The 64,537-nt window shown below is 33.4% G+C and overlaps 6 protein-coding genes across 6 annotated transcripts; 3 read left to right on the forward strand and 3 right to left on the reverse strand.

Moving 5' to 3' along the window:
* The first annotated feature begins 2,148 nt into the window (after window positions 1–2,148).
* LOC132544660 (uncharacterized) lies at window positions 2,149–2,739 on the forward strand. Its single transcript, XM_060208284.1, has 2 exons — window positions 2,149–2,482; window positions 2,687–2,739. The coding sequence occupies exons 1-2, from the start codon at window positions 2,149–2,151 to the stop codon at window positions 2,737–2,739; spliced, it is 387 nt and encodes a 128-aa protein (XP_060064267.1).
* Window positions 2,740–12,798: 10,059 nt separating this feature from the next.
* Window positions 12,799–14,690, reverse strand: LOC132544661 (uncharacterized). Its single transcript, XM_060208285.1, has 3 exons — window positions 14,611–14,690; window positions 13,131–13,456; window positions 12,799–12,833 (listed from the first exon to the last, which is right to left on the reverse strand). The coding sequence occupies exons 1-3, from the start codon at window positions 14,688–14,690 to the stop codon at window positions 12,799–12,801; spliced, it is 441 nt and encodes a 146-aa protein (XP_060064268.1).
* A 7,545-nt stretch (window positions 14,691–22,235) lies between these two features.
* Window positions 22,236–25,648, reverse strand: LOC132544662 (shematrin-like protein 1). Its single transcript, XM_060208286.1, has 3 exons — window positions 25,551–25,648; window positions 24,229–24,479; window positions 22,236–22,285 (listed from the first exon to the last, which is right to left on the reverse strand). Exons 1-3 carry the CDS (start codon window positions 25,646–25,648, stop codon window positions 22,236–22,238), a joined length of 399 nt encoding a protein of 132 aa, XP_060064269.1.
* A 3,914-nt stretch (window positions 25,649–29,562) lies between these two features.
* Window positions 29,563–30,253, forward strand: LOC132544646 (shematrin-like protein 1). Its single transcript, XM_060208268.1, has 2 exons — window positions 29,563–29,941; window positions 30,195–30,253. Exons 1-2 carry the CDS (start codon window positions 29,563–29,565, stop codon window positions 30,251–30,253), a joined length of 438 nt encoding a protein of 145 aa, XP_060064251.1.
* Window positions 30,254–36,639: 6,386 nt separating this feature from the next.
* LOC132544663 (neuronal acetylcholine receptor subunit alpha-3-like) lies at window positions 36,640–37,851 on the forward strand. The gene has a single exon (XM_060208287.1). The coding sequence runs from the start codon at window positions 36,640–36,642 to the stop codon at window positions 37,849–37,851; it is 1,212 nt and encodes a 403-aa protein (XP_060064270.1).
* Window positions 37,852–50,093: 12,242 nt separating this feature from the next.
* On the reverse strand, window positions 50,094–58,561 carry LOC132544654 (arylsulfatase B-like). Its single transcript, XM_060208278.1, has 8 exons — window positions 58,294–58,561; window positions 56,984–57,170; window positions 56,005–56,180; window positions 53,089–53,200; window positions 52,379–52,474; window positions 51,718–51,961; window positions 51,040–51,191; window positions 50,094–50,709 (listed from the first exon to the last, which is right to left on the reverse strand). Exons 1-8 carry the CDS (start codon window positions 58,549–58,551, stop codon window positions 50,441–50,443), a joined length of 1,494 nt encoding a protein of 497 aa, XP_060064261.1. The 5' UTR covers window positions 58,552–58,561; the 3' UTR covers window positions 50,094–50,440.
* Window positions 58,562–64,537: the final 5,976 nt, after the last annotated feature.

Below are 64,537 nucleotides of genomic sequence, written 5' to 3' on the forward strand. Positions count from 1 at the left end.
TAAAGTGAAATAAATAATTTTTTCTATTTCACATCTGTATTTATATAGAGTCTGTTCACTTGAAATATCATAATTTTCATTCTTATGAGCTGATTTTTAAATCAATTTTGAGATCGCTCAATCGAAGTAAATAAAGAAATTAAACAAAAATATTTAGAATTGAGACATTTTCTGAGGGCAAATTTTCGAAAAGTACATATATCTATACAAGAAAAAAAATCAAAATGAAATAAATTTTGCTAATAGTCATATTTACAAGAAATCTAATGACCATATCAATCGTTATATACCCACAAGAACTGAAAATAAAAAACGCAACAGACCCTCCTACATCGGTCGCTCGTCTCGGTCATTTTCTACAAAGAAACCAACATGGATAACTATCCACCCAGCTGTATGATAAGCGTGGTGATTTCATTTTTCATATCGTGAGTTTTCCATTTATTGATAGCAAATTACCTACATTCCCAACCTATGGTGCTTATATGTAGCAGTTGATTCGGTAGTAAGTGACCTGTTCCCATTATCACGTTTAACGTGCATTACATCGTCAACTGACGGATAACTTCGTAACAAAGGGTTTCGAAAGAAGCAGGTTAATGAAAATTATGAGATATGTTACGTTTGTCATTGTGATTTCATAGGGAAATGTTATTTTTTCTTTGTAAGATATCAAGTTTCACGTCTTTGATGCTCGTAATTTTGCCTGTTGGTTCCATTGTTGCATATCTTGCACTCATTGGAGAACGTGAAATTACTTACCTTGATAGACACTTACCCTCGCGGAACACCTGGACTTATTCTCCTTGTACTTTTCCAGGACTCCATTTGCACATTTTCCCTTTGTTTACATTTGAGTTTGGATTATGATTGTTGATGACTTGTTGGTGATTTGCTATTTACAGATATAGTTTTTTTTAAGTAAATACACTGTTTATTCCATATGATAACTTTCTGTAATATTTATTCTGACTGCGAAATTGTTCATGCTATATTTCTGCAATCGAAACATATTCGTTTTATTTTACTGGAAAAGTCTTTAATCTCGACACGATTTAAATGTGATTCGTCTTTGTTCCTTTTGTGTGGTAAAGAATCATTTCAGACAACCTTCGGCAAACGCATTATGATGTTCATTTTGTTTTCGGATAACTTGTTGTAGGGCAATTTTTTCAAGAGTATCTATAAGGCTGAAAAGCTTTGAATATTTACAATATCGAGAGCACGAAGGTTATGTTGTGTATAAACTATACTTTTATATTTCAACAAACACTTTCAGTTTAGAAAGAGTTTGCGAACGACCCCGACACAAAACATGAAAATTTAATGCAGTTGAATTTTATTTATTTTCCATAAAATACAATACAATACCTCCGTTGACTATTCCTCCTTACGATAATACCTGCCTATGTCTGCTGAAGTTTAGCTCTGGAATTGACAGATAATATCGACAATTATAATAGAAGGTATACCAAGTTTTGACCATCGTCAATCTTAAGTCTAAGATGTCGTATCAACTGCCCGACACTTTAATATACTTGATAAAGTACTGTATTTGAAAATAAAAAATGCGAGATTGATTTGTATGCTCTGTCCTATCTGTTACACTATCAGTTACACAATGCTGCTTACTTTGACCGATACACCATTACTGGTTGTAATATCATGATATAATTTCAAACGTAGGTTTCCGGGTGCATTCATAATTCAGCGTGGATTAGGTATATAAATACGAGCTCTACTTTCGTCAAATCATCCTCACTTCATCGTCTCATCTGATCAGGTAAGTTGGATCGGAGATCGAAGATACAAGCATTAATCTAGTAATGTGATCGTGGTATGAAAATAATTCATTTTCTAAAATAGAAATGTGTTGCAAAAATTAAAAAGTGATCCTAAAGTATATATTTTGTAACGAACATTAATCGATATTGCAAACTCTTCTTTGTGTAAATTGTTAATTTTCTTTTATTAACCTTCAGGGGTAACCTTTACCTTTTCTAACTTGATGTTATGTATTTTCTTGATGACAGGGACTGTTACCCTCGATATAAAAAAAAAATGTCTGGTTTCTTCCTGTAAACATTGAATTTCTTTTAGAATCTGTGTATTCTGAAACAAGGTATAACTTCATACTTCAGGATCAGCATGTATTATCTTAAGTTTGCCCTTTCGACCATAACTCTTGCCCTTGTCCTTGGCTGTTGTCTTGGAAATGGCTATGGTGGCTATGGAGGCTATGGAGGAGGATATGACATGTACGGCGGAGCGATGTACGGAGGATATGGTGGTTACGGAAAAGGCTATGGAGGAGGATATGGCGGATATGGCGGACATGGCAAAGGATACGGAGGGAAAGGACACGGTCATCAAGAAAGAGCTCTGTATATTCCTTACCCTGTACCCGCTGGACCTGCACCAGGATTTGTAGCAGGAGCCGCCGCAGCAGAGTACAACGACGATAACAGTTATCTTTTGTTGTGTGAGTATACTCTCTCTCTCTCTCTCTCTCTCTCTCTCTCTCTCTCTCTCTCTCTCTCTCTCTCTCTCTCTCTCTCTCTCTCTCTCTCTCTCTCCCATATTGTGTTGCTCTCAAAGCAACAATTAAACAAGCTTGTATTGCGATCTATGTCAACCACGGCTATTCTTACAATTAACAAAGTTGTACATCTTTTGTTATTTTCAGTCGGAGGTGCCCTCTTGTTACTGCTGCTGTTGAGTAATAACAACATTGGATAGACCATTTACCATGCAACGGACTACAACGGAAGTTAGGATGTTAAAGTTGTCATTTAAATCGAGGTTTAAAATAATCCCATTACCATCGGCGTCTATTTTATGTCATTTCATGAACAAACAACAATATTTTATATTCTCTGTTACAGATTTATTTTCTTTGTGCGCGAGACTCCTTGGCTGTTACCAAAAACCCCTGTTTGTTTGCTGTCAGCATTTTACTTGTTAACATTCCTAAATAAAGCATGTCATTCCAAACTTTATAGTTTGTCTTTTTATACAATACTGTCCAAAGTATAATAAGTGGATAAGATAATTTTTTTAGTATCATCTTGAGTTCGGTCACGAATACTCTTCAAGGTGTATGAAGTGGATTGTATCCCTGTTTTATACATTGCCTGAAGATTGTGCACTAATTTGGTATTAACATATGAAAAAGTCGAGTGTAAAAACGACACAAATTCTTCATAGTGTCGTTAACAATACGATATCAAGAATTGACGCTGTATCACCATATTCAAGTTACTGTGGTTTTGATAAAGTGACTTCATGTGAAAAAAATGTATTCATTTTATTTTCGTTCAACTGGAAAGTTCCTAAATACATCAATATAAAACCGAGTCAGCCTGCTCAGTGGAACCTGTTATAAAACAAATGTTACTCTATACAACCATAAAATCTAAAAATCACAAACACTGCTGTTCGATATTATAACAACGTCTTCGTTCATTATACCTGTGATTTTGTGAATAACAAATGTGAGAAAATGGATAACACGTTTATTCTTTCGTTGTTAATATTAGCCTTTTGATTTATCTCTAATATCCCTGTCAGCTTGAATTTTAATGCAAATACTTGTAAGTTGTTACTATCAACCTGTACACATCATGACATAACAATCATAACTAACTGTGTTCCGCATGCTATGGAGTTTATGCCTGTGACGTCTTTGACACTGCCACAGACAGCATTTTGAGGAGATGAAATTAATTTCTAAATTTTGATCAGTACCAGAGTATAGTTTATTGGATTTTGTTTCGTTGATATATAAGGCGATCATTCCAATTTGTTTTGTTGGCTTTAAATTGGAAATAACATAGTTGAAACTAGATCGACGCAAAGATCAAGTAGATATTGAAAATTTGAAATTGAACAGTAAATCTTTTGTGCTTCTTCACTTCTACAAAATGAATAAAAATTACCATAATGAATGAAAAATGGCCACGCAAGGGGTGACATTTGCATTTATATGTTACAACAAGATCTACAAATCATGCAACAAAGCCATAACTTTCTACCTCCGAGATGTACATTGAAGATATAACGACTACCAATCTAACGGTTATATGAGAATTTTCAATGTTAATTATTTCAAACATTTGAAGACAATTACAAATCGCCTCCCTTTGCATAAACGGCAATGTTATATGTTAGGTTTGAAACATTGGACGTCTTTTTGACTACATGATAAATATTCGTATCATATATAATGTGATTGACAGTTTCTACCCCAATATTCACTAAGAGAAAGATATACCTGGCGGATATCATTAATGAATCAGAAGGGTATTACGTCATGCAGGAAAACATTTTCGTCTCCTTATAGTCTTATATATTTCATATAGAATAAAGTTCGAACATCGACTATCCCGTTTATTTTAAATGTCGCTAAAAAAGTAAACCGTTGCTTTTGCAAATTTGCAAATACAAGCCGAAATTCAAAAGTGTAAAAATCTGCACCTGTTATAGCAGGAATCACACATAAAAATGTATACACACTAATTAACTTGCAAAATGTGAGGAACGACCTACTGACAGCTTGTATTATGTTTCCTTCCGGTTACCAGCTTGGAACTGCTACTACCTTGCTGATAGATCAACCAAGTAGCATTGAGAAATTATGAATTCTGTATCAATTCAGAAATATAATAGCTCTGTTCCTTTATGTATTAATGATAATATTTACATACAAAATATGCTGAAGCAACTTTCCATTATAACGACATTGCCGAAGAAGCAAAGTTCATGTGATTGCCTGTTTAAATTCCCAGCTGTGGTTTTAACCGCTCTGTGCTCGCGGTTATTGACATCTTGTGGGTTAGATAATATTAAATAAATCATACGTATGTCCGGATCTACAGGCACCGATGTACGGTTTAGTGGTTTAGTAACGACGGCTTGAGGTTTACATTAAATCAGAATATGTCAACGTTGCGGCAAGACTAGCAATATATGTTTACCTATAATTGCACCGCAGGGTACATGTATATTTTCGTAAACTTATTCATTATCTAGATAACACCATAAATCGCTATATATAAATACAGATCATACGTCCAAGGACTGCCATCTAGGTTTTATTTACATCTATGTTACTTAATGAAAATTCAAAAGATCTGTTTTCATAATGACTGTAATGAAACTTACCGAACATTCTTAAGCAAATCTAGAAATTTTGAACATTTTAGAAAAGAATTTATATAAATATTTTAAATGCCTGTACAATCTATATTTAAAATGTTTTTATCATTGCAATAAAACATTAAATTTATTATTAATGGAACAGGTTAATAATTTTATTTCGGACTATGAGTCTGAATGTTTATATAATCTCGCTCATCTACATAACATTGCAATCAGCAAAAGTACACAGTTAAGAAAACGTAAAAGTTTGGAAATAAGTACCTTATCTCTTAATCATTTATAGACCGATATATATATACTATTAACACATGTTATTATTCTCAGTATTATTTATGTATTAACATATCTTTGGTAACATGAATTCATAGTCATGAAGTCATCATAGATTTTAATAATGTGCGTAGTAGTTGATTCATGCCAATACTAAAATTAATTGGCATATTAATTCATTCGTGTTCTGTATTTGTAATTGTCATGATAAAAAATCATTCGTGTTCGGTATTTGTAATTGTCATGATAAAAAATCATTCGTGTTCGGTATTTGTTATTATTATAGTTATATAAAACTTGTTCTGTATTTGTTATTATTATAGTTATATAAAATCACGTGTTCTGTATTTGTTATTATTATAGTTATATAAAACTACACGTGTTCTGTATTTGTTATTATTATAGTTATATAAAACTACACGTGTTCTGTATTTGTTATTATTATAGTTATATAAAACAACACGTGTTCTATAAATGCTACTGTTATAATCATATGAATCATTTGTGTTCTGTATCTGTTACTGTAATAATCATATAAAAGCATTTGGTACTGTTATTGTATATAACATGATTCGTGTTCTGTATTTGTAATTGTTGTTGGTAAATGAAGGCATTCATGGTTTGTATTTGTTACAAGTAAAGGTATATTGATTTATATATGGTACCTGTAATATGTTTATATCTAAATATTCTTTACAGACAATTATTAATCATTTATACATATTCAAGTTTTTAATAGGATGGACATTAAAATTGCAACCATAGCTCTCCCGTCCTTGATCCTTCCCGTAATTTTCGGATCCTGTCTGGGAGATGGTGTCTATGGCTTCTACAGTTGCTTAGGGTATGGGGGATACAGTTTTGATTAAAAATGTAAATAAAAAAAATAATAATGATAAATTGTGTATGTATAAATTAAGGTGATATAGTATTCTTACTGATACTGACATGCTTCGCACTTTGAAATTGTATTTGTTTTTAAATGTTTGCTGTCTACACCTGACATTTGTTGGTATATCCATCTGTATGGACATGCATATGTCGTTAACCCCCCCCAAAATAAACTCATTCGTTATTACTTGAATGCTGTCATCGCAGAAGGTCAGAGAAACCGTAGGAAAATATGGACAAAATAAAAGCCTATGAAAAATACAAGGAGAATAAAAACCAAAGGTATACGGCTTTTACATCATTGCTGACAATTTCATATAAATACTGGTCCATTCCAGTCATTTATATCACGTTCCCAAAAGAAAACAATGCTTACAGGCGAGCATCAAACACGTCCAAATTATATTGCAAATGAAATGTAATATTTTGCAATGAGGTCACTATGACGACCTTAAACTCCCACAATAAACCCTGTTTTATGGAAATGAATAAACTGACCAATATCTCTTTAACCTGTAATTTTAAATAGGTCATTCCAAACGTTGATATGTGTACTGTGGATTTCGGCTTTGAGTTGATATTCACACCTATCCATATCAAAATCTGTCATATAAAAAAACACGTCTGCCATTATTTCAGTCCTCTCGCAGCCCTGTTGGAGGTCGAGTTCAACATAATTAAGCTATTACTTGGACAAGTATTTAGAAATAAAAATACGGATTTCCTTAGCATCTAAGTTTTTATTTACAAGAACACATAAATAGAAATGACAACACAGTTTTGAGGAAGTCGAGTTCTTGAAAACAGGTACATGCTGAAAATAAAAATAAAATAGTAATCAGAAAACAATAGAGTGAATCCGTATATATACTGCTTGTATTATTTAATCTTAAATTAAACTTCTTACAACATACATTCTCAAGCAATGCATAAATCGTTTGATGTCAATACTTCATTATTTGTAATAATCGTTGTTGTAACTAGGAAAATCATGACACACTTACAAATCCAGTGTGGTGCCAGTTATTTACTTGTCGGTATCCATGTTCTATCCAAAAGCATTAGTCGCCAGCAAGGGGAGGAAAAATAGGGCTATAACTGAAAGGAAAAACAACTCTTACTTATTCGATATATCTTCATGTAAAAAACTCCCTGCCATTTTTAAATCGTCGCATTAAATATTTGCAAGGTTTACTGTTGGAAATATCAAGGAAAATTGTTATGCGTGAAATAGGGATATCAACCTATGTTTGACTGCTGATATCGCAAATATCACAACCATATTTAAGTAATGTATGACTTCTAACACCGTAAGCAAGGCATGTTTGAATACTGTCACCGTATGCAGGCCATACATGATTTTTGACATCATAAGTAGGTCACATATTGATCGTGAGTAGGTCATGTAGAATCACCAACTCCAAATGTAATTATTCTGACCTCTAACACAGTATATAGGTCATTTATGACTACTGATGTCATAGTCACGTGGTATATAACTGCTGGTATCATACATGTAAGTAGGTCATCTATTGACACAGTGAGTAGGTCATGTATGACTACTGATGCCATAAGTACGCTTTATATGATTTCTGTTATCATAAGTAGGCCATGCATGACTTTCGAAACCATGATGAGGTTATGTAGGACCATTGTCATGTGTACTCACGGACGATCGCACGGTCCCTGTAGGTCGTAGATGGCGGTGGTACCGGAGGCATATTGATATACTGGTAGTCGTAGTTCTGTCCATATCCGCGCTGTAGGCACTGCCGCCATTATAGCCTTTGTTATACATATTGTTTCCATATCCACTATATTGGTTAGTATACCCATCGCAATATCCAGTCGCAATACAAAACACCAGAACCAAAAACAGGACTATGACAGTGGCAAACCTCATTTTAAGCCTCAAAAAATAAATAAATAAATAAATAAATAAAATGAATTGACAAATATGAAAAGTTACTTCATCCAGTCATTCACATCGAAATCGGATCGTGCATTAATGTACTTAATTAAGATCTTCTATTAGTTATGTTATATATAGAATTAAATTGAGGTTAAATTAAAATGCTGAACAAGTATTGATAAGTATGCGTCAAATCCAATCATCAAAGTTATATAATCGACCATGTTATCTTCCACATCATCCAAGGATATAGACGAATATGCAGTCTGTTGTAAACATTACCAACGAGAGTCGTTGTGGAAGCCATTCACAGATAAACCCAGACAGCAATATTGGCTAGTTTTATCGTATTGATTAAAGTAATAAATGATATAAAATATCGATTACGAAAAATCATTACCATACGTCCCTTTCATATTTATCATATTTCATATTATTTTGATTTTCAAAATTGAAAAATAGAACTTCTTCTATGGTAGAAAACTATTTCACTCATTAAACCAATGTGTTACCAAATGATGTTGTAAGGCACAATAATGAAATAATTTTGAAGGAATACACTTTATAAAGACTACGACTTTAGCAGTCACTGTTGCTGTGTTTAATGTCCAGTATCGAGGTGATTGAAACGAAAGTTAAAGAAATTAAAGAGTTTAGATTATATGTTTTTGTATTCACGAATTCTTCATAAAATAGAAATATAACAGGAAACAAATACATATTCGCGGTGAGCATAAGAAAGTTATTATCTTGCTTGATCACCTGTGAATCATACAAATCCATAATAAATTACCTATTCATACTTAGAATATCATTAGCATATGTAATTGATGAGTTTGAGCCATACCTTCCAAACTGGATGCTTCTGAAAGCTGCGGCCAATAAGTCCAACCAGTTTACAGCCTGTAGTGGTGTATTATCAGCATTCCACCAAGCTATGAGGAAATCCAGTGAGTATTACAAACAACGCGGACGTCGGAAGTTAGAGGTCAGAGAATGGTCAGTGTTAGGTACGTGGCATAAAGCTTTTCGCATCACTACAGTTTTCGCAAGATGCTACTTAGACGTATGAATAGAGAGTAATAATTAAAATTAAAAAAGTAAAATTTTCAAACATAGTTTTAGCTGCAAAGATTTAAAGATAAATACAACACGCGATGACACATTTGATAAACATTGGATGGTAGGATTGCACTCACCTTCACCTATACGTCCGGGATTCGATTCTCTGTTTTATCCCCAATATTTTCACGACACAAAAATGTTCTGTCATTGGATAGAGAATGGACCTATAAAAGAAACCCATGATGATGTACAATACCATTCCATTTGACTATAAAAATATTAAAATGATGCCCACAGAAAGATCTTTGATACAATATAACTGCAGCACATATGCTAACCTGAAAACACATTTCACTGTGATACTTGTATCATTAATCAGATTTAGCACAGGGAAAGGCACTCGGTTATCATGTATACAATCAATATTAACACTACAGGTAATATATATATAAATATATATATATATATATATATATAGATATCCAAATAATTTTGTGGAGTCCTGGAAAGTTCCTTGTTACTATGATTGTAAATACAACTCGAAGCGCTGATTTAAGTACTTGTTATAAAACTATCTTCTCTGTTGTTACTATCACAAAGGTAACAGACAGGTTTGTCCCCAAAAGTGATTGCTAAGTGTATCTGTAATATCACAAAATAAATAATCAAAAGAGTGTACATCTTGTGTGGTCAAACCGTACAATTAAACAAGAGAACATATATTGTATGAAATTTATTTATTGCATTATTGTAGATCTGGACCAATGATTAAAAGTGTTGTTTTTCAGTGATTTCATTTTCTCAGATCAACAACCATCGGACAATCATCGGACAGAAATAAATAGCATCGACCAGTTAGATAAACATAGACTATCTCGTTATAACATTCGACAGCTCCGTGTTTCTTATGTAGATTTTTCTCCAATGACAGCTAAAGTTTAAATTAAAAGTTGTATGGTAGACTGTAGAATATGCTAGACAGCAATACAAATAACGTAGTAGGTTGTCAGGATATGCCTTCCTAAAGGAAAACACGTGATGCCTAATCTTTAACCATTGCTGTCGTATAAAAGATGATATTTAAATGCATTTTGTTTAATTGTCATTATTGACTGAGCTATGACAAAAATAAAGCTCAATTATAATCAATTCCTATGATTGTTGATTTTGCTGGTAAAATTTATTATTACGTATTATAAACGTGCGAAAGGTACAAAATTGTGAGATTTGTCCTAGCTGAATCAATGCATTTGTTATAGGAACTGTTTTTGCTATACCTTAACAGAAAAAAATTATAATGTTATAACAAAAATATTTCATTCGAAATCTTTTCTTTATCTTACGGTACACAGTAGCGGGATGTGAAACATTCCAAAACTAGTACCTACAAATATTCTTAGTTATTAGTAAACGAACGTATATTGATATGATACGGTTACTTATCGTGTAGGTTGTGGCTTTTAGTCGTGTGGTATACATCTACATTATATAAAACACATCAAATATGATGCATTAACTATAATTTTAATTACTTCATAATACACACACGTACCATGATGAATTTTAATGTCTCGGCATCATTCATGCACATTATTTGTCTCGGTATTTGCTTAATATATATGTTAAATCAATAAATCGATAAAAAATATAAGAAATATAGATAACGACATTACGCTAACTGTGAGATGAATGCCGGGTATATACCGATAGGTTTTCATTAGTGGATCTGATGATTGATAACCTGGGTAATGGTTTCGGGGATATCCTTATTCTAAATAAGTCAACCTCAAAGTATCCCTCTGGAAAATAATAATGCAGTGCATACAGTTGATGGCCTAATAGTATAAATTTCTCGTGTAATACTTGATGTTAAATACATACATGTAGGAAGTAGTGAGTGGTTTTGGTTTATGATTTTATTGTATTATTTGTAACAGCCTTTCTGTTCGCTTAATTCAAAGTCGCAAATACAAACCAGTCCTGTTTTAATGTAAATATATAACAGAATTCAGGCTGATGGTAAAACTATGGAACTATGTGTGACGTTCACTGATAGATTGAGTTATTTGCTTCATTTACACGACAACCTCTTCTACATCCGCCAATTATCTCGATCATTTCCTACAACGCAACCATCAAGGACATCTTTTCACCAGGCTGTATGATAAACGTGATGATTTAAATACATCTGATATGAATTTTCCATTTCTGGATAGCAACATCCTGCATCCCAACCCTGTGTGTCCTGGTAGATTCTATGTTCAAAGGCCTGTTCCCAATATCACGATTTTAATACAAGAAGTGGAAACACTCTAAATACACGCTTTTGAAAGATGCAGGTTGATACAAATTATGCGAAGTTTTATGGTCGCCATAGTGATCTCATTGTAAAATGTTCTTTTCCTTTATGCGATATGAAGTCGTGCATGTTTGATACTCGTTAGCTTGCTTGTTGGTTCCGTTCTGGTATACATGTACCTTGCTCTCATTTGACATTACTTACTTGGACTCACCAAGGTTTACATGGCGGGTGTCGTCGATGAAGCAGAAGACTGTTATTCTTATTCTCCGGGTACTTTTTCAGAAGTCTCCTTTTAAATCTTTCTTTTGATCATATTTCCCCCTAATTTTATCAAATTTGAATTTATATTATTATGTTGACATGTTGGTATTTTCTTGCTGTATATGAATAACGAAAAACTCGTTTGATTTGAACTCATTTTTTAACCTTTATTCTTGATAACGTACAAGGAAAATCGGTAGAACAAGCATATCGTCACGTAAAAATATTCATTGTCACTGTAAATCTGAAATAGATAAGTAGATAAATACATGAATAAATAGATAACAAGTAAATTATATAGATAATAAAAAATGATAGGATAAAGAGATAGATGATGAATAAATAGAAAATAAATAAACTGGTTGACATTAAATAGATAGAAAATAAATGATTAGATAGATAATAAATAAATACATAGATATTAAATAAATAATGAATAGATAAATAATAAATGAATAATAAATAAATTGATATATAATAGATAAACAGAAAGATAACAAATTAACATATAATATATATATTGATAAATGATAAATAAATAGATAGATATTAAAAGAATAGATAATGAATCAATAGATATATAATAAATAAATTGATAAATTGATAAATATTAAATAAATAGACAATAAACAATTAGAATGATAATAAATAAATAGATAGATAATAAATAGATAAAAAATAGAAGCATAATTTGAATTGCGTATGATTTCTTTTATGACTTAATACCAGCAATTGTTTTCAAATAAGTATTATAAAAAGTGAGATACATGTTTAACTACAATAACAGATTTTGTGATAAATCTTAAAAATGAATTGTGCTTATCAAGTTATCCTTATATCATGACCACAGACGATTGAAAAGGAAATGAATGTTACATGTTCCATGCGTGTTAGATGTTACGATACCTTTGATAACACCAGTCGTTCAGCTTTGACTTTAATTCCTCGTTAAAGCAAAGAGAAATGCGAACGCTGAAATCAATGAAAACTGTTTAATAACTGAAGCAACAAGAAGAGAAGTCACAAGGATTTTCGACAGTATATTTAATTATTCAAATGTTTCTCTTTTTTCTTTATCACCGTAGGTCACACTTTTACACAAGTAGCAAAATGACTCCAAATATTATCATTAACAGGGACGAGAAGTTCCGAGACCAACCTAACATTGATGTTCAGCCAGTATTCTAAAATAATTATCAGATATTGAAACCTAAAGCTAGCTTTCAGTTAATGATATTTAAAGGCAATTCGTATTATTTTCATTCTTACCTCCTATAGCTGCAAGAAGCCCTATTCCGGAGCCATAAGGGGAGTCCGTATCCCGTCCCTGAAGTGTGAAGTCAGGAAGAGAAGCACCAGACGATGGTAATATTGTCTGTGAATTGTAAGTGATCTGAGTACCTTTTCCGTTGCCACCTTTACCGCCGTATCCCTTGTAGCCAACATTACCACCATATCCGCTGTAGCTGCCCTTGCCACCGTATCCACTGTAGTAACCGCCTTTGCCACTGTTGCCACCGTAGCCACTGCTACCACCGTATCCAAAGGAGCCACAAACCACAACCAGGATGCTGGATAAAATTACTATCCTAAACCTAAGACATGAGAGAAAGTTGAATGTAACAGAAACACTTTATCCTACCTGTATTGTTACAAAATGTTGTACATATTTCAATCACCATATAGCACAATTATCTAAACTAAAAAGACAATTCCTGTCACGAATTCACTAAAACACCAGAACAAAACCTATATTCTACACTTTTAACTTTAAACGTATTTTGAAATGTCTATAATATCTCTGCATCCTTACTGAAATATAGATATAATTTTCGAACATTTGGGTATAATAATTGCACTATAGTATGATAGACCATCACCATGATAAACATATGTAGCGTTTTGAATTTATCTTGTAAAAAACCATGCTTACTTAACTGTTAACAAGTTATTGATAGTTATTCGAATAGAAAAAGCGGCAATGTAGTTGATGAATACAAAATGTTAACTGTAAAATATCAAGACCTGTTGTGAACAAATATTTGTATTTCCCATATACTCCATAACATTGGTACATTGTGCTATTGAAGACCTACTGCATTACCAAACAATACTTGTATACTTACATTTTGCCTGGTAGGTGTTGGCACGCCTCACGCTCAGCAGATTTTGTGATTTTGCATCTATTAACACTTCATGATTTTGATCCGAGTAAGGTGAATGGGCACTTTGATTCGCTATTGATTGACAGCCATCTCCTCGGGGTACTGATGCTTATTACAGCTGGTTAGAATCTCCTTGAATACCTCTAAGGGAATCACTTTTCACTTCCTAAGTCAACGTTCTGATTAATAAGTCTGCAAGTTAATATTGAAAATCAAAGTACTATCAGACAAGGCCTTATGCTGAATTAACCGTATGTCATTTTCCTGAATGTTAGTCGAATGTTAGTTAAATGTGATCAGTTATCACACACATGTTTCTTTCAATAGGGAATGTTTGATTCTTCGTATCATAACGATGTCAGTATATTCACAATTATTTGTTTTCACGTTTTTACACGCTGTATATTGGTTACTATTTCATTTTTTCTTATCAAGTCCAATCATTTATTTGTGGGTTCACTTTAAATAAAGTTAATGGTCATGAAAACTTTGTACCTTGATCCAAAATAGACTGATGACCACTCCCGGGGGCAATCGTACCTACAAGTATGTTCATGACATGGTATAGACAAGTTTGGTATTACCGTCTAAGCGCCATATTAATCGACACAGTATCATTCTTCATCGGCTGAATGAAATGTTGCCTTGTGGCCGCATAGTTCATGCTTGATATACTTGTATCTCGTGTTCAGTTTTGATTAAGTGTGCTTATCGTATAAGCGGCGTTTTTTTTCAAATTCTTTTAAGATTTCAGTCTACATGTATGTCATGTTTCAAATTCATATAAATAGTGTCAAGTTTAAGAGTACACTAACGTCATTTTGACGTAGCATTTAGGTCCCTAGCATCAATAGTTAAATGGAACGACTTAATGAGCTATCAGACATATGTTATAGCACATACTTAATTTGTAGCTTTGATATGATATTTTAACAAAGATCAAGTAATTGACCGAGTTGTAACATTGTCTTTCAATTTGGTGAAAGGTTTACCTACGCATCAAATTGTTTTGAACAAATTATTCCAACGCGTAAATGGCGATGACGACAAATCCTAATATGCGAAAAACGCTACAGCAAAATACACCAAAGTGTCACAAAACAGCAGAGAAAATACCAACTTGTCACCAGAAGCATAATCCAAACTCAAATTGGGTAAAACAAGGATGAATAACCAACAAAAATAAATATTTACACGGACACTCTTGAAAAATATAAGGTATTCCAAAAGAGCAAGCGTCTTCTGCTTCATCGACGACATCCTCTATGTTAGTCAAGATTATTTCTAGTAAGTAATATCACATTTTCAAATGAAAATACGATAAACAACAACGGAACAAACAGGTGTACTAACTAACATCAAACACAAACAACTTCACATTGCATAAAAAAAATCCAAAAGAGATCATTAGGAAGATGATCCCCCATCATTTTCAATATCTCGCATCACCCGAAAAAACTTGTTGCGCGTTTATCTACCAGTTTCCCACAAGAACAAGTCTGGTCAACGAATCAACTGCGACATGTAAACACCATGGGTGGTAAAACCCTTGTAAAATATACCAGTTCCAATATTTGTTATATTGCGATGATGGAATAGAATTGAGAAAATGGTACCTGGGAAAAACAAATAAAAAAGATAAATCCTTGTGTTGTGAATTATTCTCTACACTTTGATCGAATATGTGTGATCTGTGTGTGTGTGGTTAACTATTGTTTTGCATATGTTAAATATAAATATATACACTGCATTGATAAACCGTAACGTTAAGGGTAAAAATTGATTAATTGCATTGTATCGTTACGAAAATCAAAGCAGATATTCAGTTGGCCCTGACAAGGGCTAGGTGACATATAAGCTCGGAGTATAGTGAACACCTTCGCGCTGACCTTGTTTCTGTCAGGTCAGGCCAACAGGAAGTAACACCTGTGCTGATTAATGGGAATCTTACACGACGTAGAAGTGTCCGATGATTGATTGCAGAGACACCTGCCTTAAGTTCAAGTTTAAATTCATTTGTCACGTGAAAAAAAGATATCTTAAGTCAGTAAAAAAAAAAAATACCTAAAATCGGTTTAGATAAATAACTTGATATGAATGTGTCAATTTAAAAAAAGTTAATAGAATTGACGTTTCTTTAAAATTACAAGTAGAAATATTCAAATAATCAATATTTAGCTAGTATTTTGTTATAGATATCAACAATTATTCGTGTTCCGATCAGAACTAGATATATTACCATATCAACATATCAATGTTACCAGCGAAATAAGACGCGCGGCTAGTGATCGATGTCATGGTTGTGCCGAAGTTGGTTTTAATATAAGCTGCATTCACGTAACACGGTTGAAACGGTTCAGGTGGTTTGGAATTATTCCACTATGCATAAACGTAGTTGTACCGGATGTTGGACCTGATATATGTAAAGCTGAAAATGCACAGTTTCGTAATTTCCTGTCAAGCGAAAAACATTTAACTAGCGTCAAGACAATATCCATTTCATTTATGCTTTGTAACACAATGGTCCCGGAAATATGTGAGCGCACCGACCGTACTGTTTATGTTGAAATTCTTAGAAAAACTATCTTTGCTTCGGACAGGTACGGCTGGACTCCTCAAACTACTCGTGCCGAATATTTCGCAGTCCAGACTCGGTCCAGAATTGTACCTGGCGGTTTTTCTTAAGGGTTCAACCGGTCCAACCGTAGCAATTGCTTACGCGAAATCGCCAAGAGTATTGGTTAAAGGGAAACAACTCTATAAAATGTAGGTTTTATAACTTATGTAAAACCGTCTAGAATATCCTAACATCATTTTTAATATGATACATAATGAACGCAGGCATTAAGCCTCTATGTTCATATCAATGAATAACATAATATGTCCTATCAATGCTGTTTCTATATTTATTGATGTTAACTACAGGTCCCCGAACAGCATGTCACCTGGGCAAATACATTGAATAACTGAAACAAAGTTGAAGGCTAGTTTTATAAGTGTTTGTCTGAATGTTGATAAGTATCGCAATATTAGTTATATCATATTGTTATTTTCATGGATATTTCATGGAAGTTCCTAAATGTATTATTGGAGTAGTTGAAGTAAAAAAGACAGTTAATTAGAAATAAGGATAGCTGGACATGTTATTGTATTTAACTTATCTGAGTAGGCGAAGTAAAACAAAGACAGTTTACTACAAATAAGGATAGCTGAATCTATTATATTATTTAACTTGTTTGAGCTTGAGGATTTAAGCAAAGGCGGGTCTCTACAAATTCCTATGCTGTTGAAGAAAAGACGAAAGATAACTAGAATTTAAGTGAAAAACAAGGTACCTTTTCGTAACATTATTCTCAATCATGGACATAGTTACAATTGACAACTATTCTATCGAGAACCAATTCCATTGACTCACGAGTTACCTCCCTTCGATCGATAAACTCTTTACGATTTATAAATATCGGCCTATACTAGGTGCAATACTATTATAATTTGTCGTTTGTTCGTCTCTTTACTGTAGTAAATAAATAGGTCCTGGACATTTATCCTTATAAATCTGATATCAAAACTCATTAAAGGCAGTCCTTTAGTTCCATAGTGTTGTATCAGGATATTATGAATTGTGAAGGTTCGTTTTACTTTTAAATATTGCAAAATGGCATCGTAAAACATGGATACATTCTAATGATATGAAAGCAATGGAGAGAAAGGATTGTCATGTTACATCTGAAGTTCTTTTTGTTTTTAAGAGATTCGGTATTATCCATAACCGATTTAAAAAGGCATATTAACATAATCTTAATTTGAACTAAAAATCAATGAAGCGTGAAGAAACATGACCATAAGAACGATTAACATGGACACCCTTGCAAGAGTTTAACGACAATGAGTTTCGGAAGGGTTAGTGTCTTCCGTATCATCGACGACACTGGCCATAAACGTCACAAATAAGTTAATTACATCAGCATTCAAAGAACATATGATAATCCATTCATGTCCTATTCAATGCAGCAGAATATTTGTTTGACATCTATACTTCCATATAATCATATTGGTTTTAATTAGAGAAAAGTTAAAAAAAACTACAGTATATTGTACATTCTTCGTGAAATAGTTGAGGATGTAGGATACTACAACTATTTTCCTACAACAGACATTTTCATTTCTCAAGTCAGTCTAGTATTTCCTGTATGTACCTGTCATTTGGTGAACAAGGAAATATCTTCTGGTTATAATTGGCAATGTTCTTTCTCAGAGAAAAAGGATAAGTATGTTTTACTTTCTGTGACAAGAAAATTTCAAAATTAAGCAGCCAACTGTGTGAAATACATGTATGTGAACATCAATAAAGTATGATGACATTGATGTTAATGCACGTGTTCGTGTATGTACAAGGAAAACTAAAATTTATGATTTTATTTGTATTATTGATTTGACTTAATGATTATCTCCCCTTTTCTTTCAGGTTTGTAACAGTCCACTTCCATGACCATGCAATCATGATTACCCATGAAAATAGATTAGGTGTGTTGTGGACTGTGGTAGAGAGTGATTAATGACTGACGCTTTTCCATTATGAGAGGTGTGTATGCAGTGAGTTAACTATCTTAAGTTAGGAGGTCGTTGATCTCGTTGATTTCGTGGAGATTCTTTATTCGTGAATCTCTCTCTCTCTCTCTCTCTCTCTCTCTCTCTCTCTCTCTCTCTCTCTCTCTCTCTCAGCGGAGATATAATATATCTATTCCACAAAATCAAATAAACAAACAACAAATTCAGAAAATATAGACTATATCTTGACTGAATTATTAATAGGTTATTGCGACAGTGGTGTTACCTTTACCATTGATCACCACAACACTATAGGTAAACATACACTGTACATAATGTTTTGATACTAAGGTGTAATCAAAGTACTGAAAGTACTGAAAGGCTAAACGTATTGAAAAATGTTCACAAATAACCGCAAAGCTATATTACTTTCCCCATACTCCTACACTTTGGAATGCAAAAATTACTAAAATAAGAGAACCAGAAACTATTTTTCTTAACTTTAAGCGATTTTATATCTTCTTTAATTCTTATTTCAAATTTGACGACAATAATGTGAATAAATCAAAATAGGAAAAAAAACATAATAATAACAAAATACACACAACCATATATTTATCGCCAACAAGCCAAATGATAAATAGCTCTAGGATGAATTTGACTAAATGAAACCTTTGAAATACCCAATAATAATAACAAAATACACACAACCATATATTTATCGCCAACAAGCCAAATGATAAATAACTCTAGGATGAATTTGACTAAATGAAACCTTTGAAATACCCAATAATAATAACAAAATACACACAACCATATATTTATCGCCAACAAGCCAAATGATAAATAGCTCTAGGATGAATTTGACTAAATGAAACCTTTGAATTTGCAATTACTATCCTATCAATATGAGGATTTAGACAAATCGAAAGGACTTTATACCTACTTCTTTATTTTGAATGTGTTGCAAAGTAATAGTCCTTACTTATTATAATTATATTTGTAGTTGAGGAAAGTAGATAAGGTGTACACAGCATTTCAGATAGATTAAAGTGTAAGTAATTACATTAAATGTATTTACATGCCTATCTTCCTTGGTGTGTCATGGTTAGACTTTTCATAAAGTAATTATGTCTATAAAGACATAGTTCTTTGAGATTAAATCAGTTTTCCAAATATATAAAAAATATTTTCACTATAGCTACTACTATTTCTGATCTCCAATGCATTAGATAATGTCACCATGACACGCTAAATGAATAAATATCTTATGGAAATAGCTCGTTCTAGTTAATTGATAATTATAAACATGAATATTTTGGGCTTTTTTTATGCGCGTTTAGTTTAAAGGAATATTTTCTTTTCAAGGAACTTTGATACACATTAACAAACCTTGAGAAATCAGCACAATCAACCTTCATCAAATAAAACTAAAAGACAAAAAATATAAGTTATAACAAAGTCAACATCATGATCAGTACAGTATTAAAAATATATTATTCATAAATCATGAGCACCAAATGCACCTTGCCTACGAAGCGCAAACTTTTTATCTTCAATAACTTGAAAAAGCGTCATGGCGGTGGTTGTGAAAAACCTGAAAAAAGTGTCATATCGGCAGGTGTGCTCGTGGGACGAACAGTCCAATTCGGTGACGTCTAATGAGGTAAAGTGATGTTATATATTAAGACGATCTTGCCACAACGACAAGGATTAAAACAAAATTGATGTTCTGTTTGTAAGTTTTGTTTGTTTATAAGTGCTGTTAGTTGATATTTCAAACCAAGCCCCATGACTAGCTTCTTATCAACTCGCACGTACAGTGTTCTGTACGCTTACGTCATGTCGAGAATTCCGTAAAATATATTGTTCAAAATTAATCAATAGTTCAACCACACTGTGCTTCTTTTTTGAAATATATAGTAATCGTATTGTTATTAAAAAATAAACTAAATTTGGATGCTTTTAAAATAGCGATTTGAAAGATCGCGGCATTATTTACGCAGAAAATTGCCGCTAGAGGGCTCTTTTCGATATTTCAGCCAATGAGAAGGCCAGGATCGGTAAATTTTGTCTGAAAGGCCGTCGCAATAGGCTATTGGTACTGAGTGCGTTTAGCCTAAAAACGACCTGAATATGTTTATTATGGTATACAAACTCTTTTTTTCACCTCCCCCTCTGGTTTTTGACATTTGTTTCGACCAATGTGGATTTCTCTCATCCTAAGTTCCAACATTATAAGTCCTACTTTGGTCCTTAGCATCACTTACGATAGAATTGAATAAACGTACAAATGTAAGTTTATATACATCCCAAGTTGACTACTTTATTTCGGTGAGTTCCGAAAAAATTAGACAGCTATTTTTAGTCGTCGTATCTCAAAGTATCGCTTTTTTTTTGTTTGTTTTGTTGTGCTTTTTGTACATGTAGCCTGGTTTTTGATATACATTGTCACTATTCTAAATGAAGTTCGGGATTGCACTATTTTTCGGAAAGAATTTTTCTGATCATGCTGGACCCTCGTTTGCCTAATACGGTCAAGGTAACACAAAGAAACATCTGATGAAAATGCCCATTTATGTGAAGAGGTTAAAAATTTGCCTTTATTCTATTAGGTGAACGGTGATCGCCTCTAATTAATTATTTCCGTCTACTGCGAAAAAATTATTTTGAGTAGTTCTTTGTAGATTTGTTTACAGCGGTCAAGAGTAACCTTTGACATTTTACTCTTGCGCGATGACAATCAACAACACTACTATGCCATGGATTTGATGGAGTTAGTTTATGGAATAAATCTGTTGGGAGACTCATGATATAATGTATACACAAAGTTTTTATTTAAAAAAATGATCAAGACCGAACCCTTTCCTAAAATAGGTAATCTCAAGGCAATCAAATAACAGGAATTTGTATTTTCTCAATACAGCATATCAACATTACGTAAAGTGCTTGGATGTTTGATGGACTTAATAAAACACATTTGATGCCGTTGGTAGGAACTAAATGTTTTACAAATCCAGTTAGATAACCAACCACGGCAGAATTTACGATATCAGCCATACAAACATTTGTCGGTCCTTGCAAATACAAAGTATACCTCTGAGAGATCACGAAGGCGATCATAAACTTTCCATTATCTTCTAAAACCTTCATCTTTCGGAATCCTGAGTGAGTTTATGTATCAGTTGTGTGCATCCTTAACGGACATCAATATATTGGGCACAAGCCCTTGATGACTTGATATTTTCTAGGTATCTAGAAAAGAAAAATATTGATAAGAAAATCGAAATCATGACGGTTGGAGCCTAGTTGGAAGTTGTCCATGTTGATTATAGGGTTAGGGTAAGGGGCTGACGTACAAAAGTCAGACGTGTCTTTAATTTTCCAAAAATTGTTTCTCTAAATATCAACAGTCGGTTATCCTTATCTATCAATACCCACATTCCACAATCAACGAACACCTTTATCCTCGGTTGTAAATGATGAGTGATTTTTGGTATAGATATATGGGTGTGAATTACATTAGAACGTACATGTGTGTTCCGTGTACATTTAAAGCCATCATGAAGTATACTGAGGATGGAAACATATGAATACTCCAAGTGTTAGTTGACAATTATTAAAGTTTGGAGGTAAGATCATCCAACAGTCCATTAGCATATCAATGGGAAGTATACCCCTCTTTTGGCTGACCTTTCTTTCCATACCAGGCTGAAATGATCAAAGAACATAACAAAACAGCTTGAAAAGACCTTGCTAATCCTTTATTATGGCTTGATATTGTTAATAAGTGTAGTTTGGAATAGTAAACTTCGTCTTTATTTTCCTTTTTTGATATTCGGCTGATAGAAAAAAAGTCCAAATATTGACAAACAGTATTTTTGCAATACCACACCTTAAAAGTATAAGTTATAAATATAGATTAAATCTTTTTTTGTGAAATGCAATACTCACAGTTTTATTTTGCTAATTCTAAACCGTTTTCTTGATAAATGCAGACAATTTTTCCTCTTTTTTATTTTTGAAACTTTTGAAACAATATAAAATCACATTTTTAATATTCTATTCTTAAATATATGAGAAATCATATCTCTTAGCATATATACATACTTTTATACATGTTACTACAGCAAGGCAGATTCATGATTTCAAGAGTTGAAAAACATAGTGCTTTGTTCTGCTTTAGATAGAGAAAGAAAAAGACAGAAGTAAGAAAAGACAGAGAAAGGACAGAAAAAGAAGGTGCATAAAGAAAAATGAAGATTCCTTTTTCATATCATATTATTATTAATAAATTTGATAAAAATATTTCATATATACATTAAATACGAAAAAAATGAAATTTAATATATCATGTCAACAGGAATGTAAACATCAGGGTCTAGGCAAGGCTAGCTATACAACTTTTGTGTTTTAAGTATGTGGTTTTGATGTGCTCGTTAGCTTTATTCTATGCAAAGCGGTTTCATGGTTTTTAATACTGATCCCCGTGGGAGGACGTGATTTTGATGTTTCGTTCGAACCTTCTGGAATTTACTCAGTCGCCTCCTAGGTTTCAACATTTAGGCCTTTAGGACAACTGATGAATCCTTAAAGGTCAAACCTTCTGTATGATGCAGTTTACTTCATTGTTTGGCTCTGTTGTCTACTGTATCCTATTTGTATCCTGTATGTTTTTTGTACAATCTTAATTGATCAATGATACCCTGACGGAATATATGTAGTAGGATATCTTTGTCCTACTGAATCACGCATTGTTCTTCATTTGCTTGTTCGCATGGTAAATTTAAGTATCGTTCTTTCATTTTGTGCATATTTGTCAACGCGTTTTTTTTTTAAGAATATTGATTTTGATAACACAACCGTATTATCTTGATTCATTTATGCCTTATGTTGAAATATCTGTGCATATACTTACATACAGCGATGAGAACAAAAGACTAAATATCAACATTTCAACGAAGAATTATTTAATGACAAAAATACACAGGGGTTTTTGGTATTAACTGTAAGTGACGTTGTTGACCTCTTGCGCGAAAACCTACAAATGAATAAAAAAAATCATTTTAAACAAGGAGAGACTTTTTTGTATGGTTCATAATTACTGTAACCACTATTATGATAACTATACACGAAGTTAATCACGGAGTCAACGTTATGGATCTTCTGAAAATATCATAAGCATATTCAGTCATAAAGATCGGGTTCTGAATATCTTTAGAATACATTCATAGTAATTCAACAGTTAACAAAAGCATTTGACGTAATAAGACATAAATAACTTACCTATATACAAATCTGTTTGTTGTTTTATCTAACCAGTGTTATTGTTGTTGGATAAGAGAGCCAGTAACAACACGGCTCCTGAAACATTGATATCATCAAATATTATAGTACAAACGGAGAATAGAAAAAAAATATGTGAAAACGTAATGATCATATTATCTACACAGGCGTATAGGTCAGCGGACAGGCGTATAGGTCAGCTGACAGGCGAGGTCAAGGAAAAGCTAGTCTTGTAATATATCACAGTCTTAGCCAGGTTTGTAACATTTGTTTTAATGATTAGAAATTAAGAGCGACTCGTTCGACTTAAGAGAGGGAAATCATAAGTATATGTGTGTGATTGATACGGGATTGGAAGTAGTGCCTACCTGCCAAAAGGAAAAAAATGTTGTTGTCGTTGCCGCCGAATGCTCCGCCTCCTCCATACAGTCCTCCGAGTGCTGCCAAAGGAAGATCTCCTGGTTCTGGGGATGCAACAGGATACAGTATGGTTGGAAAACCATATCCTCCTTGTCCTTGTCCATATCCGCTATATCCGCCATACCCCCCTCCTTTTCCGTATCCTCCGTATCCACCATAGTAAGGTGCTACCATACCTCCTTTTCCGTAACCGCTGTACCTACTCATACAATAATGTCGGTGATCAAGAGTATTCGTACATACTTTTGTCTAACAATATTAAACCAGTTGTTATGACCTGACATAGGGAATGGACGATAGTATATTATACTGCGCTGCAATGAACCGGGTTCAAAGGAAAATGATATATTTAAAACATACTGCTACTGATGTATAATCAGACCGTTGTACTTTTGCAAAACAGCACCAGATACAGCACTTATATATAAAGTGCATCCTCGATACTCCAGGGGTTACAATTATTTTCGCGCTCTGCACACCTGGAAAATGTCATGGCAAAATTGAAGGCACAAGCAAAGTTATTTAATTGGTTTCAGTAGCAAAATAGTGGTCAAACATAGGCTAATACGTTTCTTTTGAAGATTACAATGGCGCGACATCCAACTTCAAAGCTATTACAATATACTGTTATGCGACCTCGAGTTTCCTTTGATGTACATCAAAGGACAAAACTAATTTTTTCGTCTTGTCAACAAGGTGTCACACACGGATCCTTCAACTTTGCCAGGACAATATTCCAGCGGTAGAAAGAGCGAAAATGACCACTGTAACCCCTGTAGTAGCAAGGATACATAAAATGATATACTTATCAATACTAATTTCAGGGGGCATATTAGTTTTATCGAAGTTGAATTTGAATTCAAAATCTGTCCATGTTTTCTTTGCTGATTTTGAAAAAAGAAAACAAAACACGAGATAAAGTTAAAGACGTTTCCAATCGTCGGCGATGTACTAATGCAACTGTGTCAGTACATAATTTGAAAATTGATTAATTAGAGGGTCAGGTTATGAATTTAATCTAAGCTAAAGACTAGAAGACATGCTGGTTTGACACCTAGTATGTTTTGAATAATGATATTGCTACACCCGTCGACCTTAACAGTATTTAATTAGCGTATACCTAACAGGCTTTGGACTCGGAAGACGGTCATCATTGAAACGGTCAGATATGTAAGTTGAGAAGATGACAAGAAAAAGACATTTAAAGACAAAAAATATATTAACAATATTTTTTTGTTTGCAAGATGTTCTTAAAGATCAATTTACGTACATATTCTGGACGGGGTAGTATGACCCTCCGTATCCGTTACCCATCACCGCCACGGAGAGGCAAGCCAGCGAGGCAAGCACCGCACAAGCGAACCTCATTTTGAAAACTGCAATTAAAACAAACAAAATACTATTTGTCATAGTGATTAGTATTTTGCCGCCGATGAGTGAATTTACACCAGTATAACATTATAAAGTTTATGTCATTTTTCTATTCTTTAATTTCAATGATTATCATAAAACATTTATGTTAACATTTATATCATAACTTTTTAAATATCCCGCGGTATAAAAAAAAAAAATAAAAAGGAAGTGAACACAATCAACTGTATCCCTTATTCTAGGAAACAAACATATATGAAAATTAAATTGATATATCGATGTAAAAAATGTTTTTATAGTTATTATGAAAGCAGCAAATTATAGCAAATTAAAACCATTTCCTTTTGCCTCTAAATACATTTTGCAGATTTTTCTGGACTTATTTAAGACTTAAAACCTGGTTATAATATTTAATATGACTGAAATAAAACACTTTTGTAATAACTTTCATTCACATGCTATAAACAAAGAGGTGAAACATTAATATATATCAATAACCAGTAAGTTTTGATATCTAGACTACTTCGATACACAGATAATGTGAACGAAAAATAATTCAATGGTTGGTTAAAAGAACTGTACCTGTGATCCTTTGGTGGAAGCGGGTCTGTAAAGGATGCTCTACTCCAAGTCAGAACCGCGGTTTTATATGCCTGGCCCCGAGGATGAGAAAATGTAGGTCGACCAGTTTCCTGTTATTTCCATATGGACTGATTCCGGCCTCCCTTAATCCATCATCTTTCTGACCAATCATTCCAACATGACAAGATCGTTTATCGCATCGTGAGTGCGAATGCCAAAAATAAAGTTAAATATTATCATAGGTACTATCACAATTAACACAACACAGTTATAACCAGTTACAACAAATCTTTATCATGTAGAACAGTATTCAATGTTATAATCATGTTAACCGTTACTGTATTAAAAAATTCGAACATGTTAACATAATCATAATCCAAATCCAAAACAAAAGAAAAAAAATATATGGGGCATTATGGGAAAAAAAAGCAAGGATAATATCAGGTGTTAACATCAAATAATGAGATGGTAATAAGAGTATACGTTCGGTACCTTATAATGACAAAGCACGACATTTAATATGTTTTGTTGATATTAACAGAACACATGATAATTGACAAAGTAACTGATATCAAATATGTTTTGACGTAATAATTTAATATGTTTTGTTGATATTAACAGAACACATGATAATTGACATTAAATATGTTGTTGATATTAACAGAACACGTGGTAACTGATATCAAATATGTTTTGTAACAGAACACGTAATAATTGACATGGATATGTTTTGTTGATATTAACAGAGCACATGATAATTGACATTAGATATGTTGATGATATTAACAGAACACGTGGTAACTGATATCAAATATGTTTTGTAACAGAACACGTAATAATTGACATGAATATGTTTTGTTGATATTAACAGAACACGTGAAAATTGATATTTAAGAAGTTGTGTTGACATTGAGAAATCTTGTGTGTAATGACATTAAATTCATTTTGCTGATCATAAGAGTACAAAACGTGCTCAATGGCATAAAATGTAGTGTTGATAATTATTGTTCAGTAATTATTACAATAAACATTTACTATTATTTTGCTAATGAAAATCAATGTGATAATTGGCATTAGATATGTTCTTTTTATAATGACAGCGTGATAAATGTCATTGTTCTGATAATAATGATAATTTACATGGTAGTTGATTGTTATCAGTCGATTGATACGATAAATTCAAAACGCATCTTTCTGTCTTGTAGCGTTGATTGTAAAATGTTTTCAGTTCGATTTAAAAGTTTTGTGTTGTATTCCTGAGCGTTTGTTTTACCGTTACAATAATCAGATATGCAATATCGTATGTGGTGACAATAACAGTTTGAACATTGAAAAAAATAGACGAAAATGAGGAAATATCCTAATAAACTAATGGAGACGGACTTAATGAAATAGATTATACAAAATTTATACTTTGATTATGTTTTATTTCCCTGTTGTATTTACTGACTGCTTTATCTGTACATGTATCTTTTTACATGATCGTATTAACATGGTGATTTCAGAGGACCATTATTAACAAAGTGAATAGATAACAACACTACATTAAAACGGTATTGGGATTGTACAAAAGATACACAAGTGAATAGCACATTTTTATATTTTAGAGTGAGATACAGTAGAGCCAAACAATGAATTAAACAGCATCATACAGTTGTTTCGTTCTTCTAGGACTCGTCAGTGATGATAAGGGCATAAATTGTAAAGTCTAGGAGGCGACTAAGGAAAATCCAAAGTGATCAAAAGAAAAGTCAAAATCTCGACAGAGATGTGCATTAGCCCGATAATTAAATAAATTTTGTACTTTTCATTCAGATATTCAGATATCAGATAATTTTAGAAAAATTGTCAAGTACGTGTGTATTTTCTGAACCGTGCTACTTTAGGATAAACACGAAAACACAGTAAACATATATCTTTTAACATATGTATGTGTGACTGACATGCACCATGATGCGATTCGTGACCGCTTATTTTGCCTTTAGCACCATTCCTTATGGCTGAAGATGATAAGCAAAACACATTTTTTTTTTCGTTTCATTATTAAATGACGTATTGCATTAAAGTGTGTGTTCCTGAAGCAACGAATCATTTTTTTTAATAAAGACATCCCAGATCTTGGAGTTCTAAACATGAAGATACACAGGAGTTTTCATCATTTAGAAAGTTTAAAGTACTTAGTGTAAGAGAGAAGACCGTCTCTTTCATTTGATTAAGAAAATATAAATTTTAATAAATATGAAAAAAAAAAATTAAAATAATGAATCTTCAAACAGTACGATATTTGGATACGATAGAATACATTTTTTCCGTGGATGTTAAACGCTAAATAATTAAATATCAAATCTAAATCATGTAGTCGTAACCATGTCAAGACCACATACTCTGTCTTCCAGTCTGTCACGTAGCGTGTCCTATAGTATCTCACGTAGGTCAATAGTTTAAGTAACTGAGAGGTCGAATGATCGCGAAGATGACGGATGAGAAAGATGATTTCCTCAGGGGGGATGATGAACCATGAGGAAGTTGATTGAATTTTATCCTGCCATGATTGGTTTAAGGTCAGGGTATAAAAAGTACGACCTCCACATCTAGTAAACCAGAATCCCTGAACAGGACGGGATCCTCATCTACATCACAGGGTCCTGTATCATAGGGGTAAGTAAAACTCATCAATATCTCATGGTTCTGTAGCATAGGGGTAAGTAAGCGGTTAGGTTAAATCTATAACTTATAATCCTGTAGGGTAGGGGTAAGTAAAACTTATTTACATCTCAGGGTCCTGTGGCGTACGGTTAGGTTAAATCTGTAACTTATAGTCCTGTAGCTTAGGGATAAGTAATATTTATCTACGCCCTAGGTCCGTGTAGACAATTTTGATAAAATTATAAAGTATGTTCCTACCCAGTACAGAATTAATGATATGTAGATATAAATAAAATGTCAATTTCTTTTAACGTTTTTTGCAGCAACGTAAGTTCCATGTGTAACCTTCGGTGTTGGGTTATACAGCGGGTGTTCTGTAAAATCTTGGTTTTATCATTGATGGAAACATGTTAATAATGTATCATTAGGTGGGGTTAGTAATATATAACAATCATGATATCCGTTTATGCTTTTGAAAATATGTATAGTGGGAAGTTTCAGAATAATGTAACATCGAATCATGGTCATGATGTAGGGAAGGCGATACATGGTGATGTTAATAATTACTATAGTATATGTAAAACTTTTACGACGTATGTAAAATGGTGACTATCCTTATTATGATTTTATCGTCTGAATTGATAAATTCTTTATTAACAAACCTTATAATGGCAGGTCACGAGATGCGTTTGCTACTCATAGCAATCGCCTCCGGGGCGATCCTCATGGGATTGTTCACGGCGGTCAATTGTGATGGTGGGTACAGCGGGTACGGGTACGGCGGGTACAATGATTATGACATGTATAGTGGACAAGGGTACGGAGGATATATGTATCCAGGATACGGTGGGCAAGGATACGGATATGGTGGAAAAGGATATATAGGATACTCGGGACAGGGATACAGCGGTTACGAAGGAAAGGGAGGAAAAGGTGGTGGCTATTTTGGCGGTAATGCATTGAGTGTACCTTATGGTCTACGTGTTCCGCCAATCGCCCCACCGCTCGGCTTAGACCAAAGTGGACTCTATGGTGCTAACGACTCCTCGCTCTTTACTGTCAGTAAGTATTTGTATCAAAACTAAGGCACGTTATAGGTTAGATGGTTTCAATTAATCTGTATTTATCCAAATGTTTAATTGTTAGCAAGAGTATGTTAGAAATAATTGAAAGTAACACCGCGCCTGATAATGAAAACCGCATATCAAATAAATAAGCGTTGCTTTTAACTGATGAAGCACAAGACCAAATAAACTTGAAATGTAAAATTTCATTGGATTCTGTTACTTATATAACATGTCGTTTCTTCTTGCAGTTGCTATCGGATTCCTGTTCTGGTTGATTGCTAGTGGTGCCAGGAACAGGACTGGTTAGATACGGATAACAGCTACAATACCTTTGTATATATGTAAGTATGATCGTTCACAACCAAATATAATTCAAAATAGCATGCACACAGCATATACATTTTTTTTTTACATAAATATGTGAAGTGGAAACGCAGATAGAACGTCCATTCACTGCCTCTTCCCACCGTGTATTAGATGTTGATTGTGTTTCGCTAGGTTTTGTTGATCCGAAAATTTGCCAAAAATTGAAGTAGTTAGATAATAATAAATACATTAATTGTAAAAAAATTCAAATAAGTTTCCATGCTATATTACCTCTTTATAAAAACCATCAACCAAAAGTAACTATCCGACAATATTCACAGATACAATTTATACATTTCGTCACATTTTCATCTCCGTAGTGTGCCAATCGTAAATTGTCGATATTTTTTGATGCGTGTTTCTTAGTTTATATTCCAAGTCAATTTAGAAAAGAATGAAACATGAACATGCAACATCCAATTATGATAAATTTATCATGATGTAAAAACTTGGTTATGGATTTTATTAGCCGTTACCATTTGAATAAGAGCCACTTTATAAATATAAAGTCTATTCGATATACGTAAATGAATACAAGCTGTGTAAATGTATTTTTGCTTTTTCAGCTTTAAGCGCAAGAGGACCAAGCCGTCATACACGTCACCAAAATGCCCCGTTATATATTATTATGATGTTATGTATTTTTGAAATAAACTATTTTAATTATTACATATATTTTGCGTTATTTGTCTTTTATACACGTATACGATGTGTTGTCTTGTTTGTTTTCCTGATCTCGAAGTTATAAGTCACATCATATACCAAACAACCATCGGCGCGGGAGGCATGAAAGATATTTTTAGTATAGAGTTAACTATAATTAATTTCGTATGCAAAATGTCATCAAAACCATCGAATCATTTATAAAATTTGTCAATAAAATACTAATTCGTTATTCTATATGGAATTTGATCGAAAAGTAAACTTTGTTATATGAAAATTATATGGAAATTTTTTGTTCATTATGCTCTTTATACACTTAATCTGAAATAAATCAAACTTTATGTGAAATGTTTCGGATATAGAATGATTATTAAAATGATGTCGTTTAGTTATGATAATCAATTATCTATTAATAAATATGTCAGTTAAGATGATGTTTAGCAATTTTTCGCAAGTGCACGAGTGAAAATGATGAACAATATTCAGCCCATGATTGAAATTTAAACGTAATTATTCAGGACAATGGTATTCCATTTTTTAATAATAAAGAGCTTTAATGGTTTAAATAAAAATCTTTTTCCTGTGACTGTACAGTTAACTTCGGTTTCTGTGTAAACACAAATATTCAATCGATAAAAATAATAATTGCTTTAATAGTGTTTTATTTTTCAGATATATATATATATATATATAACATGAAAAAATACCCACTGTAATATGTTAATTACAAAATATTTGTCAACGATTTCATGGTAACAAACACAAATCAAGTATTGATCTAATGGTATCACTTATTACCTACAGTTTAAGGTAAAACATTTGTATATGAATAGGCTGTGTATTATCATAACAATGATATGGAATACAAGTGGACCATAACACAACCAAGACAATGATTATGGACATCCATTGACATGAAAAAGTCATGTGGAACCAGAAACAAATACTGGAATCAACATGACATCACAGCAAATTAGTCCTGTACTCTAGGAAAACATTGGGTAAAACGAAAGCAAGAATTAGTAACAACGTTGGCACAAAAGACACGGGAGTCACAGAAACCTCAAAATATAAAGATGAAACCAAATAAAAAAAGGCGGAACTTCGGTAGAGAACGAAAACCTGCAGTTGACAACAAAATATCGACAAATAAGACTCTTAATGGTGTATTTCCTACAGCACTTGTAAATTAGGAAAGTGTCCCTTGGTATTCAGGAAAGTTAAACATAGTATTCTGCCCTTGAAATAATTTTTATCGCTTTGTATATAATATCGTAAGGATATAAACATATCTCTGTCAAATAGAAATGGATTTCAAAGTGTTAATTTCCTAGTATCACAAGCGTCTCAGTCTTTAAATAACGATCATTGTTGTATAATAAATCTGACATATTAGTGAAGGCGAAGGTTTTTAAAACTTTGTCGATCCACTGGGCGAAACTGTTGTTGATTGATATCAAGCATGCATTATTCTTTGTTTTGAGACAATATATTTGATTGAGTCTCCTATCTTACATATGACATTAAAATATATCGATGGATTCTACAAAAACAAGCTAGGGAACAACACCTTTAATATAAGTTTAGTATTAGATAAAGAAGAATCTTGATATACTTTACGAAAAAAAGAAAAAAAAAAATCATTACCAAACATATATTGTATGTAAAATTAATTCTTTTTACAAGAAATTTTCATAACTGCGAAATTACGGTATTTTGTCCTGTTAAATATTAAGAAGTACACTATTTTCACTTTGCACTTAGTTACGTTAAATGTTGTAATAAAACAAAGTAAAGGACATTATGCCAACAGTAACAGTTATACAACGGTCAATATAAGCTATCATAGTATCAAACTATTGTCGGACACATGTTTTCGATGTGGTACATTTTGCTTAAGATCACAGTTTCAGTATCTTTTCATCATGGGATGGTGACAATGAAATTTTCTAGCTAGTTTTTTATATCAATATTTGATAAAGAACATATTTCTAAGATGCATCAACCAGGACGAAGATGAGTTGAACAAAGTTAGTACTAAAGTACAACCGTAGCTCCATTTAGGATAACCACTGCACACTCGGCGCATACATGATTTTATTCAAAGGGATCCAATAAATCGACAAAAGGAAAAAAAAACACGTAAGTTCAGTTATGGTCAATGTTAACTCTTATTCAGTATATAATATTTTGAAGATCTGTGTCTATGCATATTGGACAGGGTACGTAACTGTATGTTGTGAGATTTTATAACATAGACATATATTAGTAAAGGTGTGTAAACAATAACAGCGTAATCAAGGTAAATATGTCTGGTTAATTGAAGAATTAAGTACAATATAATTTAGAATATAAGGGAAAATGTTATGTTACGTTTGAAATAATATCATGATAATAAAGTGTTAATCTAAACAGTACACAGGGATCCCAGTTAGCTGCTGACCATTGAAGAGTGAGTTCATGTAGTTCACAGACGGCCTACATGTCAGAATCGTGATCGCCAGTGGGAAAAACAATTTCCTGGTACAAATGATGAAAGTAGTCCTTGCCTTTGGGTGGATCTCACATAAAAACTCCTATACAAATTGAATACGGTTAATCCCTTCAGGAATATGCTTTGCATTTTAATATGTGTACACATAATGATATCAAAAGTGCAATTATGATAAAAATAATATATATTTATATATATATAGCATATAGCAATACTACTTAACATTCATTAATCAACAGAACATTATCAACTTGTTTACGTGACTCAGAGAAAATACTGTGATATTCCAAGTAATGTACTCGATAAAATCTTGTTTGTTTTGGTGTTGTGGATTTTCAGCATTGTCGCTTTTTTGTTTTGTGCTTTTTGTTTTGTTTTAGTTTGTTTGTTTGTTGTCGTTGTTGTTGGTTTATATATATATATATGATTAATAAAAGTTAAGTAGTATTGCTATATGCTATTGGCCTTAAAGTGTTAAAAGAAAGGGGAGAACGAACATAAAAGCTAATGTAAACTTGTGTCACACTATATAAGATTTGGTTAATTTTGGATATAGGATGTTTTCGACAAAGTCAAGAACGTGGTTTGTTTTGAACTGGTGCCACTATTCATGAAAAAATAAATTTATTAGTAACTTAGTAACAACAAAAGATATTTATTGTAAAAAGTAGGTGAATAAAAACGAGTTCATCAAAATGACGTGCTCAAGCCTTTTGAAATAAACAAGTGATTTCGCACACAAGCAAAAAGAAAATTGAGGGAAAAAAGAAAGAAATCAAAAACCTCATCCACTCCCCCCCTCCCCACCCCTTAAAAATAAATTTTAATCTCATAAACTTTCTTAGCGGTTCTCACATTTCATCTAACAATAAATTAGAGTAAAAAATAACAAAAAGTTGATGTCAACTATATTTAATTCCAGATCTACAGTGAAAGTAAAGGAAAACTAGTGCGCGAAGTGTAGGAAACGTAAATATATTTTATAACTTAATCACGTTTATCGATTTTTTTATATTACAATAATATAACGGCCCGTAGCAACGACTATATTTTTCACATTTGGTTTTATGGAAAACTGTCAAGCGGCCTGCATTAACGACTCAACATTCTACAACTGGGCATGCTCCTGGCAACTACCTCGTTAACAGTTTGAAATCCGTCATTTATTTGCCACAATCGATGCACCTATGATAACAATTACTCTTGTTTTCCTTTTATTGAAAGTATTTATGAAATTTAATTATGATAATTATCTTACTCCAACTTGTTCATTTTATCCTTGTTAGAATAAGTCTATCGAGGAATGAACAGAGTGAAAAAGTTAATTTTCTTTTGAATTAGTAGAGTCTTTTAAAGAAACAATAACAGTAGCATATATTAAGGATTTACAGATGTACCAAGCAATGTTACGGAAAATAAACTTATAGAACAACCGAACTTGTACAGTGTAGCATTCAGACCAGTATCAGTCACGTTTATATTGTGTTAAGAGAGCTATCTTAAACAAAACATGGAACCAGATCCGAATTCCGTTGAAGAAAAACGTATATGTTAAAAAAAATCGACTAGTCCAGTGCGCATTAGCTTACTTTGATTCGGGACAGGAATCGAACCCACAGCCTTTATCACAGAAATTAAGACTGTCTTATACGGAACTTGCATTCAAACTCATTTTGGTATTAGGAACTGGGAATCAACTTGGAACAATTTAATTTCTGTGCCGTACATACCTACATTTGTTACATATGGAGGCCATCATTCTTACCCACTCATAGCATAATCTTGTACAATTAGGTAAAGCTTCTGGCCATACTGGTCATTCTTGATTTTATGTGTTATTATCGTGATCAGGATTGAAAAATGTGAATTTTGTGACATTTCTATCATTAATAAACAAGTAATGAGTCATCATCTTTATATCCTTATATTTGTTCTAAACATCTGTACGTTAAACAACGAATTTTACTGAATAATGGGACAGGTGCACTTCTCTCTTAAGATACCTAAATGTCCTTCCATCAATTTTGGTCTCCCTCTCTTGCCTGCTTGCTGAGAAGGGAAGTAACTCTTACTGCGAATATAACGTTTAAAATAAGTGAAAAATTGTATTGCTCATCTTGTCAGATAAAAGTGAAATGAAATTAAATGTTTTTCACATTTGATAACTGCGATATACCTAGATGTTACACTTAACTCACCTGATACAACGTTATATAGCTTTATGTCATTCCCTACCTTCCTGATTTACAGGTCCTCAGTCTACAACTCATAGATGTTTTCCTTTGATGGACAGGTTTTAGCATTCAACATCACTATTCCTTATTCTCATAAAAACTTGACAGTAAATTTTTCACCTGTGTGTCTTTTTCAGTACAATTTTCTAACATGGTTTAATTTCTAAACAACTTTGGTCAAACGTTTTAATCTGAGGTTTTTTGTTAGTGTAGAACAATAACATTGCCGCTTAAATGTAATTATAATATGACAAAAACATCAACGTATACAAACCGAGCCACAATTTAAATGAGCTAAAACTCGGTATGCAGGTTACATAAAATCTGAGGGACTGAAGGTCTACCAGCAGTGTCTACAGCACGTATTCCCTGAAATAGTACAAAAATCACCAATGTAAATAGAATCTGTAAATAGAAAATGTAAAAACTTCGACAGCAATATACTCTCAACGTAGCTTATTTTATATATGTTTTGGTTTACAGTCATTCAAAACAAATATAGAATATTCAGTAATTCATTAAAAACCCTAAGCCAGCAGCTGTATGTGTTATTCTCTGTAGATTGATCTAATACTGCCTGCCACGTGTGTGTATCATTACTACGACCGACAACAAACGCTCACCAAACCACTGGTAACGAAAACAAACCAGTCTTCGACAGAAGTCTCTCTCTTAATACATTGAAGTGATCTATTTTCTGTGTTCGGAGGATGCTGCTTTCATTCCTTGTCAACAGTGATTTTTAGGATTTGTTATTTACGTTACTACATCATCCTAACATCTCAAACACAGAGATCAGCTTCAGCGTACGGACAGTGAGTAGTGTGTTACCGTTGGTAATCATTTAATATCAACTCAGAAGAAAAACTTCGAAGATTGGAAACTCCATATCTTTTTAAAAAAAGTAAACTACTGGAAAGTAAAAGATTATAAACCATGAACTCCATTACCTTGGTTATATGGATGTGTGTTTGTTTATCTCAAGGTCGACTTTCGAAGACAAAACTTCCAGAAGCTCGACTACATGATGATATACTCGGTATCAACAAGTACGTTCGACCCGTTTCCGATATCACAAAGCCAGTTAACGTACGTCTGCGACTATTTCTCCTTTCAATCATTGAACTAAATGAACGAAAGGGTACCATGTCATCCTCAATATGGTTGGATCTCCGCTGGTTTGATGAACAATTAGCGTGGAACACTAGTAAATACAGCGGTTTAGAAACCAGTCGTGTACCCTTTACAAGTATATGGACCCCAGATATACTACTTCGCAATGAGATTGGGAACAAAAAGGGAATGAAACATACCAATTTTGTAGATCCAACAGTGCGTTATACGGGCGAGGTAATTTGGTGGCCTGGCAAAGAGATAAACACAAAGTGTAAAATTGATACCACTAAATATCCATTTGATGAACAAGTGTGTACCCTCTGCGTAGGCAAATGGTATTCAGATGATTCAAAAGTCAACATCACTACGACATCTTCAAAAATTAACATCATGTACTATGAGGAAAGCGAAGAATGGGAGCTTTTAGATACTTCTGTTGAGCTTGACACACGCCTCGAGGCGCTTTTGGAATTCAGCATTAACTTGTTCAGGGTTAAAATTAAACGCAGATCAGCATTTTTTATGATGAATATTGTTCTCCCGGTACTGTTAATGTCGTTTTTGAACCAATTGTGTTTTGTTTTGCCTCTAGAAAGTGGAGAAAAGATCGGTATGTGTATGGCTATCTTCCTGACATTTGCTGTTTTTCTATCGTTAGTAGGCAACTCACTTCCACAGTCTTCGGTCCACATGCCTGCCTATTGTGTTTACTTGGTGTTTCAGACAATACTGGGAATCTTGACAATCTCGTCCGAGGTTTTTATATTAAGAGTATATAACAACTCTTGCTGGGATGATTCGACATTAAGGAGATTTGCTTTCACTGTCGCCCCATGTCTTGGAATTCCATTAGCTAACAACATTAAAAGTACAGAGGAAGACAATGTTGATTTACCTACATGTAAGTCGAAAGGGTATGGTGAGGAAATTTGCCGCAAAGTCGCAATAAAGCTAGACATTGTTTGTGGCTGGGTAATGCTTGCTTGTAACTTGGCGTTTACAACTGGGTTTTTCTTCTTCGTGAATACATAATTTGAAATCACCAAGACATTGCAAATTATATTTTCCTATAAAGAAGTAGTAAAGAACAGAATAATAACAGTATGACATGACACTGGCAACGAGTCTGTGTCATGTCGGTCATGTTGTGTAGATTTACTTTGGACTGGATCTGGCCTTTAAGCCTATGAGCTATATGGTAGCAGTGTTAACTCCATATAATACAAGAATATTTATGTGCTATACCTACTTGTTTTTCGTCGATTGTATTTTACAATATATATAAATGATGCATTTAAGATTATACTGCCTCTTATTATGTATGGACCATGTTCATCAGGTTGATTATGTCAATAGAATAAAAGTTCATAACACAGCACGACACAACCAGTAGATCATTTGACTGGGGAAATTCCAAACTACCATACAAGCGGCTGGTAAAGGTCGTGATCTAGATACACAGCAGCGGACCAGAACAGGAGCAGGCCACAGACTCCAAGCACATCTATGACCAAGTGTTAAACAGAGCGTAGCGCCGAATCGACTATAGTTTATTGTACCATCTTGTAAATTTTTCTATTTTACCATTTCGTCACAATATTTTCGACCTTAGTGTATGTAGAATAATAGCACAGCCGAAAAAGTTGGTCGATTCCTTACAATGCCGTATACTATGTACATTGACGTCAGAGCCAGTAACTTCACATTTGTCATTGGTCTGAAGAAAGTGAACGTGCTGTCATCGAAATGTCAAACTCAAATCTTCTACAAGTTGTGTTATAAGATTTTTTATTCTATTTCCGCTTAAATCGTATTACAATCACAGACTATATCGATTTTACTTTTTATTGTCAATCTAATCCGTCAATTTCACCTTCTGTAAGTGACAGGGCATCGCAATATTTTACCGTCTATACAATTCTTGGTGAAATACCTGGGCAGAATTTTATTGTGCTTTTATTATGAATGCAAATATTGAACGAGATCAATCAAGGACCAAGTTATAATGCAGTTCCTAATTAATCTTCAAGTTCAACATACAATGCATTATATACATACACTACAGGTAGGATTTTTGATCATCTTAAATCATAAAAGATCGTAAAAGATGTAAATTGATTTAATATAAATTTCATTGCATAACTAAAATAAAAAGATATTTTGATGGGATTAAAAGTCAAAATGTGGAGGAAAAAAATCAAACGGAAACAGCTATTTTATAACCCTATTTCCATTCTGGATATAATGTTTCTGAATGGCATAGTCATTGAAAAAAAACACCAAGTAATTACACCAGCAACATATGCAAACATATTGCACGGGCGAATAAACTAGATAACTGGCAGATTAGGTGATAAAATACTTGATATTTCTGACTCGTAATGTCTATTTCTCATAAGACTAATTATCTGAATTCCTAAATATTTTATCATTAAGTTATCGTAGTTAATCAGTTTCATATGCTTGGTCTCCCCTATTAATTTGCAGTATTTGTTTATGTTATCTTTTAATAATAGAATTGACGCTATAACAAAGATAAGCTGCATGATTGCGTAATGTTATTTCGATCACTTTGGATATTCCTCAGCTGTATGATGCTGTTTAATTCATTTATGTCTTTATTCTATCTAACTATAAATAATTAATTGAAAGGTTCTATTGACTTGTGTCGATACTGTAGAGGAGCGGAGTGACAATGCAATACTTACATTCTAGTGCATTGTACATATTTGCAAATACAATTCTAATTTGTAACATACTTGTGTTACAGATTATCTTAGGGAAGTGGAAAAACATATCGAATATTAATTAGATTGCATGATTGCAATAATTCTGCTTTACATATTAGTCCAACACGACTCAATCTTCAATTTTGAGCGCTCGTCCATCGTAATCTTGTCATGTTGAACTGTTAAAGATTTAACCAGAACCAGCAACGCAAGAAAAATATGTAAAAGAAAACGGTTGAATCTAGAGTAAAATACAGTAGAACCTAGAGTAATATACAGTAGAGACAAGAGTTACAGCAGAGCCTGAAGTTAGATACAGTAGGGACTAAAGTTACAGCAGAATCTGGAGTTAGATACAGTAGTAATTAGAGATACAGTAGAGACTCTAGTTAGATACAGCAGAGCCTAGAGTTGGATACAGTTAAGTCCAGATTTAGACACAGTAGAGTTTAGAACTAGATACAGCGGAACCTAGAGTAAGATACATAGAAACAGTAGAGACTATAGTTAGATACAGTTTAGACTAGAGTTAGAGACAGAGGAGATTATATTTACATACAGTAGATCCTAGAGTTACCGTAGATACAAGAGTTAGATACAACAGAGAGCCCGGAATTTCATACAGAGGAGCATAGATTAAGATACAGTAGAGTCTATATTTCAATTTGCAATGATTATCAACATTATTACCATGTTTATGCGAAAATACATGAGCCATATAATAACCTGAAAATTGACCATAGTTACGCACTTAAAATACTAGACAGCATATATAATATTAAAATACATATGCACAGTGCTAAACAGAGTTTATAGCTTTTTGATACACTTTGGTGATGTATGGACCAAAAATGTGAGCGTACGGAAATACAAATGGGCCTAACTAGAAAATATTTAAGTAGCGAGACGTTTACCGCCTAATTTAAACACGTTTGGTCATTCCAGAAATTTAACACCTTTAAACAAACTTCGAGATATGTGTTCTGAATAGTGAATCGCTGTTTACAAAATATAGAATAGATCGTGGCTCAAAAGAGTGTTGTACATATTCATATTACAAAGCATATTCATTAATCTTATCGTTTTCTTTTGTTGTCATGATTTTATTGGATCATTGAAAACACCCCCACCCACCCACACAAAACTAAGAAGCAAGTAAACACTACCAACAAAAATATCTACACAATCATAATCCAACTCAAATCTAATATCACCAGGATATATGTGAGCAAAAGAAATATTTTTACGACGACACCCGCCTCAAATATCGAATAAACATATAACCACACATAGGATGGGGATGCAGGAATATTGCTATCCAGAAATGGAAAATTCCCAATTGGAAAATTGAAATCGTTACCAATACATACAGCGTGGTGGAAAGCTCTCCATGTTTGTAGTGGCTGATGTAGAACACGCTGGCATGAAGTTAGAATCGGCGCTGATTGGAAAAAGTTAGGATCTAAAGCAAATGCGTATACATTCTGTATATGTGTGGTATTGTTAAGTATATTAAAAGCCTTAATTAGCATACCTACAAGTATTTTGTGAATGTGTTTATTAGAGCAGAGGCGAGAAAACCACACATTAGACACAGCAGGCATCTAATAACAAATATGGTTGTCAACCTCCATAGGAACGGGATTTGTCTTGATGTTGTGTTCTTATCTTACGTTTTAATTATTCGGCGAACATATTATCAATATCTAGATTTGTATTGAAAGGTAACAACAGGTAATGGTGTGGATCCACGACATTTTGTTGTCTTTCATCGTCTAGTGTTTCAATTTCAATTCAAGTTTGGCTCAATAAAACTACCAGATTTATGCTGTTTCATTTGTCTGAATTTGACCAGATTAACATTGATCTGGACGTACAAATATATCCTTTACAGATACTGAAAGGGAGGAGAACCTTTACACATGTTTGATATTAAACTTCAATAAAAGTAATCCAAGCTCAAATATTCGTAGAATATCAATTGATAAAGATAATATATATAATAATTATTAGATAGATTTGTAGTAGAACAAATTTGTTTTTTTTTATATCTTGAGACCTTGCAAATGTTTATTACAAACTATGAAACTTTTCACTGCCTGATAGAAAATCGTCAACAAGATCAAGGGCGTCCGTGGAGCGATAATATTCAATGCTTTAATAAAATGAACATCTTAAATTCAGAAGTGTTGTAAGTTTTATGGTGTACTAATCTTACGATACAGATCATGACATGTGAAAACTAAAGAACCATACATGGTATTGTATCAATTCAATAACAAACTGTGGTGTGAATAAGTAGTATCGCGCAATTTGATATGTTCCCTAAAAGTATATGTCATTTATAACTGCTTTAAATGCAATGAGACTAGTTAACATAATGCAATATGGATAATATGACATACAGTGTTAAATATCGTTTACCCAATATACTTAATAATAGTCGTATAACATATGGTTTGATGTCAATATTTGTCTCAATAACACTAGAACCATGACAATGTGTAAAAGCTATCAATCATTCAAAATGATTGTGTATGGTGTGGCGTTATTGAGAAATACAATGTATACATTTTGATACATTTCGATATTTCTAATATATAATATGATCATCGCCACAAAGAATAAAGCACTTTCGTATAAAAATGTGTTTCTTCCTATGTTAAATAATGGTTTGAGTGACAGGATTTCATTTCATATTGTTTCCTTCCAGGAAAAAGTTTAAACGCTAATCAAGATCAGAACATGAATCGTTGTGTTACTTCCTACACATTGATATTTACGAAGATTCTGGTTCAATTCAACATAGTCTGCCATCAATTACATATAGTAGACAACAAGCAACTGGAGAGCATCAAGAAAACTCTTTTCTGCAATAAACATAAAATATTTACCTACAGACAGTCTACAACTGTTACTATCAAGAAATGGAATGTTTAAATCTTTATAAGAGGTTTGTAATGGTACACCATAAGAATACGTTTCAGACAAATGATTGAAATAAGACCACGGACTTTGTTTACACTAACAAAGACTTGGTCCAATAATATCTTTATACACATATAGACAATCACCCCAAGTAAAATTCTGGAGTAGAAGTCACCTGCAAAGTTTCAGTAGAACGAAAGGAAATCAACTTCACTTATTGCGCGGAGAATTATTTTCGATTATGAGTTACAACGGCTGATGACCTTTATTTCTTAAGAATAATTATTTGTATCACAAGATTATACATTAGAATACAAATAATCAGAACCAGATTTTTATAGAAAAAGAACGAAATGGACAAAGGAAGTGAAAACATTATTGCACAACATCTAAAAATGAAGACTTAGTCTAATCGATCCAAGCTAAATTGTATCACAATTTATTACGAAGAACTTAAATTCTGTTTCGCAATATCGCCACAATACCATATATATATTATATAACTGATTTTTATATAATACACAATATAAACGATTGGTAACGACTTTACACAAATATCAAATAAATTGCTATGTATATTGCTCTATTTGTAATTAAAAGTTTTTTGTTTTTGTGACATTTTGGTGCGATTCTTCAAAGAACATAATTAATGATTTCTGTCCAAAACAGTACCATTTATTATTTTGTACCGACCAAGACACTGAAGTGTGTTACTCTAATGAACCAATATCAAATAACAGGCAGAACCATTCCTATGTGTCTAGAGACCCCTAGGTAAAAAACAAATCATACACACAAGATATCTTGTCCTGTCAGCAGGTGTCCGTCTGTTTAAATGAAAGCTGATAAGTTACGCATGTGAACTATTATCTATGATCGGAGTTAGAACAGCTTGCCTCTAATAGCTGCCGTGTGGAATATCTGCTGAGACAACATCTATCGTAGTGCTATTCTCTAAACGCCAAGTATTCTCACTTCCTCATTAAATAAATATAACTCCTGTGTAGGGCAATGGAAAGCACATATAGCACTGTCCTTTCGTGTGCGATCAGAACCATTGGGTGTTAAACCAGTGAATTTGTTCATAAAATGGCTTTAGCAATTTCTTCATTAAGTACTTAATACAAAGAACAATTGTTTTTTGCTCAGAATGAAAGTGTTCAGAGGATGTATTGGGTCATCAGTTACGCATATCAATGAATCAGGTAGGCAGTCTGTAATATCGCATCATATAAGACAGAATGCATTCGTACTTGTATATGTTAATGTCATACAATAATCATAGGTGTTGTACAGTATGTATATGTAATCAATTGACCTTGAAAATAAACCAATCAGCCATTTACTAAAATGCAAAGATCTTAAGGGGGGTTTTGTTGTGGGAATTTTGTACATGTTTTCAATATAATTATCCTTTTTTCCTATAACTCTCTAAAACATAGTGTACAGTAAATTGTTACCTTTCTATAACGCATTATTTTCTATGATTATGAATGAAGAGTTCCATTCACATCGTTTCCTGTTGTACTACTCATTTGTTACCAAATTTCCACGCGAAAGGAGGCATATACAGTGTTATCATTGTTTGTAAATTACTTTTACATTGACACAAGTTCCTGTCCTACACCTTTAATCTTCTAAATGCCAGATCATCTGATACATTGTGCCGTCGGGGGAGGATGATTTCCTCATCCGATATATTCCTCTCCAAACAGAGCTAAAGTGCAATGTTGTCTCCGGGGATGTCTACATACCTCCTTTGGACTTCTGAAATGTGTATTTCATGTATATACCGTGTTAGATAAATAAAAAAATGGTCAGCATTCTCTACGTTTGCATTTGTCATTGAACGTGTACAGAACTGTTATCACTATTTGCACATTCGCACATGCTGAATGTCGACGTCCGTTTCATATTATGTTAAAAAATATCATTTTACGAAATCACTCACAAATTAATTTCCATCTACACAATCACCATCAAATGTCAACAGCTTCAACAACGATGCTTGATTCTATTCCCTAACGTATGATGTGCAAAACTAATACACAAATTGATAACGCAGTACAGGAACAGCCTCCAGAACATTTAAACACACTCATCATTTCTGATCGACTGAAAGATAAAACCAGATGATGAAATGAGAGTCATACCTTTTTTTTTCAAACTTATCAATTTGGTTCATTTATAATGATTGTGTAAAAGCTATCGTAAACATACTAGTCACAGAGGAAATGTCTTAAATATGGTTTATGACAAGAAGATAAGTACACATTTGTTCGTGGGCCAATCCCGATCCAATATTTATTGGTATTGTGAGGCATGTTCTGTTTGAAAATATGGTAAAGAACAAACCTTTCAATCGTGTGTGATAGACATGTAACCATGGTAAATACTAGTCGCAATACATCACATGAGAGATCCATACTTGTGGTCACCTCCAACGTGATCGATACATATTATTAGACAATATTTGGCAAACAAAAAACACTTCTCACCTAACAATAATGGCATAATGTTCATAATGGTAAAAAGATTACAAAAACGTTTATAGTGGAACTTAACCAGCGACAACTCTATAAACTAGGGATATCAACGAACAGAAAGACTGCCTCCAAGTATTACCAATGGAACAATAATTAAAAAAGAAAAGTAAAGTGATGAACAAACCATTAAACCGCTTCATCATCATCGAAAATGGTTTCGTAGGTCCCAAAATGAAATGATTTAAGCATGGCTTCAGGATTAACTGCTAAAACATTTCGATAACAGATCTGAATATTGCAAACATGTAACTCCAAACGGCATGTACATTATGTTCATGAACAAAGTATCTAGGAGGCGGTATGGCAAACAAAATATTCCATTAGATGCATGCATCAATGTGTGTCATTTCAACATTATAATTAGAGCGAATGTATATCTGGGTAGATTTCCTAAAAAATAACAATTATAAGGAGTTTCAACGGGAGCCGTTACGTATGTCCATAACACGACCAAGCAATCTCAAGACAAATTTAACCGCGGACAATATCTAAGTCTTTCCACACAGTAGCCTCACTATAGCTGGTGGCCATTTTGTCCAATCAGATGTGTTTGTATAGTGTTATGATAAACCTTCATACAAAACTGATAGTTAAAAGAATACTGAATTTTCCCCATATCAGTCACCTCTCAGGATCAGGAATTTCGTCTAAACAAGTGTAATATTTACCATTTTTCATATGAGTCGGACAATATATAGACTCTGACCAATCAGAAGACTCTCTCGATCGGCGGTCATTTTGTTACATCAAAAGATGAACTCCATCGTGGTGTGTTTACATCACAACGTACATGTTCCTGTATACTATTTCCCCAACAAAAATCTGATATCTAAATAGCCACATATAAGAATCCTCCCATCGAACGTCATTATGTTTTCGAGATTATTTTTGTTGAAGTTAAGGAGAATAATATGTATATGGTGTCCTCAAAGTTTCAAAGTTAACATATATATATATGTGTGTGTATCTCGGATAACGGAACGTGACGTGCGATGCAGATCTTCAGTGACAAATATATAAAGTTCCATGGCTGTCGGATTCTTATACAAAAACTTTTTTTATAATTTCTGAGAAAAGTGGAGGAAGCGGCTTGGCCGAAGAAGGAAACAAAGGAAGAAAAATTGAACGACAGTGAAAATAATAACCCCCTTCTTACTCTTTTTTTTGGAGGAGGGAGATCTTACATGTCATTACCGGGTATGCAGTCCTTAAACACGTGTCCACAACTTACAAATTGTAGTTATGTTCATCCAAAATACAACAGTAGGCAAGATCGGTCTGCATAACGCATCGATTCAGCCGTCTATAAAAATGCTTTGGCTGGAATAGTGTTTCTAGAAAAAAATGACTCAATATATGTATTCCAAATCTATTCAGTTTCCTTATCCAGCAAAACTAACATACAGACCTTTATTTCAGCACCCTACTGGGTAAAAATTTCCACACGTGCTCGCTGGTTATTGAAAAAATGTCCATGTTAGATGATCAGAAAAAATATATAACAATAACAGTATATCGTTTACCATAATTTAATGATACCAATAACAAGTATAGTAGATAATGTAAAAGGTTGAGAATCTATCAGCATTGTAACTTTGTAGGCCATTTAAAATACAAAATAAATTGTGTTTGACTTTTTTTTTTACAAATGGTTTGTATAACCATTAAATAAAGTGAGCACTGGTCATTATTATCATATACATATTCCAGATCAAATGACAAACAGTTAACAGTATATTGCAAAACGCAAGGCGTAAAAACAAAAACAAAAAAGACCCAAGGGGCCTGTATCATTCACCTGGTTTGGTTTGAGCACCACCATCTATACATATATATATACTGAAGGAAATGGTCTATGAAGGTTTACTCCTATTTATCCTATTGGATTCCACTCAAGATGGCAGATCCTTGTTTTATACACCAAATAATACTTCAGGAAAAAATGGTCAAAACCTGTTTATCCCTATAGAAGAATGATTTTATATGTTTACTTTTATATCTCTTACTGGGTCCAGTGTGTCTGCCGTTATGGGGAGGACAGAGTGGTGGTGGGTGAAAGGAAGGCGATGATGCTCCAGATAAAGTCCGTTTTACCAAAGGATGTTTTAGACAGAATTTGAACATTGTTCTATCATTCCTACAGGAATCAAAGGATTTCAATGAATTTGTAATATTCTCCCTTTTTGGTCACACCCCTGAAGCCCCAGACTCACCACGTATACAAAACTGATTTCCATTCCCCTTAGAGGTTTCTGACCCAAATGTGATCAACATCTGCAGCAATTTGTTGCACGCAAGAGCCCACAGAGTTCTTGGTGACAACATTGTTTGATCTTTATCTGGTTGTAAAAGTTGGATATTTTCCCTGTTTTCTTTGTTTTTGCTCTTTATTGTATGAAAGTTGAAACTTCCTCTGAAGAAATAGTGATAATAATCTTTAATTATAAAATCAACGATGATCACCTGTTAACGATTCTTATTTTTTCTGATCAGTTTCAAAATGGCTCAATTAGGATCTTAGCACCGACCATTGTTTGATCTCGATTTGTTCTTGAAAAGCTGCATCTGTTTCCTTTTTTCAATTCTTCCCTCTGTTTTTGCTCTTAATCATATGAAATTGGGAAATCCCCCCTAGTTCTTAACTGTCATACCCAAGATGTTGCCTTGTATTTCAGATCAGTCACAGAAACAAAAGGGCACAACTAGGGACCAGCGGTAACCAACATATGAAATATGTGAAAGATCCAGCAATTATTTCTCAAAAAAAAAGGTAATAAACTTTCAGCATCTAAATCCAACATGGCCTCCACCTGGCCATTTTGATTTCCTGATCAAATTAAAAACTGAGAAGGTACACTAACAGACAAAAGACATCTCTATCAAGTTTCATAATAGTGTGCTAAAAAGTTGATGGATAGACGACCAACCCTGCACCATGCCATAAGCACTGGAATGAACATTGTCATTGATCCAAATCAGTGAGGCTTATTGTGAGCATTATTTATCCTAGTGTAGAAAAAACAAGAATAATACAAACAATAAATTACAGTTCAACCTGTAACTAAATCATTATACCTAAATTGTAATAGATACCATTGACAATTCATAAAAAAAGACATATTTCTAGTTAAAAAATTTCTGCATAGTGTGGTGTACATATGTATGAATATGATTTTAAACTACAGAGCTAATTGTAAATATTGTTACAAAATAAACAGGAATGTAAATATCAATATTTTCAAATTGGAAATAATGTAAAGCACTTCATGGAATATTCGTGTCCTTCCTAAAAACACCCTAAAACCAGGCAATTACTGGTATCACCAATTTGTGTACATATATATATATATGTGTGACATCGCACCTCCCAAAAGAATACTGGTACAACCAAACTAAAGTTATGTAAATAATTATGTATGTACAGCCAAAGTGAACGTATGTCAACAGAAATTCATAAACAATATATGTATGTACAAAATGTATGTTGATATTATATAGTATACAGTAAAAGAGACAGTTCAATAATTACTCTGAATGGATACATTTAATTGCACTTTGAAAATTATCATCCTCAGTAATGATCTACTATATTGTAGGAAAATTTAACAGTACACATATATAGTAAAATATCACATTAATATTTTCCTTCAATTAAAGTTTTGAAATAATTTAATTGTGATCACCTAGCCATGATCTTATATTGTGAGGCACTCACATTATCATTACAGCACCAATAATTTATAATAAAATATTTCATATTGTACTTTTGTAAATTACATGCACCCTACATATACAGATGTAAATACTGGGTTTTTGACTCCATTACAGTGTTATGACAGATGATTTATGTACATATTCAGTATACAAAAAAGGAACCAATCCAAGACATATTAAAAATGAATAGAAATAATTGCACTTTGAAAACTATTAGCTTTATGTAATACCCGTTACTAGTTTGTAGGAAACTTTATCAGTCCAAATATATTGTAAAACTTCACATCAATGTTGTCTTTCTTTCAAAGTTTTGAAATAATCTAATTGCGAAATAGATTTGTATACTCATCACATGTTCATGATGTTATGATATGAAGGACTGGCATCATCATTAATGCACCATCAATTTGCAATTAAATATTTCATATTGTACTTTTAAAAAATAAACATTTCCTTCATAAGAAAAATAACAATTCAATAACATTTATGAACAACATATTTAGAACTGAAAGAGAACTTTAAATGTGAAGTTTACAAGTTTTGAACTAGATATTGACAACTTTTGATCCCATTTCCCAACGGAACATTATAACCGATTCTCCTAACAATCCATTCACTGTATGAAAGAGATGTAAAAAATGTAAGTTTATAATCAATGCCATGATGCTATAGGTCATTTGGACTAAATAACCTAAAATAATACATTATACAGTATAACTGGCCCAGATATATATATATGTGTGTGAGATTGGCAGATTCAAAATTGGCAGTAGGAAACTCCTGCTCAAATAGCAGTTCTGTATAAGATCAACATGAAGACACAATAAAGCAGTGTAATAGAATTCATAGAATAAATGTTTCAGGAAGGTGACCTAAAAACGGTAGTCTAAAGTAATGACAACTGGAGATTCTGACATACAGATCAAGTTATGTACTATGTTGTCCATGAATAAAGGGAGAAAACTCTGTTGGATAATGAAAATCTTTAACTGTATATACACAGACATTGTGTTCTTTTTTCCTATAATGGCTGGCAGTATTGGAATCTATTGCTTTTTTATGTCACAGTGATATGACCTTGGAAAAAATCTCCAAGAAATTTAATGTTGCATAATACACAGTAACACTAACTAAAGGCACACTGACAAACCCAAGATAATATTCTTGATACAGCCACTGTAGCCACAAAAATACCAACTTAAAATATAATACCCATTACTGGTTCAGAAAACCACATACACAATGTATACCAATGAATCCACCACCTGTCATCTCACATTCAAAGTCTTAACAATAATCAATTACTAATAACTAAACTAAATTTCTAGTAATTTCTTTTTTTTTGAAACAGGTTCCATTACTTTTCATGACTGGGTAACAATACTTTACTTTAAAATTTTCATGGTTTTCACAAAACTTTCAATAAGAAAAAAAGTGTATTTCACTGTAAAAAAATAGAACATTTTAGAATTTTCTGATTTATTTTTCTGGATCTTAACTCCGAGATGTCTCATCCAGTCATATCTCCTCGAGAAATGCTATTTTCACAATGCATTTTAATAAAGCTGTAGACATACTTTTTACAAAATCTTCATATCTAGTACATGTATGATAAAATATGGTGAAACCAGACTCCCACATGATTTCTGTTTAACATGCTGTTTCATGTTACAGTTAATTAGTCTGTCGTATTGATATACTCTACTATTCCCAGGGTCCCCACCAGCCCCCATGGAGTTCAGGGTTAGAGTTAGGGTCATCCCGAGGATAGACACAAGGTACAGATGTCACATTCAGCTGCTGCAGCTTTGTCAGCATCTTCATCACTAGGTCTGGATAGTATGGTGACAGGTCATGTCTTTCAAGTGGATCTTTATCAATATTAAAAAGCCAAATGTTCTGTTTTGGATTACTAGTGTCGACATCCACGTTGAGTTCCTCTGTAGTCGGCTCTGGTACCCAGCTTCCATTTCCTTCAGTGTACAAACATATATGGTATCAAAGGTGATGTTTGTTTGAATTATTTTTCAGTCCTATGTACATATAACATGTATCAGGTAAGTAGTATTTAAATGTTTCCAACTGACCAACCATCAGAGTCAATAATAATGTGTAGATTTAGATTGCTGCGATCAAAATAAGTAAAGTCAAAGTGGTGAGATATACAGATACCTAGTGCAGGAGTAATATTAACCAGTCCCTGCATGATAGCATGATATGACGACAATAAGACCACCCATTTGTCTTAATCCAAGTCCCAGATGTAATATCCATCTCTTTAAGTAAAAAAAAAAATTACATACCTGGATTACCTGTAATCACCTTCCAGTCTCTCCACCTGAGAGCGGCCCTGTAGCGATTGTCAAATGGACTCTTCTCCAACCTGTTCCCCACAGGCTTTGTCAGGGGATCAATATTGTGCAGCAGTGTTTCTCTGGGGCTCTGAGCTCCTTCACTGAGAAATAAACATATGTGTGGAAAATGTGAATATAACACAGCTGTTAAACAAATAAAACAGTGATATTCATCACACATTTAAAGGAATCCCATATTACATAAGGTCATATATTTGAGATATCATGATTTTAAAGTATTAATGAAAAATAATAAGGTGCTACCTGTTCAAGTAAGGAGAAAGGAAAGTACCTAATAGTATATTTTCATTGTCATGTCACTAAATACTGTTTGTATGAATTATGGAATCGATGCAAAAAGCAAAATAAAATAAAACAGTAATGAAAAAAAAGACTTCTGAAGATACTTTTATAAAATTTTCACACAATGTTTAACAAATAAATATCACATATTAATGGTTCATCAATAAACAAACTGTCAACTGAAACAGATCAAGTAAATTAAATCTAATGGACCTCAATTAACTTGAAATACAGCACAGATAAATACTGACTTTCAGAGCAGAACACACTAATACCTCATGTTTTGTAAGAGCTTGGTGACCGAGGGATACATATTTTGCACACCTGATTGTTTTCCATTGGTCGAATCCATCCAGGGGTTTGGTACCATTTAGGGAGCCCCCTGCCAGTCCTACCAATGTTGGGTACCAGTCTGTCACATGTATGAGTTGAGAAGAAACTTTTCCTTTTTTCTGTAGAGCTTTCCCATGTACAAACCCTACACCATGCATTCCTCCCTCCCAAAGAGATCCTTTCCAGCCTCTAAGGGGCCAGTTGTTGCCACCGGATAATATCTGTCCACCATTGTCTAAAATACATATAATTGTTTAAACTATTTACACATGACAACAAGTGGCCCAAGGGACCTCAATCGCTTACAAAGATGACTTTGTCAGAAAATTAAATCAGTTTCTGCAGACATTCAATCCCCAAGCATGCAGATGCTGAAATACCAAGACATTGGGGATACTGATCATTGAAAAAGAAGTTTTAAAGTTCCAAACACAAATGATCACTGAAAATGGGTGAAAGTCATTCATTTAAACCAGGTTGGTAGCATTTCATCCTAGCCAGAAACAGGTCCAATATCTGAATGCTGAGCTTTGGGCAGGTGAGCTAAAAATACTAGAATGATAACATTTATATTCTTACATTTTTTTCCCTTTGAAATTGACATTTGGGACAGTATTGTTGGACTATAATGCCCAAGAAAATTATCACAAACCTGTGGAGAAGACCATAATGGTATCGTCCCACATCCCTTTGGCCTGAAAAGCTGCTGTGATGTTTCCAACGGCTTCATCCATAGCTGCCACCATTCCTGTTCAAGAAATCCAATAAATAAAGGTGTATAATATAAAGAGTGCAAGGACTTCAGACATTTGATATACAATGTACATATATGTACATATTGTAATATATGGACCTTTATTTTGATTTGTTCACAAGGCTAAGGGCAGACAATCATAGATATGGACATTTAAAAACGAGTAACAAATATTTTTAATGATTTTTTCCCTCATTGTCTCTAATCTCTCTATCATGAATTGGATTTTCTCTTCTGCTGTGATATCTGATAAGTGATTTCCAGGTCCAATGTATCACTTTTGTGAGGAATTAATACAAAGATTATAAAACATATTAGATTGAACAGTACAGAGTTACACCAGACTTATTTTGATTCTGTGCCTTCACATTATCTTATGTTGAAAATGTTGCAGTTAGATTTGTTTTAGTAAAATGATTCACAATGATGTAAATACAAATGTATGCAAGTATTTTCAAATCTATGATGATTGTCAATGTCTTAACCTGAATGATGTGTACCCTTTGGTAACCATATAAAAGACTATGTCAGAACCTGAGCTTTGATTGTACCATCTTCTGAAATTCCTAATAAATCATACACAAAACATAATCTATTAGAGTACTGACCTGCATATATCCGCCTGTTGTGGTTCTTGATGTGAGCATATTTTTCTGTATACCTGGAAGGTACTTGTAATGGGGAGTGGACAGCTTGAAGTGCCAGGTAAAGAAACATGGGCTGAAACATACAATTATAAAACTACCACAATCAATTTTATACCACTTTACCTCAAAATCATAGAGTTTAGCTCAGCTGAGACTTATATTCTGTGACAAAATCTCTTTTGAGGGAAAGCGAAGACTGAAGATGCAAGACTAAACCTGATATATACATGTATCAATCCCAAACACATATTACATACTGTAGGTGATATATTCATTTTTCCTTAATGTATTCTATCTGCATGTACTTCAAATCTTCAACTTTGAGAAACAAGATAAACTAGTCAGTTAAGGTCCCCCACTAACACTACTCACCAAGGTGAACCCATATCCAAACAGGGGTGTAGCTTCCATAGAAAGAAAAAGCCCGGGCTTACACATAAAAAAAATCAGTGGAAAAAGTATGTCGGATAAAATTGCAAAACTAAGTGTGAAAATAAATATCTAACATTTTTGATAAAAAAAAAAAAATATAAATAGAAAATTGTTGAATGACTAGGCCTAGTGAATTTCTTTCTTTATACACGTCATACTAACGTTTACTATCATTTCAACGTTTTTAAATGTTGTTAAAGTGCAAATTTTTAAAGTGAAGAAGGCTTCTGGATTACAGACGTCAATCGACAATTTTTTCAAACAAAATAAAGTCGAATCGAGTGACCACATTAAAAGTGACACATCAAAGACTGAAGGTACATGTAACCAAGATACGGAAGTTGTCATGGACATTTTCAATCAAAAGAACAGAAAGTTTGCTTTTATTTAATCAGGGGTTGAAAGTTTGTTGTTAAATTGATAAGAAAGCCTGTCTCAAAAAACAATTCAAAACATCTTTGAAATCATGAAATTCATTTTCCGTCGGGGCCCCAGACCCCCTCTCTGGCCTTACACATTTCTGCTGGGCTAGCTACGCCCCTGACATAGTATCAAATTCTCATAATCAGTTGTGTAGAAAACAGGGCCAAAATACATTAATATGTAAGCATTTTTTTAAATGTAGGTCAGAGGTCAAAATTAAAATCAAAGTGACCAACTTCTGATATGAGACACACTGTCTCACCAAGGTGAACACATATCAAGTGTTAAGATCTTGTGATTAGTAGTGTAAAAGATAGGGCCCTGACAAACTTTTTATCTGATGTAGATTAAATGTAATAATGTAGATCAGAGTGACCTACTTTTGATAGGTGACACATGAACTCTGTCTTCTAAAGGTGAACACATATACACAGTTAAAGTTCCAATGATAAGATGCATGGAAGACAAGGCCCAGACAAGCGTTTTCTTTGATGTAGCAGAGTGACCTAATTCTTATACAAGACACCCCCATCTCACCAAGATTAACCCATATCCCAAGCATAAAGTTTCGGTAATGAGTGTGTAAGACAGGGCCTGCATCAACTTTTACTTTCATGCAGATAGATCAAAGGTCAAAATGTAGGTCTGAGTGACCTACTTTTGATACAGAATACACCATCTCAATGAGGTGAACCCATATCCAAAGTATAAAGGTTCCACAATCAGTTGTGTAGAAGATAGGGGCCAGACAAAATAGCAGGACAAAACAACACAACACAAAGTTATAGTCCCCTCTGGCTCCTGGCTGGGGACTAATTACTTCTCTTCTGGATAAGGTGTAGGAGACAGCCTGTTAGCAGTAAGGTTTTGTAGGTCAAATATGTTGAGCATAGGACAGACTAAGGAGAAGACTGGGCTAAGTATGTGTTATTTCTATGTATCTGTTTCTATATTCTGGACAGGAGAAAAAAAACATTCTCCACCTCAAAACTGCAAAAGATAATTTCTACCTTTCTTGGAAGATACTAACATTTAAAGCCCAGGCCCTGCTACTGTTTTTGACACTTCAGGATCTTACAATGTGCAAATAATATATACACAACATATCACTACACTTGTAAACACTAAAATCAATATATATCTAATCTGTTAGATTTATCATGCATCACATGGCCAGTGTGACAAGCATATCATTTTCCCCTTCAATATACACGCTGCTGTAGGTGGTTGAGCTGAGATCACAGGACAATGAAATAGTATTTGATGGCATGGTTACTTCAGATGTACACAACTGTATGAGATGGTTTACCACAAGCCATGCACCAGACTCAATGTGTAAGAATTTTAAGTCCTTAGATTTGATCAGTAACAGCTGCTCTTCATGTCTCACATATAACTGTACTGGGCTGAAGATTCTCTATACAGACATAAATCATATATATCTAATCACAGCAGTTTGAGATTTTAGAGTAAAATAAGATTGAGATCAGAACCCTATCTCCATTACAGAATTTGTCAAGGACATAAGGCCCTGGTATATTTTTTCTACTTATAAAACCTCAAACTTGCTGTGATGTGATAATAACATAATACAGGTACAATGTACATATGCCATAAGTTCACAAACAGTTAAATCAAGTTTGAGATAAATTAGAATTCTGGGTACAAGTGTTATTGTTGTACATTATAGTTATCTAATCAAGTCTAAGAAAGTTTACTGGAGTTTTTTTTAAATTCACATTCTGTTACATCTATTTAATTATGTATCAGTTGTGATCTAAGTATTGCAAAAATTTGTTTTTCACAAAATCTAAATATCATAGTTTTTATAGAATGATCATGAACTTTCTCTTAACATGGGCAGAAATCACAATACTGAGATAAAACCCATACTGCAGAAGTAATGTCACATGTAAAATTTTCAAGGCTGATCAAACCTCAACTGTCTTAGTGACAGTTAAGTGTTCTACTGCAACTACCACTAATTATTATGCATCAATGATTAGATGTGGTATAAATCACCTTGGAAGAGTTGTAATTGTTGACCAAATCTATCACACGCTTGCTATACATCTCTGTTGAATATTCCTCTGGATTGGGGACAACAGGTTTGAAATTGTCTCGTAAATCTTTTCCACAAAAATTGCGTCCGCTGCATCGTGATTTTGTGTAGTAATCTTCACTTCCAGTCAAATAGCCTATCATGGATACAAAATAACAAAATTAACAAGATCTGATTCTGGTGAGTAGATTTAAGAAACTTATCAGGTTTTTAGCCTTGCCACCACCAGTCAATAGTGGATCTACTTAACTACTGAGATATAATAAACTAATCTACAGACTTGCTTGGTACATTAGCATTGTCTATTTTCATCTCTCCTGTCTATAAAGAAAGACATCTGTGATTGACATCATAATTTAACTGGCAGATAGAGTGCAGATATCATGCCAGGTTCGATATTCCAGTGTGTCAACACTTTATAAATAATACCTGGTACATGTACATGTATGTATTTTATTTAGGTTCTACAATTCAACTGTTTGGATATTACCTAGTAAATTCGAATGTAGCACTGGATTGCAATAAGAACCATTTGACATACAAATGACTTTATGAATACCAATCAGACACCCGGCATTTGTCTACAAATCACTTCCAAGCATATTTAATGGTATGTGTACCAAAATAACATATATCCAGGAAAAAACATTGTATTCTGAATTTCATTTGAAGTTTTCCAGACATCTAGAATGAATCTTTGCTGGTAGGCTGTTTGATATCAATTTAAAAAGTGCAATTACATGTAGAACATTAAATTCCCTTTTACTGTACTAATGTTCAATCTTATTTGTTTCACTGTTAATATACAGTGCACAACTTCTTTTCATTAAAAAATAATTAAAATCACTGTGATAGTCCCAAGAACAAAACAAGACTAAAAGTTTGATTTTAATGTGCTCAAAAACATTTCATAAAATGACTTAATTGTCATTTGTTTACCATAAAATGTGTCAAAGCCTCTGTTGCAGGGAAGATATTCATCCTTATAGAAGCCCAAGTGCCATTTTCCTACAGCATGTGTGGAGTACCCAGCCTCCCTCATTTTGTCTGGAAGGATGGGACTGTCCCTTGGTAGAGCATTGGGCTGGGGTGCCCAGATTATTCCATGTTGTAAACCTGTGTGGATCTGTAAATTTCATGCAAACAAATGCATTGAGATGAACCATCACATACTTTATCTAATGATCTATATTATATTCCTGCAGCTTTCTTAAGCTTTATCAATGCTTCAATTCTGACTATATACACTTTTCGTAAAGCATTATCTCACATACTTAACACAGAAGAATACCCAAGATTTCTATCCTAAACATTGAATTGATTATTATGCATTAACCTGTACATGTTTTTTTTAAAGATTTAAAACACAGACTGTCACTTCTACTGTCCTATTAAACTGCATAAAAAACTGATTACATTACCAAACAGGAGAACTTTGAAAAACAAATCAGCTATTTCAAAGCTGGTATTTATTAAGAAAAAAAAAAAAACAAAAAAAGCAAGATGATTAAAAAAAGAAATGTACCTGAAGGAAAAACTTCCACATCTATTTAGTTTTATAGATATGTCAGAGTATCCACTCCAGGTGTGCTAATAACACAACAGATTGTTTTCCATTTACAAGTGGGGATAGAGAGAGAGAGAGATGATGAAAATGAGTAAGAAGAAAAGAGATTAGTAAAGGTAAAGTAGATTACATAAAGAATGGACCTTCAGTGTGGAAGATTTGTTATTGATAAATTCATGCCCTCTAAGCATCTTTCATTTCTTCTTAATTAATTAAAGACCGTTGTTTAAATCAAACTTTTTTGACTTTGTTCAACCAGATGGCATAAAATGTAGGATACATTATGTAGTTGTACAATATATTGATATTGCAAAAGTTTGGACCATGGCAGAAATAAAACATATAGATAGTTAGAACCCTTCTGACTAATGTTGCAACTTATTGAACTCATACAGAGGAAGCACACTTGATGATGTGATTTACATCTTCAACTGTTTGAATCGTTATTTTCCTTGTACCTGCAATTGCACATAATTCTTAAGTATATACATGTAAAAGGTTGAATTTAGAATTTAGTATTTTTCAAGCAGGAGATATAAAAATTGAAAAATACATTTTTCTTATTTGTTCCATTACTTGATACGCTGCAAATGACCAGATATCTGCATAATGTACAATGCACATACTTGTGTACACAAATACATTACATTACTTCAACACGAGACAGAGGGAACAGTATTACCTGGTACCTCCCAGACATAAGTTGACTCCTGGTAGGTGTACAGATCGGCTGTACATAGTAATTCTCCAGTCTGACACCTTCTGCTGACAACTTGTCCAGGTTTGGTGTTTTGATTTCCGATCCATGATACCCGATGTCATTGTATCCGTAATCGTCGGCAAGTACAAATAAAATGTGTGGCTGCTTTGCTCCAACAGTTTTTGCGAAACATAACAGTAGAAAGTAGAAAATTTGTGATGGTGTAGAAAAGCTTAACATCGCTCCATACAACAAACAGCAATAGCAAAACAAATCGAAACTAGAAATCGTAGGACTCGTGACCAACCGGAAGTTTAAATGCAGTGACCTGACATCGCTCGCCGGAGATTTACGGAGGCAGCCGAGCGTCTGGTTGAACGAGACTAACATTAAGTACTTGTGGTTTCGACCACGGTTCGGTTCAACGACCTCACAGTGGTTCGGGTCTTTTTAATTTCCGAATAAGAATTTGAAATGATATATATGTTTACACGCACAGTAGACTCTTTTTTATGTATATATCCAAAATGAGCATTGAGGTGTAAAGACATATAGGTAAAGCGTCCTGATACGGGCGGTGGTTTTAGAAAAAAATACACTTGTGTCAAAACCACTTATTTATTAAAGTAAATTCTATTTAACGCACTTAAGTGTCATTTTTCACATTTACATGTGATTTTGTAGTGCTTAAGTGCATACAGTTTACACTTCAGTACTGAAGCACGTAGATTTGACGATTTTATCACATAATGATAAGTAGCTTTAGACTTCAGTACAAAACTTTTCCCATTGATCTAGGTATTTTTGTGTTGTGTTACAACATGTCACAGTTTCCACTTAAGTAACATCACATCTACTGAAGTGTTTTCTCACATAATTTTCACTTAAGTAAATATTGATTTCTATGTTTTAGTGTTTTAACATACCAATTCTACTTAAATAGGTAACGATTTTTTATTAATCATTTTTTTTTAAAAAAATCTTCTTTTAAGAAACACAAAACTTTCATTTACTGTTAGACAAAATTCTAGATTTGTTTAAATATACGACCATTTATATCTGTGTAAACAGTAACATAACATTATATTAATTACTATAAACTACGAGGATATGTTGAATCATATCATTGCCTTAATAATACAGTTACAAACAACCAGCACAATAGAATCTCAATTTTATTTTAAAGTACATGGCATCAACATAAGTTTCAATAAGTCAAATTATTAGTGTAAACATTAAAATTGAAGCAGATCATTGTTTCCTAGGTTACCAAATACGTGCATCACGTAATCAATGTGAATAAACAAAATTCAAACCGATACTTATTCATCGGCATTTCTAATTTCGAGAACAATTGTTTAGTTAAGATACTATCCTCTCAGTTGTCTTAGTAACAGATGTCGATATACCAGCTAGTTTCTTTTTCATGCTATTAAGCTTACTATCGGGTTCTGTCTAAGTACATCTATTCACTCTCTCAATAACTCTCTACGTAATATTTGAACAGAACCATTCAACATGAATTGTATGATTTTCCCGAATGCCTCCATCTGGTTAATACTCATGATCCGCACCATAGATTTTCTATATCGTAGTCATGTGCACATGGTGTATTTCCATGAGAAAATAACTGTCTACAGATAACAGGTGTTCTATTTTCTCGACTTATTACGGCAATGCACGATTCTGTCTGTCCTTCTACCCCAGTACACACTATAATGCCCTGGTCACATGATCATGGACGTATATTGTTTACAATTTAAAATCGAAATCTTAAGAGATTTAGACATTATAACATTGAATTTAACAATTTAATTGAATCTGATACAAAAATGATTCATGACAATATAAAGTTTTTCATTTTTAGAAGCATCAAACACGATTGGCGAAACAGACTGTCATTAGTAGGCAGGACGTTTTCCCTTCTGTCAATTCGTCATCTAGATTTTTTTTCCGATTCTACGTCATTCTCAAAAATCTTCTCAGATAAAAACTGTTTCGTCCATTAAGTGTTTATGAAGCTTTACGACTTGTTTTAGTGTTTCATGTGTCCATATTGTGTGAAGATGTTGTTTGAACAGCTGTATCCTTTACTTTCCTCTTGATCGGGTCGTAATCCATATTGTCTACATTTACACGCAATTTCACATATCTTTTACGAAAATATCTCAGAATTTGTAGTTGATAGTGAATGAATGCTAAACTTTTAACATTTCTTTTCGAACAATGTCCCATCTAGTATTTTCCCCGATCTTATTACAATGCCTAATCTCATGGGTTTTTGATATGTTCAGTCTTTTTAATGAGACAATCTCGACCTTCATATAATCGTTCCAATTACCTAAATGTACATATATAATTCTAGTGTTTTATTCTCCTGTCCCTGTCGACTTTACTTCCCCATTGTTTGCTAAATGGTCAGTCGCTGCCAGTTTTATGTACCATATATGTGATATATAGATATATTGAGATAACGTGTATCACCTATCTGTAATTATTGTAGAATAGGAAAAATATTGGTGACCAAATACAAAAGATTGTGGTGCCAGATATTGGTATTCAAAAGAAATGAAAAAAAATCGCAGTAGGGAAATCGAATCGATCATGCTTAATGCAACTGATTTCATTTCTGACTGGTATATACGATAGACATGGTTATTTAACTTCGTTATTTAAATACAGGATCGGGATCCTTGGCAAAGTCTTCGTGGCCTGTTTGATGAATTCTTGGATAAATTCAACCTTATATGGAAATAAAAACAATTCAACCAAGAGAGGGGCATAGTAAGTTCCCATAAACACACCAGTAGTTCGTTGGAAGGTCGTACTAGCAATCTCAATAAAGACTTTGTCAACCAGTTTCTCTTGCACTTTGCCTTGTTATCATTTCCTCTCCTGAACGAGGAAGCCATTTGTTTTATTTTCCACAAGGACCAAAATAACAGAAGTATTTCCCCCATTTCTTTCACCATTGGCCTTAAAGACTCTGACACAGTATGTGTAAATCGATCTCATTGTCAGAGATACATGTAGGTCTTGGCGGATATGTAGGATAACCGTGATTTCAACTTCCCTATTGTGAGTTTTCCATTTCTGGATAGCAATACTGTGCATCTCCAACCTATGGAATTTACATATCACAGCTGAATCGATGTTCAAGGGCCTCTTCCCATTATCACGATTTTCGTTCTAGAAGTTCGTCAACCGACTGACAAACATAACACAAGAGTTCAAAAGATGCAGGTTGATGAAAATTATGGGGAAGTTTTATGGTCGCCATAATGATCCCATTGTGTACTATTCTATTCCTTTGTGCGACATGAAGCTGGACATACTTGATGCTCGTTATTTTGCTTGTTGGTTCCGTTGTTGTATACCTTTGACATATTATCCTTGTACTTTTTCAGGAGTCTCCGTTTAAATCGTTCATTTGTTCATAGCATGCCCTAGTTTTATGGAATTTGAGTTTGAATTGCCATGATGTTGCCATGTGTGTATTTTCTTTATGTTTTTGATATATATCGTTTGGCATTGGGGCCATAGTTTGAATTGCCTGATATTTTGTCCACTGTAGAGGGGTGGAGTGTGGCAGTTGGATGAAATCTCTGGCTTGGCACATGTTTACATACAATCAAACCTGGAACCTTGTAATTGTCAACAAAGCAACTGAAATTACGGCACTAACTGTGCACTGTGGCAAATCTACTGGTCATGATTTCGTATCTAAATACCATTACTTTAAGGTAAGATTAACCAAGCAAAATAACAGCCCTTTTTTCAACCAAAACAAAATACAGATTTCTAACATCACCTCCAAAGGTAATACTCATAGAAAGACAGCTTGAATCACATATAAATTTATTGTAAAGACAAATCAAATCTGGTTAAGACAACATCTAACTAACATGAAATAAGAGGCCTATAGGCCTTAACAGTCACCTGACTATAAAGACCTACATATGATATAACTGCAGTAGTAGAAGTATTGGAACAGTTAATACATGATTAAAATTGTGCAAAATCTTTTAGCAGTAAAGACAAAAACATTTCAGTTTCTCCATATTCCAACAAAATTTTTAACTCAATTGCACAGCAGAACCTGAGAAGTTTTAAAATGAATTTTTAAGATGGTAGCCATATTGAATTTAGAACTGACCAGAAAAAAATAATAGCACTTGGTCAGGACCATCTCAAATGCATTTCAGGCAGGTAGCTAAATTCCACTGATGGAACTTGAGAAGACCTTAATATAAGAAGTTGTCTAGGAAAAAACATTAACAAGCTATTATGTTACAAAATGGCTGCCATATTGAACTTTTGACATGACCAAAAATATGACAACATTTGTCCACTTCCTTGAACATCCTCACCGATTTTAAGCTCAATGACACCAGCAGAGCTGCAGCAGAAATTTCAAGATTTTTAAGATGAGTGCCAGGGTGACAGTTCTGGATTTCAGACTGACCCGAAATATAACAAGATGTACACAATTTCTCTTACTCAGTGAGATTAGATCGACAATTGTACAATAATTTGTCATGCTTGAAATTTGCACAAAAGAAAACAACAACAGATCGATATGAACATTACTATTAATATAGCTTAACTTGTTTACAATTATATATTAAGTTTAACAAGAAAAAAAATGGTTATGAAGTTAAATGACATGAATGTTGTATAAATTATCCAAGGTTTGAAAAACCTCAAAAGAAATACAACCTTTTAAACAAAAATATGTAGACATTCTACAATGATACAAAATCAATAATTTCAGTTTTGACGGGACAAACTATCTTTCCCTCACCGTCTTTATTTGAGCATTGTGTTATATGTACCTGTAGATCTACATGATATCTTATACTATCACATAAATTTGTGGTTATAAAACACACCATATTTATACATGAAGAAATATTGTAGAAGTAGATATAAAAAATATGTATGATTAATATAGTCCTTGTGACATAATAAATGATTAACAAGAGTATCAGTGGAACTGATGAATGCTCCCCATAATGACGTTATTGGACAAAATCTTTAATTAAAGGGTTGCAGGACCTGAATTTGGTATATTGCACATTCTCTTAGTATGACCAATGTATGCACCAAGTTTCATGATCCTTGTTTTAATGTAAGCAAACCTACGGTCACCACAAACATTTTTTTAGCAAAGGGTAATAACTCTGTACTGAGGGGGGTCAAGACTTTGCTACAATGCATCTTGCTTTTGTATGACTGATGTATACGTCACGTTTCAATATCCTAGTTTAAATGCAGGCAAAGTAATGCTCTGTACACAAATCTTAACAAAGGGCAATAACTCTGTACTGAAGAAGGTCATGACTTTGTTACAATGCAGCTCGCTTTTGTATGACTGATGTATACGTCACATTTCAATATCCTAGTTTAAATGCAGGTAAAGTAATGCTCTGTACACAAATCTTAACAAAGGGCAATAACTCTGTAATTAAGGGGTTGTAGCACCTGAAGTTGGTACACTGCACATTATCTTAGCATTATCAATGTACACACCAATTTATATCATCTGAGTTTCAATACAAGCAAAGTTATGCTCTGGACATGAAAGGATGTAAGGACGGACTGATGGACAACGGGACGACTAAATGCTCCCCCTAAAATTATCAGAAAGCATAAAAAAAGACACAAGTAAAGAGAGAAGAATTTTCACCACTTCATATAATGTATGTTATTCACCCTTATGTTTTTCTGAAGGACCTTGCATAAGGAAAAAACAAACAAGGGTAATCTTCTCTATTTGTTTGTTTATTTTTATTACAAAATATATATTTGGAATGGAATGTTCTTTATTTTCATATCACATACAATGTAAGTAAAGCATGTACAAGTGTAAATATGACTGTAACTCACACACCCCACCCACCCACTGTTTATAACAACGACAAAAACATCCCTGAGCAACAGCTGGATAACAATTATAGTATAAGTTTATAAGATATAAAACTAACAGAATAGGATTTTCATCTCAGCTGTATGTCTACAATATTATGCTGCTTTGTATAAGTAGTAAATTACTGCATGTATGAAAACAGAAAAATCTATCTTTTTTGAAAATGTTATCTGCATAATAAAGAAGTGTTGGAATAGAAAAGAATGTATCTGTAAATTTTCCTGAATACAATTTCTAGACCACAGGGACCCGGCAGGTATTTCAGACCTTAGCTAGACCCTATTCTTAAGTGTATAC

Source organism: Ylistrum balloti, unplaced genomic scaffold, assembly GCF_031769215.1.
Source record: "Ylistrum balloti isolate Yb309-2 unplaced genomic scaffold, AGI_CSIRO_Ybal_v1 Utg369806, whole genome shotgun sequence".
Lineage (NCBI taxonomy): Eukaryota > Metazoa > Mollusca > Bivalvia > Pectinida > Pectinidae > Ylistrum > Ylistrum balloti.

Excerpts from the sequence above, each read along its gene's own strand:
- LOC132544663 (XM_060208287.1), top strand. The coding sequence starts at position 36,640 with ATGAACTCCATTACCTTGGTTATATGGATGTGTGTTTGTTTATCTCAA.
- LOC132544661 (XM_060208285.1), bottom strand. The coding sequence starts at position 14,690 with ATGAACTATGCGGCCACAAGGCAACATTTCATTCAGCCGATGAAGAAT. Across the intron at positions 13,457-14,610 it reads ATTAATATGGCGCTTAGACG|GTTTAGGATAGTAATTTTAT; the intron begins GTAATACCAAAC and ends CTCATGTCTTAG. Across the intron at positions 12,834-13,130 it reads GCTTCTTGCAGCTATAGGAG|CGTTCGCATTTCTCTTTGCT; the intron begins GTAAGAATGAAA and ends CATTGATTTCAG.
- LOC132544646 (XM_060208268.1), top strand. The coding sequence starts at position 29,563 with ATGCGTTTGCTACTCATAGCAATCGCCTCCGGGGCGATCCTCATGGGA. Across the intron at positions 29,942-30,194 it reads CTCCTCGCTCTTTACTGTCA|TTGCTATCGGATTCCTGTTC; the intron begins GTAAGTATTTGT and ends TTCTTCTTGCAG.
- LOC132544654 (XM_060208278.1), bottom strand. The coding sequence starts at position 58,551 with ATGTTAAGCTTTTCTACACCATCACAAATTTTCTACTTTCTACTGTTA. Across the intron at positions 51,962-52,378 it reads CATTATGGTCTTCTCCACAG|ACAATGGTGGACAGATATTA; the intron begins GTTTGTGATAAT and ends TATGTATTTTAG. Across the intron at positions 50,710-51,039 it reads GGTGATTACAGGTAATCCAG|GAAATGGAAGCTGGGTACCA; the intron begins GTATGTAATTTT and ends TGTACACTGAAG.
- LOC132544662 (XM_060208286.1), bottom strand. The coding sequence starts at position 25,648 with ATGAGGTTCGCTTGTGCGGTGCTTGCCTCGCTGGCTTGCCTCTCCGTG. Across the intron at positions 24,480-25,550 it reads TACTACCCCGTCCAGAATAT|GTACAGCGGTTACGGAAAAG; the intron begins GTACGTAAATTG and ends TTGTATGAGTAG. Across the intron at positions 22,286-24,228 it reads CATTTTTTTCCTTTTGGCAG|CCTGGTATGGAAAGAAAGGT; the intron begins GTAGGCACTACT and ends TGATCATTTCAG.
- LOC132544660 (XM_060208284.1), top strand. The coding sequence starts at position 2,149 with ATGTATTATCTTAAGTTTGCCCTTTCGACCATAACTCTTGCCCTTGTC. Across the intron at positions 2,483-2,686 it reads TAACAGTTATCTTTTGTTGT|TCGGAGGTGCCCTCTTGTTA; the intron begins GTGAGTATACTC and ends TGTTATTTTCAG.